Source organism: Protopterus annectens, chromosome 12.part0 (assembly GCF_019279795.1).
Source record: "Protopterus annectens isolate FY-2018-M chromosome 12.part0, PAN1.0, whole genome shotgun sequence".
NCBI classification, from domain to species: domain Eukaryota; kingdom Metazoa; phylum Chordata; order Ceratodontiformes; family Protopteridae; genus Protopterus; species Protopterus annectens.
This window is the reverse complement of record NC_056746.1, coordinates 978,503,676-978,575,764: the sequence shown is the minus strand read 5'-3', so window position 1 is coordinate 978,575,764 and position 72,089 is coordinate 978,503,676.

Below are 72,089 nucleotides of genomic sequence, written 5' to 3'. Positions count from 1 at the left end.
GCATCACCATTTGTGCACCTTCACTGGTTGCCCCGCTGTTATTTGTGCACCCTCACTGACTGTACCACTGCTGTTTGTGCACCTTCATTGGTCACACCACTGCTGTTGTGCACCTTCACTGGTCACATCACTGCTGTTTGTGCACCTTCACTGGTCATATCACTGCTGTTTGTGCACCTTCATTGGTCGCACCACTGTTTGTGCACCTTCATTGGTCGCACCACTGTTGTTTGTGCACCTTCATTGGTCACACCACTGCTGTTGTGCACCTTCACTGGTCGCATCACTGCTGTTTGTGCACCTTCACTGGTCGCATCACTGCTGTTTGTGCACCTTCATTGGTCACACCACTGTTGTTTGTGCACCTTCATTGGTCACACCACTGCTGTTGTGCACCATCACTGGTCGCATCACTGCTATTTGTGCACCTTCACTGGTTGCATCACTGCTGTTTGTGCACCTTCATTGGTTGCACCACTGTTGTTTGTGCACCTTCATTGGTCACGCCACTGTTGTTTGTACACCTTATACTGCATCTTCTTTGGCATTCTTCTGTCATACAAAGCCTCCTGATATATTGTGCCAGTTGGATTTAGCATGTCTGTTTCTAGCTTTGACTTCCTCAATCAGACTTCCTTTCTACTCAACTGCCCCCCGATGCATGAGACTGATAAGCTGTTCTTCTGCTTTCCCTTCTCTCTCAGTTTTGAGCTTTTCATGATTTTCTCCATTTTCTACTATGACCACTTACTTGCCTCATGCCATATGCCTTCAATATTGCATTTCGGTTCACTATCATTTGCTAGCTTTCCTGTTCAAAGTCAGGTTGTGGTACCACATTGTCTGCATACAGCAACTATGTTGAACTGTCCCCTCTAACTGCTGGCTAAGGTAGTCAATCACCAGTATGAACAGGGGTTGGCTGAGAGGTGAACCCTGATGCAAACCCCTCTGTGACTTCATACTTATGCCATTTAGCCCGTGTGCATTACCTGTACCAATTCTTCTACTGTTTCTGGAATTTTGAGCCATCACAGTACTGTCCAAATCCGCATTCTTAGGACTTTGTCATGTGTTTCTCCAAGTCTAGGAATGGCCAGTTGGACTCTTTTCTCATCTCCAGCATCTTCTACTCTATCTGTCTTACTGCAAACATTGGGTCAATTGTACTGCATCCTGATCTAAATCCAAACTGCTCATCTCCCATCTTAATTTTCCTTACTCTGCACATTCATGTAATAAGTTCTGTAATATGATCATTACATGAAAAAGTGGAAGAGGTTATAATTCCTACATATTTATATTAACTTCCTCTAAGATTGTATAATTCAGTATAACCTATCTTGAAAATAACTGTTGCCAAAAAAATATTAGGTTGTATTTACCTACACTGAAATTCAAAATTAATTTAGTTGCCTAAAAAGTAACTTCTAACAAATAGTTTTTCAAAGTCGTGACATATACATCTGGGCACAGGACAATGTCTGTCTGGTACTTATTTCTGTATGTGCGGACTCAAAATATAACATGCTATGGAAAGGATGCATAAGCTAAGTTAAGCAATATTAGGCCTAGAACAGAACCTTGAGGTACTGCAGCATAAACGGATTTCTTTGTTGAATGCTCTCCAAGCACAGCTACTACTACTCGATGGAGTGTTCTTGCTATGCAATTATTAAACCACCATATAACATAAAGATGTACACTATTATACTATAGAGTTGAGGATTAAATTAAAGATGGAGAAGAGTATTAAATGTTTTTGGCAAATCAATATACACTCTTGGCCATATTGTTAGCCATTGAAGCTAGGTCATACAATTGAATTACATGAGTTAACACTGATGACCTTCCTGTCTCTACATGCACAATGGTGCAACAGGTAGTGCTGTCACCTAACAGCAAGAGGTTCTCCAGTCTGATTCTCAGCTAAAGAGCCTTCTGCATGGTCTGCATGCAGGTTTTGCTGTATCCAGATCTGTTTGTGCAATTCCCGTGTTTCCTGCTGCACCATCTTGTGTTGGCTGGGGCCTGCCTGCACTTAATGAGAGTAAGTGAAGTGGCTGGAACTGGTCTGGCATAGGGTGTTTAGCTAAGAGCTTAGGGACAAGGTCTATTTTACTTTAGTTTTTGTGGTATGTAAACCCCATGTTTGTATGGGTTTGTGCTTGTTTGCATGTCATGCACCACCACTGTGCTGTTTTAACCCTTTGTGAGGTATCCCAGCTTCATTTTTTCCCTTAGCAGCACTCCTGTGTAAGTGAGGCTACTGTATTGATTTTATCCAGCCCTACTAACAACTATAAGTACGCTCCTTAGATAGCACCCACTCTACTATCCCTGACATCTCTTCCACAGATTCTAGCAACTGTGGATGGACAATTTCCTATGGTTTCTCCTGCTAGTCTGGTTGATATGGGCATCCTGAGACAGTGTAGCAACTGCCTCATGTACACAGACAACTCTCTACTACTACAATCTAGGAACACAATATGTGAGAGATGAAATTACACTTTGAACCTAGAATCCTTGCTTTCTCAGTCACAACCCAGTACATCTGATACTGAAAAGGTTGTCTATGCAAACACCATACCCCTAAAACCACCCACACCTGTACAACACACTCCTACATATGCACAGGTTCTCACCAAAAATATAACTAAACAAAACAGACCTCTGATGCAAAAACACACATGCACATCACAACCCACAGCACCAAGCACCGCACATAGTACACACGTGTCTCACAGTCTCTAAGGCCCAACCACAAACCCAACATACTAGTAATTGGAGGCTATCGTTAGACACACAGATGTGCCCCTCACCAGGATAGATAAGGAGAAAGTCATGTTAAGTTGCTTTTCAGGTGCTAAACTCCACCATATGATGCACATATGCAGGTCTCTTAACAACAAGTACTGTTATGACTCTGTCATAGTCCATGTTGGTATGAATGACTTGAGACGTACCTTTCCGGACTATATGAAGACAGACATGATTGAGCTTGCTGAATGTGTGTCCCAGGCAGGTATGTCCCTAGCCTTAAACAGCATCCTACCATCACCCAGAATGATGGCTCAATACAAACAGAAAATGATTGACTTTAACAATTGGCTTAGTTTCTGGTGTCATTCCAAGGGGATCCAGTACCTGACAGCCTGGGAGGACATGATGGACAGACCCTAATTCTTTGCCAGAGATGGCCTGTCTCCCCTGGGCTTTAGGCTTCTGGCAAAGGCTCTTGCCTCCCCCATAGTGCCTTTTTTAGGCAAAGTCATGAGCACGAAATTACCAAAGTGAAAAATTCTTCTAAATGAAATTTAAAGGTCATGCTGCTATACACTAGGAGTCTTAGCATGAAACTACACTCATTGCAAGCATTTCTCGCCCCATAGGATGCTGACATTTGTGCAGTCACTGAAACCTGGTTCAAAGCTGTGGAGAGCACCCCAGCCTTAACAGGTTACTCATCCTACCATACTTTCAGACCCCAAATGGAGGGCTACAAAGCCAAAGGAGATGGAGCTTCAATATTTATCAAAGGCATACACACCTACAGGCTGGTCAAACAGTATGACACACAGGAGACCCTCCAAATGCAGTTAACTGTTGACAAAACATCTATTCAAATCATGACTCAGAATGCTCACTCCACCTATCTGGACTTACATGAATCCATCAAGATTCAACCCTCTACCCTAATCCTGAATAACTTTAACTACCCAACCATATTGTGGAAGACCTATTCTAGCGTAAACATGAATGCCCAGAGATTTCTTGACTTTGTCAGTGCCAATGCATTAGATAAGCTTGTAGACACCCCCACAAGAGGTTGAAATATCCTGCACCTGGTACTAACCAACATGAGTAGCCCCCCTACAGTGTCATCCTCCTTGGTAAGATCCAACCATAAAGCAATCACTTTTGAAGTCACCATCTCCCCTGCGCCCCCCCCCCCCCCCCCACAATCAGGGTCAAACAAAAAAATTTTCCAAAGCTGATTACAATCTCCTGAGAGCAGGTATAAACAGCTCACAGCCACCATCCCTTCAGTTGGAACTAGCACTAATGTCCAAGCCTACACCAAAAAACTATATGAACACCTATATAGCTGCAGGGACTCAGCAATACCTGACAGAACCAAATCATCTTCCTCAAGGAAGAGTAAACCTGTCTGGTGGACAGCAGCAATAAACAAACTCTATAATAAAAGGAAAAAAATGTTGTCCAGGACCAAGGAGGAGCAGGTGCTAAGTTGGAAACAATCTCTCCTTTGTCTGAACAATGAAATAAAGTCACTGGTGAAATTCTCTAAGGCTAACGTTGAGTCCAAATTGGTCACATCCACTAAGGACAATCACAAGGCCTTCTTCACATACGTCCGCAATCTCAAAGGTAACACCCAAATCTGCTGTGACCTGGTGGTCAAGAACACCATATACACAAATGCTGTAGATATAGCCAACTTGCTAGCAGACAGATTCAGTGAAAACTTTGACCTCCTGTCCCCCCCATCAGTAAATCAGGACATCCCCAGCACCTGACCTCTCCCCTTATCAGGGAGCAGAGCTTTAATGCCCTCTCAAAGGAAAAAAAATACAGCCTCCATGAGACCTGACAACATCCCTGGCTGCGTCCTACATGAACTCGGGCATGAGCTCTCAGAACCATTAGGCACCCTATTCAACCAAAACCTGAGTACCACCTTCATCCCAGCTAAATGGAGGACAGCCACTGTCATCCCTCTACACAAAGGTGGAGCGTCCACTGACCCAGGCTATTATAGCCCATCAGCCTAACTGGCCTGATCAACAAGGCCATGGAACACATTACCATGGATCCTATAAACAAGGATATTGACAAACCTCCAAATGCTTGACCCCACACAGCTTGGTTTTGTCAAAAGGAGATCATGCCTGTTAAACTTGGTAGACTTCTTCTAAACAGTCACCAAAGCCATGGACAAGAGGAAGACTGTGCACACCACCTATCTTGACCTAGCCAAAGCCTTCTACAGTATTCCCCACTCAGGCATAATAGATAAACTTGCCCAGCTAGGCATCAGCGCATATGTTACCAGATGGGTAGCTAACTGGCTCACTGATAGAACCCACTCAGTCAAAATAAGGGAAGCCACCTCTAGCGGTAGACTTGTAACATGCGGCATACCCAAAGCATCTGTCTTGGGGCCACTACTGTTTGAGATCTACTTTACTGAGGTGCAAGCCAAAACTAGTGGTCTGTGGCTGACCAGGTTTGCAGATGACTGCAAGCTGGGTGCTGTCTTAAATTCCCCTAGTGATGTGAACATCCTCCAAGAGGGCCTTACCAAAACTAATGACTGGTGTCAGAATTATGGCATCAAACTGAATGCCAAGAAATGCATGATTATCCCCTTTGGGGAAAATGGCATCCCCACTAATTTTCACATTAATAACAAAGAACTAAGCATGCAATCAGTCATGTGGGTCTTGGGCACCCAGGTTGATAGCAACCTGACTTTTGACCACCATATTGCCTCTGTTGTACGGAAGGCTTTCTACATGGCCCACCTCATAAGTTAAGGGTATTTCATCCAAGAACAAGGAGGTCATAATATCCCTGTACTCCTCCCTTATCAGACCCATTATCAAGTACAGTGCCTCCTTTGGCATGTACCTTGCCAAGCACATGCAGCAGCTGGACAGACCACAGAATTTCCTGACCAGAAAAATCCAGGGTCTCAAACACCTATCCTGTACATATAGGCTAAAAGTCCTGTCCCTCTACTCAGTCTCATACAGATTGCTCATTGGTGACCTGTGTCTGGCATACAAGGCCATCTCAGACCCAGCCTTGATGGAGTTGCTGCATATCTGTAAGTCAAACTTCACTCATACAACCTGCACACAAGGACTCAACCTGGTCTGTGACATTAATAGAACTTGTTGGGGAGATAGACTTGTGTCCCAAAGACTCTCCCATCTGTGGAATAGACTCCCTGTCCATGTTAAGCAGAGTACCTCACTAGCCCTCTTGAAGAGGAACCTGGATGACTGGATGGGAAACAGAAAATACACCCCTGGGGTCCCACTTGTGTTCCTGCTGGACAGGGGAAACAGGTGCTGACTTTGTGGGAACATGGACGAAATTCTTGGCTAGGCTTATAAGGGCCTCTGGGCCAATAGCCTAGTACCATCCTATGAACCAATGAACCTAAGTCCTCCCTGTACTTGCGTGGGTATTTTTGGGTGTTCTGGCTTTCCACTACATTCCAAAGACATTCAGTAGGTGGATTGGATTGGATACTCTATATTGGCCATAGGTGTGAGAGTGCATGTATGATATGGGATAACAACTGTGGCAGGACTAGCCACCCGTCAGTATGAACATTGGCTTTAGATTGTCATGGTTAAAGTGACACCCCAAACAGATGTGCAAAAATGGGGGAAAGGGCTGTGGGTGGATGGATTAACACTGATGTTGTTTTACAAAGCCATGATGTGTGATATCTTTACTCCAGCTATATGTCCCAATCTCAACTATAGATGTATCTCAATGCATCTGTCAAGTGTTGACATCAAATGTTTTGACTGATGGTTACTAATGTCAGTAGTATGACCCCATTTATGGATAGGAGTAACATTTGAGTTCTTCTTGTCCCTGGGGACATGTGTTTTTGTTTCTAATAATTTATTGAATGGTTTAAACAATGGCATTATCAAGTCATCCGTATGAGTTTTTCTAAGTGTGGCTAGGACACCATTTGTGGCTATGGTACAGTGGGATTTCATGTTCATGATAACCTTTTTAAATGTTTCCTGGTCTAATGCATGCGCATGTAGAATTTTCAAACTGCAGGGAATAATTAACAGTACCACTAGAACAAGCATATGGTTTAGTACTATTTGTAAAGTACTCATTCAGACCTTCAGCAACTTCTTTTAGCTTGCTCAGCAGATTATACCCAACTACTAAAATACCACAAATTTAGCAGCTAGACATTTGTGAGTTGATACTGTTATAGTAAGTCTTATTTTTCTTTTGTATTGCAAGCCCCGTTTCATATATTGTTTTTTCAGAGCTGATGATTTCTTTTAAACAAGTCTTTATCTTGTTTAATCTCCTTTTCTTGTAGCAAGTAGGTAATTTCTTGCAAACATGGTATACACTTTTTTCTTATTAAATAATGTTATGTTTCTTTTTCTACCAGTATGTGATTTTATTTTACGTCCATATTTTATAATATTCATATTTTCTTTCTTTTTTTTACATTCACTGTCTCAACCAATGTTTGTCAAATTCACTTTTTGCCAATTTATAGTCAGTTCTATTACATTTATACTGTGTGATTGTATTCAATACTTTGGCATCTTCATTAATTGAAAACACAATTGCATCATGGCTAGATGATCGAAGTGAAAAAGTAACAGTAATATCTAACAGAAGAGCATACTCCTTTTTTTGCTAGTAAATCCAACACATTAATGTTGCAAGTTGTTCCTTGAATAACTGTGTCTGCCCCTTCAGTGCAAGTAAGTTCAAACCAAAAATTTTTTTTCGTACTGTGCTGGAGCTGGTAAATATTCCCAGTTAATTTTAGGATTGTTAAAGTCACATAGCAAAATGGTTGGGCAAGGTTCCAAGACATCATTTCTCCTGAAAAAGTGTAATAACATGCAGCTATAGTAACTTTAGAAAAAAATGTATATTATATATTTCAAATGTCTGAGTTGTAATCTTTCATTTTAAGATTTAACATAAGTGCTTGGTGGATTAGTATATGCTGGGCACCACTTTAATGCTCGGTTTATAAACAAATATGTTTTGTGTGTTGTTGCATTACTGAATCTCAAGTATTTCACATTTCCATAATCACAACATAGAACTTAAATGTCATGATGATTTGAGCATATCTATGTTGTGGCACATTTTGTCACAAAACTGTGATGGATATTGTGTTACTCTGAAATTTAACCTTATTCTCCGATTCCTTTGGTTGTTCTTAGCTTGACACTGATATTAATTTGTACATAGCACACAAGTCAAAAATTGAAAAGATTTGCTACAAATCAGTACATTACTATAAGAAAGTAATTAGAAATGAATATCGAGCAATTTAAAGGGAGCATCTAAATGTTACAAAGTAATGTGCGGAAAAGAGTATTTGTTTTTGAAATTCACTTCACACAGTAATTTTCTATGGAACTTTAAGCCTTAGCTAGCTTTTGATGTACAATCCATCTTAAAGACAGAAAGTTTGTTGAGGCCATCATATGCTTCATTTGGGATTAATTAATCAACCTAAAAAATATTGTTATTGCAATGACCCTGATAGGCTAAAGAAAAATTATGATTTTTTTTTACAGGACAGATCTTCATCCAGCTTATGGGTACATACTAAAACAATGAGTAAAAAGGTCTCACAGATAAACTAATAAGTAAAAACCAAAAAGAAAAATCTAGCAAAGCTAGACTTTCCACTGTGTGATTCCTTAAACTTCTTGTATTAGAGGTGACATGGGATAAATGCAAATGACCCTTTAAGGACATCAGGTGTTTCAGCTATATGGCAGTTCTGAACATCCATGACTTTTTTACTTTTTAAGTCTATTTATGGACAAATTCAACCCAGTAAAGGCAAACCCCCCTAGCGTATGGGTACATGGAAAGAGCTAGAGAGAGAGGGAGGAGAGCAACAGATGACATTATTAAACACGTTTCTGAGCTATTTAACATCACACCTGCAAAGGGGAATTTTGTTATTCAGGCATCATTAATGCGTCGGTGTACAGTAACAAAGCACACAAAGCTGTCGCTGTCAGTACTGTGAAATATTGTTTTTTTTTTTTTAATGAAAGGATAAATGGAGCAAAGATAATCAGTTCAATAGCCACTAGAATATTGCAGCATATCCAGAGTAGCACATTCTGTAAGAAACTATATCATATCAGTTTGTTTCCGTCAAGGAGAGAGAATAGCACTAAAAAATATAAGAGAGACTCTATAGGAGGATACTTACTTCAAAACAAGTTAGCGCATTTGTCTATGGTTATACATAGACTTTAAACAAATTCTAACCGCATATTTGTGCATTTGTCTATGATTACACATAGACTTTAAACAAATTCTACCTAGCAAAGTTAAATACTTCATGGCAAGTCACTAGTTTGGAATGAACCCATCAAATCCTAAATGCCACGAGTAATCAATTAAATTAATTACATAAAACAATTCTGTTATACATAATAAAATAAAACATTCTTTATAAACAAATACATGCAATGTAAAGTCCCCAAAATTTCAAGAATGAATTTTAGGCCCATTTAAAAATAATACCAAAGATTCCAATTCTTTTATGTCTGTTACTCAGTACTTTTAATATGGTTGGTTTAGACTCTGATTTCTGTTTTCCAGTAATTGTTTTTGGGAGCCACCAGAATTAAACTCAGCAAGGCCTTACTATGTCTAGGCAATTCTGATTCTGTATCACATCTCAAAAATTAATTTCCTTAGTTACACCAATTTGCTCACCCAGTATTTCTGATAGAGCAGTCTGCAGGCAAATTTTAAAGTCTGCCATCTCATTATACTCCCATAAATATGTTCTCAATTACCTCTTTCATCCATATCACACCTCCAACATTTGCAATCTACCTGAAGAAAAATTCTTTGTAGTCTGCTTGGGATATAAAACTACCTATGCAAACACTTCCAAGATCTGCTAGTACAGTTTGATACAGTTTATCCGTGAATGAAAAAAAATACATATTTTCACCACAATGTGCTGAATTCATACAGGTATCATAATGTGTACATGGCTGTGTCCATATTGCTAAACCTTGTTGGTATTCAGCAAGCATCCTTACATGATAATTTTCTTGGGTGGCAAAAGCCAGGGTACCTTTTTGGCTGGGCTTGTATAGGTCCCAGGGCCGATAGCCTAGTACCTACCTATGAACCTATGATGCTGCATGGTCATCCAATATGAAGACATGCAGCACTGGGAAGGACTGGACCCACAACCGTGTGGAATGTTAATGAGGCAGGTTGTCTCCCACCTGCTATGACGGCTAATCCAGTGTTTAACTGCTCACTCCCACAATCCCTTGTAAAGCTGTCTAGCACCTGAGTTGGTAGTCAATGCTAGCTCATCTAGGTCACAGTCAAGGATTCAGTGTTTTGTACCATGGAACTAAATCATCTATTTCAATTTTTTTTCAGCAACAATTTCTTCATTTTGGCTCAGCATATCTACACTTTAGTGCATGAAAATTGGAAACTTTGGATTCAAAAGTCTGAGCTGTATCTCACTGCTAGTGGAATTGCAGGGAAGTCAAAGAATGTTAATTGTATGCTATTCCTATATATCAGAAGTGAGAAGGTCATAAAAGTGTATGACACTTTATGCCCTAAGGTGTTGAAAAAAGATACATTAGCAGTGGTGAGAAATAACTTTCAAACCTATCGTAAGCATTGAAAAGTATTCCATATATAAGGCATTTTTGGTCAGAAATCAATGAGCTCAGGACGCAATAAATGCTTATACAACTGACCTCAAAAATAGAGCAAGAGACTATGAGATTCGTGACTTAAATGATTCAGTGTTAAGACACAAAATTGTCCAATTCTTCATAAATAATCATGTCAGAAGTCAAGTGTTGAGTCGTTTCTTATTTGCAATGGTGATGGACAGGTTGACAGACGAGATCAGACAGGAGTCCCCGTGGACTATGATGTTTGCAGATGACATTGTGATCTGTAGTGAGAGTAGGGAACAGGTGGAGGAGACCCTGGAGAGGTGGAGATATGCTCTAGAGAGAAGAATGAAGGTCAGCAGGACTAAGATAGAATATACGTGTGTGAATGAGAGGGAGGATAGAGGAATGGTGAGGATGCAGGGAGTAGAGGTGGCGAAAGTGGATGAGTTTAAATACTTGGGATCAACAGTTCAGAGTAATGGTGAGTATGGAAGACAGGTGAAGAAGAGAGTACAGGCATGATTGAGTTGGGTGGAGAAGAGTGTCAGGACTGATTTGTGACAGACGAGTACCAGTAAGAGTGAAAGAGAAGGTCTACAAGAGGGTAGTGAGACCAGCAATGTTATATGGGTTGGAGACAGTGGCATTGACAAAAAAGCAGGAGTCAGAGCTGGACGTGGCAGAGTTAAAGATGTTAAGATTTGCACTGGGTGTGACGAGGGTGGACAGGATTAGGAATAAGTATATTAGAGGGTCAGCCCAGGTTGGAAGGTTGGGAGACAAAGCCAGAGAGGCAAGATTACGTTGGTTTGGACATGTGCTGAGGAGGGACGCAGTGTATATTGGGAAAAAGATGCTAAGGATGAAGCTACCAGGTAACAGGAAAAGTGGGAGGCCTAAGATAAGGTTTATGCATATGGTGAGAGAGGACATGCAGGTGATCGGTGTGAAAGAGCAAGATGCAGAGGACAGGAAGAAATGGAAACAGATGATCCACTGTGGCGACCCCTAACGGGAGCAGCCGAAAGTAGTAGTCATGGTTCTGCCCCCCCACACACACACATGGGTGTGCAGGAGGTTTGTTCCCTTTACAAAAAGATTTGTTTCTGGTTGGCTGAGTGATTTTCAACATAAATGTTTCTTGTTAATGGCACTCCTAGTAACAGCATTTGGAGAATCAACATGAATCCAACATTGGTCATAAAGATCTAGATAGTATAAACAGAAAAGTAAAGGTGTTTTAACTGTGACTTAATATGAAATGCAAAGAATTAAGTGCAAAATAGCAAATGATCCTATTGACAGGTACATAATTAAAGACAGTATTACAGATGAAAGAGACAAAGGTACTAGAATGGAAACAGATTATCAAGACAAAATATAATAGTGGTGTTACTGATTTGCATAAAAAATAATATAATATATTGGCAAGGACAGAGCTAATTGCAGAAAGAGCTAATACAAGAATTTGTAATTCCATGGTTGACCCTCATAAGGAGTATTGTAGATGATATGAGATCCCATGGCTAAGGAAAGGAAATGTAGATTGAAGATGTCTTAGAGCTAAAATTTCCAAAGAGCAGAGAGAGCTTTAGTATATTTCTTGAACACCAGAATGGAAGAGAGAAAAACATTTATTTATTAACGTTTAACGATTAATGGGGTAGAGCACTGATTAAATATAAAGCTCAGTCTGGGTTGCGGTATACAAATACAAGTAATAACAGATAGTAATGACATAATACAAACAAAGTATAACGAGGCAGTAGGTTACAGCAATAAGATTTGCATAATTTATAATACTAGACTAACATAAATAAAAGTTCTATTAGATATCTTAGTATATGTCTATATTCAGTTACCAGTTTGGAATTTAAAACATGAAGGAAAACATACATACTACAAAATATTGCAATATAGTCACTGTGGTAAGGCATTTATCACAAAAACTCCTTTTAGTCAGACAGGTACGTACACTCAGAGTAATTCAGTGCTGAAACAGATCAAGCTGTTGACAGAAAGTTAATGCTAATCCAGTGAATTGCTTAAAAATAAGAAGAAAGGCATATGTTTGAAGGCGAATATTATGAACTGTAAGGCAAGAAAAAGAAAGAGTATAAAATCTAAACACCAGATACAGCTAGGCAAACTGAACTGCTTTTTCAGTTTTCCAATTAGCAATAATCTAAAATGGACCTTGATTCCACAAAACCAACAGAGCCTGAGGTGTACTCAAGACACAGGACCTCAGAAACACCTCCACAGTCATATAATCCTGAGTAGTTTAATGCAAAGATAATTTAATTCACAGTTCAACAACTGAAACTGTAGGTGCATGTCTGTGCATACGTGTGTGTGTGTGTGTGTGTGTGTGTGTGTGTGTGTGTGTGTGTGTGTGTGTGCATGTGTATGCATGTGAGAGTGAAGGAGGGTTGCCTTAGCAATCTTGACTGTAATTTGACAATCCCTATATTAGGTAAGACTTAATTTGTAACTTGTTTCTATAGCAACAAATTCATGGTGCAGAACTGATATTCCTCCTTTTGGGACCATGACAATATTAAACGTGAAATCTGGTACTGCCATCTCGGAGGGAAATGGTGCTTGACTTGTTTCCTTCAAATAGCAGATTTTCCCACATTAACAGTAAGCACTCATCTGTGATCTGGTACGTATTTCACAATGCAGTACCAGATGAATACAGGTAAGAACACCTGACACTAACAATGTGAAGTCCTACACTTCAAGAAAGCAGACTTCAATAGTAAAGGATTACAAGTTCAATCTTCCTGCCATAGGCAGTAATGGGATGTGAACAACAGAAAACTGGATAAAATGGAAAATAATGTCTTTACTTGGGGAATAGCTGCAAACATCTATGAAAGAATGTTTTTAAGCAGTATCAATTTACAGCCTTGTTTTCACGGTGCTACATCTAAGGAGAAGTTAAGGAAGCAATAAGATCAGGCATGCACATACAAAAACATTAATAAGAAAAAAATATTTGTTAAAGGATTACATAATTAGGTCAACACCTTTATGACACATCAGTTAAAAGGAAAGTGGGTAGAAATATAGTCAGAATTGTGAAGATGTAGGTGGCACTTGGAAACTATTAAAAAGGCAGCAGAGAAAGTAAATTGTCACAGTTCTGTTTTTAATTAAAGAATTTGATTCCTGTGGTCTCAAATCAAAAAGAAAGCATCTGTGATCAGGAAGCTGCCTTTGGACCATTAGCATCATTGAAAGCACAAGACAGATAATGAAATTCAAAGCCAACAAAGCTGTGAGGCCTGGCAACACACACTTAAACAGATGTGCTGGCAGAATCCTGAGCATAAGTCTTGTCAGGCACACACCATGTTCACCACAATGTGCACTTAAAAAAATAATTTTAGGCAGTGAAATGTTACAACTTTTTATATTGACATATTAATATTTTTTGTTTTGCTTTCTTTGCCCCTGCTGCCTGCCAGGCATCAACCCCCTCTCATCCAATCAACCCATTTATCATCTCATTACAGTAGGTTACATTAAGTCAGCTACTGGGGTGATTTCACACTTTATTTTGCTTATGGCCATAACTCCCTGCTCATGCTCAACTAAGCAAAGGAAGAGGGAATGCAATTGGCTAACTGTGCTGGTCATCCCTCAATTCCCCAAGGGCACTGCCGGCAAGCAGTCCGCTTCCCTTCTCTGAAGCCTAGAAGCTGTTTACTGGGTCTCCAACTGGAGAAACTGCATTTCCTAATGTGCCCCTTGAGTGTCTGAAACCCCTCGACCCCGTGGGAGATGCAAGTGGACCTTTCCCCTTCATTTCTCTCCCTCCCTGCCTGGTTCTTAGAGTGCTGAGGCCTCTAATCAAATCCCAGTCAATTGGGTCACAGTCAGGGCTCCATCCTTTGGTGTTACAGAGCCTGGATATTTATCATGGTTTATGGTTGGCTCTTTTGAGAATGCTTGGCTGAGTATTTTTTATTTTCTTAAGCCTAGCATTTCAGAAGGTTTTTTTTCTTTGAGTAATGAGAAGGTACACTGACCAGAAACATATGTAATCAGGGTTTAGTATAACAAAATCACAGTGAACCAAAAAATGCATTTCTAATGATAACAGCATTTGACAACTTCTATTAAGTTAAATGGCTGCAAAGGAAATTGTCATCAGTGAACTGACAGTTTCCCAAAAGAAGTAAACTGGGTTCAAAAGCAAGGAAGCAAAACAAGAGAAGCAGGGAATACAAGTAAATACAGTGCTCTTAGAATAATGAAAGGAAACCATTTGGCTGTCCCAGAGGTAAATATCATACCCTCCTCTATAACATTATTTCCAAAAACTGAAGGTCTACAGAGAAAAGATGACTTGGTTGCAAATGTCTCAATCATCAATGTTGTTGTTGTGTCTTTCGGCTTTTCCAGGTTAGGGGTCACCACAGCAGAACTCCGGTCCGCTCATGATTGGCAGTTGATTTTTACGTACCGAGTTGCCAGCAATAATAACAGGTTAAATTCCCTAAACATATGAATCATTTTCTAACCTGAGGAAACAGGGGCATGATCATGTGATCGGTCAGTAAAATTTCATCAGAAACTAATATAAGATAATATAAGCCCATGCATCTGCTGAAACATACTCCTGAAAAGGAACCTTTCATAATAGAAATATAGAATGAAAATGGATTACCTTACAACAGCAACCAACAGAAGCAGAACAAGAAAATACTCTTCTTTATTTATTTGCTATTTCTTTGCCAGGTAGGTGGGCTGGTCTGTTGATCATTTTCAGCCACAACCCAAGCCCAAAGAGCATGCATAGGAGTCAAAAGCAATAATGCCAACTATAAAGAAACTTTGTATAGGCAGAATACATGTCATGCAGAAGACAGAACAGCACTTTAACAGAAGCTAAGACTATACATAGGTAGAATATATTGAAGATGGTAGTACAAAATTAAATCAATATGTAGCTTTATACAATTTGTACAATAAATGTGCAAGTTTCAGTTCATATGCAGATAGCAAAATAACATCTATAAGTACATATTGGCTTATGTTGGCTTATGAGGTTTGCCTACTCAAACATTCTTACATATTTATTATAGATGACTTAGAAAAAGGAAACCTTAAAAGGCAATACTAATGCAAATGCAATGCTACCTTACATACTTTTACCTCCTGCAAAATGTAGAGAGGTTCTACTGTACATACACACTGGAAATAAAATACCCGAAGTACTAAGTGTACAGTTTAAACACACTATCAACAGATTATAGAGTAGGTAGTGGTGGGAGTGGAATGACAGAAGTACTTCACAGAATATCATATAAAAACAGGAAAGGGGATTTTATTGCATCTTATACCTTGTGTCCAACATCTTATATGAGCTATTTCCTGATTAGTGCTATTTTTCAGGTTCACATAGCTGTCTACATTTCTATTCATACACATTCAGAAAACTCTGCAGCTTACACCTCTGGTTAGTTATATGTGGTGAAATGTCCGGGGCTACTGTTCTTACTGATTTTTGATATAAAACAAGGAGGTTATCTTACCTGTCACAGTCTTTACATATTTGTCCTTTGGGACAAGAATAAAGTCCTGATGGGTAAGACAGACTGGCTTAAAGTCCAGCAGTGGACTTTCTTTAGCCTGACTGCTAGCCATTTTTTCTCTTTTGAGACTACTCCCCAGTTTGTAAAAAAAAGGCGTAAGTAGTCAAGACCATAAGAATCTCTGAGGATTGGAAGGAAATTCCTTGCAAGCAGCATCTGTCAGGCTCCCCAACTTGGTTATGGACTATACTCCTTTCTTTGTTAGGTGATAGCTCATCAGAAGAAGGCAGAGGTGACTCGTGGTTCTGAAGTTTGTATTTTCTCTTCTTCATCTGACATTTAACTTAGCTGCTGTGCAAAGTTTCACCCACTATTAGAGAGTCCAGCTGAAAGGATCTCACTGCCGAAATTACACCCTGCCTTCAGTAGTGCACAGGAAAACCATGGATAGGTTATTTGACACTGTATTGGTGACTAGGCTGGATAAGTGTATCTCAGAAATGGTAGATATTTCTCAGGTTAGGTTGATGAAGGGACATCCTTCACTGACCTTTAAAAGTTACTGGATTTTTCAAATGGGCCAAGAGTCTGGGAAAGAAGGGGGTGGGCACGTTTTTTTACTGACATCAAAAAGACATTTAGTAACGTGCGTCTGCATTTTAGTTTAAGACTTTCTAGAAATGTAAGGGTAATACATCTGTGCAGGGGGGTAGGGGCTATACATTTAGTATCATGGTACTACACGTATTGGTAATACAAGTTCTGAACCTCACAAACGTTATCAAAGAGCTTGTATCTGGCACTTTGGGACTAAACCTAAGCTCCCCTGCTAAGTTATCCAAAATGGTTTTACATTCAGGAAAAGGATTAGCTGAATGGAGGGAGAAAATATATTCCAGGCCCTAGCAGCATGGTGCGGTCAGTCTTGACTTTGATCTCAGCACAAGAATTCTTAATATTAAGGAAGCTTTTTCATTTTGTTGTCTCCAAAGAGTGGTCCTTCATAAATGAACCATACCATGCTAGATTCAGAAATAGGAAAAAATGTTTCTAAAACAAGGTTAAAATTAAGAAGACTCCATCCAGACTTAGGTTACTAAGGTCCACTATTAGAGAGATGCCTTGGATTACTGTCCAGCTGCATGTTTCTTGCATCCAAGCCACCTCTGTAACCCAGTCAAGTACAGCCATGAGTATTTGCTTGGATTCATCCTGTAGGTACCCTATCTGAAGTATAAAGGATGCATGTGTGTGTGTGTGTGGGGGGGGGGTGGATCAGTGCTAGAGAGAAATCCAGACAGACAGAGACTGCCAGAGAGACCCTATCTGCAGTATAAAGGATGGGGGAGGGAGACAGTCACATACAGTGCATGAAAAACTGCAGACATAAGTGAGACAGTTTGTCAACATACACCCTATGGAATCTCATCCTAATAGTGCAGCAGAAGTCTGAGGTGATGGAAGAAGTAGAAATGTACTAGTTAAATATAGTCCATTTATACTCTACATACTGTGAAGGCTCTACAAGAAGACTTGCTAGTCAGGAGTGGTCTGCACCTCCTGAGCATTTGTGCTGAGAACTGTGAATCTCTAAATAAGACTGTGCAGTTGAAATTTTTTTTTTCTGATGACAAAAGGGATTATGTCAGTATGGTTGTGAGTTACACAGAGGAAGAACTTAATAGTAATGTGGAGAATGATGCAGGCACCTGCAGACATGTGACTGGGAATTGATCTGCTATTGGATTTCTCCGCAGTCATACATGTCCATAATGAACACTGTCTTTAAATACAGTCAGGCATTATACCTCTACTCCACTGAGGTATATGCCTCTGTGTGACTGTTGATCAAATTTTGTATATTGTATTAAGTTTTGCTGCAGATAGGACTGTATGAATTGGTGGTGTATGTTTGGCCTTTCTCCCTTTTCCCCACTGTTGTGTGACTGTGGAGTTGGCATATATAAGATAGAACCCCCCCTCCCTTAAACTACAGTGATTTGTCCCCTGCAAAACAAGATTTTTTTTATGCTTTAGAAGTTACACTTTTAGATGTTGAAAATTTAGAAAAATATAACTTGCAGTTTTATAACCAGACTGAATATATGGAAACCCAGTGAGGTTCACACATTTACATGGCACAAGTTCACCTTAGGTGGAATGTCAGTGATTGATGCCATCAGGCATTGGTAACGCATTCTCAGCATTTGGATGAAGAGAGGGGGCAAAGCTCTCAAATGTTTAACACTTGTTTGTGAATTGAATTTGTCAGACAGGGCATCAGCTAGGCAGACTTAAAAACCTCAAATGAGTAAACAGTGCTATTTGGAAATGTATGTCAGGGGAATCTATTCAAAATTAGTTTAAGTTCTCACTCTGAAAATATGTTGACTGGACTGCAAGTGAGGTTGTGGATACTGACTCTAAAAAGAGGTTCAAGACCTCAATCTTTGAGGTCAAAGTTAGGACCTGTGACTGAACAATGGGTAATGTATGTAATGGTGGTAATTCTTTTTTTTTTCAAAAATATTTTTATTTTTTCAATATAAACATGTGCAAATGTACATATAACAAATACAATAAAACAATAACAAACTGTTTACAATATTTACATTCATCCATGATAAACAATCATTTTATCCATGAGAAGTTCTCAGTATTTGTTCAAAAGGTTTCCCAATTTTTGCCATGCTATTTTTTTATGAGTAATCTTATGAGTTCTATAACAAATGGTTTGCAGTTCTTTTTTTACAAACAACTTTTGCTAAATTCATAAAATCTTTAAACATCAAATCTTCTTTACTTTTCCAGTTCAAAGTAATACCTTTTCTGGAAATTTCAAGAATTGACCAGAGTAACTGAATCTGAGATTTAGGTATTACATTAGGTATAGGAACAGTGAATAGGATTAGTGAGTTAGAAATATGATAGTTGGACCATAAAGCATTTACAAAATATCTGAAGTCTTTTCAGTATTGAACAACATTTCTACATTCAATGAACATGTGAACCCAGTTGGCCTCTAGTAATTCATCACATTTCCAGCATTTACATTCACTGTTTTTGAGTATAAGATTTATTTATGTGGAGTATAGAAACTCCTATTCATAAATGTCCTTGTATACAAATCTCCAATATAATGAAGAAGAGGTAAAATATGTAGAATTCAATAACAATTTTGTGGATTCATCAGATATTTGTTCTCCATTAATCTTTACATAGTAATTCCAAAAATCTGAGTCAAACTTTAGTGTGTTCTTTTAGTATCTTATAGATAGGTGAGATACTTAATTTCTGATTATTTGTTTTTTCAAGACATTTAATAAAAAGCTGAATCAAACTAGGTATAGATTCAGTCTCTAGGTTGATTGATACTCTCATTTTGTTTTCTATAAACTGCCATAGTGTATAAACAACCATCTGGCTTGACTATTATCAGAACTACATAAAAGAGAGTTTAGTGGTTTAATACTGTTATTTTCAATAAAGTGATGCCAGAATATCAAGTTATTTTCCTTTAATTTCTGCATCACATTGATGAAATAATCTAGGCAATCAGGGGAGTATGCTATAGGGAATATAAGAAATAAAAATTGTTTAATGCTGTAATTGCAATCAATTATATTTTTAAAGTTATTAAATATTTGATTAATGCTATAAGAAAAATGATCAAACTTCTTATTAAATAAACAAGATTCACGTAGAAGCCAATGAACTCTACTTATTCCATATTGTTCCTTAAATTGATTTTCTATAATTCTGATATCAGTTATATGAATCTCATGTATTGTTTTCCAGCCAGATATATAGGTAGGCAAGGTCCAGCCTATCTGGACCTTGCCAAAGCCTTCAATACCATCCCCCACTCTGGAATCATAGATAAACTTACTAAGCTGCGCATTAATTCCTACATCATTCAATGGGTTGCCAACTGGCTTACTGACAGAACCCACACTGTAAAAGTTGCCGACTCAAAATCTAACACCAGACAAGTGACAAGCAGAGTACCTAAGGGTTCAGTCCTGGGACCGCTCTTGTTTGGCATCTACTTCTCTGAAGCACAGACCAACACTAAGGGGCTCTGGCTAATAAAGTTTCCAGATGACTGCAAACTGGGAGCCATTATTGAATCCCCAAATTATGTGGATATTCTACAAAAAAGCCGTACAGAAACAGATGCTTGGTGCCAGAGCCATGTGCTCAAGCTCAATGCCAAGAAATGTATGGTTATCCCCTTTGGGAAAAACATATACCCATGAATTACCACATAGGTGGCAGTACACTAAACACCAAAAGTGGTGATAAGAGACTTAGGGACACAGGTGGACAGTGGTCTCACCTTCGATAACCACACATCCACAACAGTCAGGAAATCCTTCTATGTGGCACACCTCATCTCTAAGGGCTTTTCATCCAGAAAAAAGGAGGGCATTATCCCACTGTACTCATCCCTCATTAGACTCATAGAGTACAACGCCCCGTTTGGTATGTACCTCACAAGACATCTACAACAACTGGAAAGGACACAGAAATACCACACTAAAAGAATCATAGGCCTAAAGCAGATTCCCTATGTTGACCATCTAAACAAACTCCAGCTATACTCTCACATATCGCCTACTCAGAGGCAATCTCTGCTTAACATACAAGGCCATGTCAAACCCAGTGCTGTTGGACATGTTAAAGAAATCCCAATCCCTCAAAGCCACACACTCCAGGGATCTAAACCTGGTCATCCCAATGAACAAAACATGCTTGGGGGATGGGTTCCTGACCCAGACACTCCCATACTCTGGAATAGACTGCCCATACATGTCAAGCTGAGTGCCTCTTTGACCCTCTTCAAAAGGAACCTTGACGATTGGATGGGAGATAGTAAATTCACCCCAGGGATCACTTCAGTCACCCTGCTAAACAGGGAAGTAAATATTCTGGGAAGAAATGGCCAGGGAATTGTTATGGCTAGGCTTGTATAGGCCCTAGGGCAGATAGCCTAGTACCAACCTATGATCCAATGTAATATTATATTAATTATAACTGATTTGCTATATAGATCTAAACTAGGGAATGCTATCCTATTACTGTTCCAAGCTCTAATGTGCCATTTATATGCAATCCTAGGTTTTAATAAAAATGTAAGTAGCATGGAATCTAATTTTTTAAATAAGTTCTTTGGAGGGGGTAGTATCAATGACTATATATAAAACAAAATTTTAGGTAAAATTATTTTAATTAAAGAGAGCCTATCCTCCATTGTGAAGAACATTTTATTCCATCTTTTGATTAGTTCACTAATGGTGCTTATTAAATCATTGTAGTTTAGTTTAACAGACTCTTTCCTTGTACTCGTTATACTGACACCCAAATATTCTAATACATCATTCTCCCAATTAAACAGGCTATTCTCTCTTAGGTTTTTGTTGATTTTTTGTTAATTAGTAATGTTTTGGATTTATTATGATTAAATTTAAGCCCTTAATTTATTTCAAACTTGCTTAAAGTATTTATAACATCATGCAAAGAACCATCAATATCACCCAACGTTAACATATTAGCAAATAACTGTATCTTAGGACAATTGTCCTTATTAATTTGAAAGCATTTTATATTTTGCTGGTTTCTGATATAAGTAGCAAAAGGTTTCATTGAAAGAGCAAACAATAATGGTAACAAAGGACAACCTTGCCTAGTTCCATTGAAGATTTCTAGTGGTGAGGATAGACATGATCCAATTTTCACATAAGCTTGTGCCCCACTATAAATTTTCATTAATAAGATGAAAAAATGTGAGGAGAATTCAAAACCATTCAGAATTCTTTGTAGATAAGACCAACTAATAGAATAAAAAGCCTTTTCTATATCTACGCTGATAAGTTGTTTTTTTGTATTTGCATGCTATGTCTATTAATGATAGTAATTTAATGATGTTATCTTGCACTTTTCTATGAAGAACAAACCCTGCCTGATCATTATGTATTAGATTAGGTAATATTTTCTTTATCCTATTAGCTAATATTGTCATGAAAATGTTAATCAGTGTTTAGTAATGAATTTAGCCTATATGAATCACAAGATTTAGGGTCCTTACCTTGTTTTAATATGTGAGAGATAATTGAGTATTTCCATGATGGGCTGTTGTACAGTTTTGCTTAACCATAGTAAAGGGACTCATCATTTTCTTTATTATATATTCAGGAAAAATCTTGTATAGTTCAGGAATTATTCCATCCTCTCCTGGAGCTTTATTATCTTTTAACATTTTTATTTGCTCTTTCCCTTCTGTTAGTGTTGTTTGTTTATTTAATATGTTATTGTGTTGCATTGACACCTTAGTAGTTATATTTTCTTGAATAAAAGTATTTATTACATTGTCTATCTCCAAAAGTGGTGTATTATTTATATCTTTATAGTAGTTTTTGAACACTTCTAATATGCCCATTAAGTTAGATGTACTCTTAACTGAACCATTGCTTTTATATTTAATAACATTAATAAGATTTTGATTGTTTATTTTTTTGGATCTTACTGCTATTTTATGTAGATATTTCAGCATAAGATCGTAATTTCAAATTTTTCCAGGTTTATGGCAACCTTATGATTCAGAACTTCTAAGTATTTTTGATTTAACTTAGTAATTTCATTATGTGCTACTTTATTTGATTTTGCGTCCATTTTTATCTTGTCTATGTTTTTTTGTAAGTCTAAAAGTGTTTTGTCCCACTCTCTCCTTTTTTTAAGGTACCAAGATTTTATTCTACCACATATATAAACTTTAAAGGTGTCCGATAGTATAGTATCAGTCACTTCACCATTATCATTTGTTTCCATAAACATGTCTATTTCTTTCATTATCCAATCCCTAAAGTTTTTTAACTTAGTTATGTAAGTAGGGATTCTCTGTAGAAATCTTAAATCATCTGTATGTGTAGTTGATGTAAAGTTTATAGCATTATGGTCCGAAAGTGGACAAGTCAGTATAGATACGTCACTTATTCTAGAGTATATATTATTTGATACAAAGACCTTATCGATGTTTGTGTACCAAACCCAGAGTTGTTGGACATGCTACACGTAAAGAAATCCCAATCCCTCCAAGCCACACACTCCAGGGATCTTAACTTTATCATCACGATGAATTGAACAAGCTAGAGGGGATAGGTCCTTGACCCAGAGACTCCCCATACTCTGGAATAGGCTGCCCATATATGTCAGGCAGAGTGCCTCAATGGGTCTCATCAAGAGGAACCTTGATGATTGGATGGGAGGTAGGAAATTCACCTCGAGGATCACATCAGTAGCCCTGCTAGACAGGGGTCCAGGAAAGTAAATATTCTAGGCCCTAAGGCCGATAGCCTAATACCTAGCTATGAATAGTGAATATAGAATAAGGAATAAAGTTCTCTTAGACCATGTATATTTTTAAGGTTCATCTGGTTTGTAAAGTCATTTCTTGGCTCGAGATGTTTTATTTTACCATTTTTAGAAGTATCATTGCCTGATAATAGGCAGTTAAAAAGCTGTTGCTATAATTTCCCCTTTTGCATTTAAAGTAATTAGGTCCAGGTATTTGTCAACACATTTAGTACTTGGTCCTGGTATCCAGTATGTATTAAAAAAAGTATAATACTTCCTTCTGATTTCCAAAATAACCATGCTTAGCATCCCATCTTTATTTGAAATTGTATCTATAATTCTTGGCATAGTATAAGTATTTTTCCATAAGAGTGCCCCTTCTCTTAGTCTTAAAACATGAATCAGCCAGAATGGTATCGCCATTGAATGAGTATTTTTGTAGATCTTTTTTTAATAGATGGGTTTCCTGTAAAAAGATGATCTGGGCTTTATGCATTTTGATATATTTAAGCAAACCAGCTCTTTTGACATTATTGTTCAAACCATTAATATTTAATGATAAACATTTATAAACCATGGACTGTAATGTGTATGTTATTACTAACTGAAAGACCTTTCTTCCGTGTTGAATTGAAATTTACTGAAAACTTTCTTATCATGGATGCATAACGTGTATTAAGCACTACTTTCAAAAAGCCAAAGCTATTTACAAATACATACATGAAACATAAAGTTTCTGGTTTAGTTAAAAACGTAACTAAACCATCCATCCACCACCTCTCCAATACCAAAAGACACAAATTATCTGTATTGCCTACTGACCAGGATCCAAAATAATTCACTACACACTACAGAAATGATCTATTAACAAACTTTATTTCTACTCTAAAACAGAAAGTCTACTTTAACAGCATATTTTAGCTAACAAACCTAATGCCATAAAACAGTAACTAAATAGAATTAATAGTTCAAAACAGCACTTTAGCCATGCAGTTCAACAACTCTTTAAAGCACTGCAATAAGGGAAAAAGGTTAATACATCACCAGTTGGCACTTCATCGCAGCCACCTCATTGACTGGGGAACCCAAAGCAGTCTGGCTGGAGATTCCAACAGGGAACAGGTCCGGGCAATGCGTCCATTCTTTGGAAAACTCCAAACCAGACCCCTGTGAGACTCCATCTTATATAGGCTGCTTGCTTTCTAAAAAATCAGACTTATCCTATGACTAGAATATTCTCCGACCAGAGCACTCTCCCAAGATGTTGAGAGAATACTCTAGTCAAAGAACACTGCAGCCATATTCTCTTACAAGATGCCACAGATGCCTCAATAAGCATGCCAAGTTCCTGTGATCATACTCCCTAAAATATGTAAACAACAGAATATTCCATCAAACTAGCAAAGGTATAAACAACTCTAAAATATGTGAACAACAGAATATTCTATTAAACTAGCAAAGGTGGGAAGACAAGATATCAAGCTGAGCCATCATCACAACAAGCTTATTCTGACCTCCTCCCTAAACATAACCCATTAGTAGCGTCAATTAGCCATATTTGTATTACATTATCCATCTCTGCTTAGAATATAGTATAAAAACAAAAAAGAAAAGCATTATGAAAACAACTAAAGAAATCTGAATCCATGAAATATACATTAGAATGAGTGTGCCCAATATATCTGAAGCTATATGACTGTCACATATGATAATAGCACCTCTAATACGTAGGTATGACAGAAATACACATCAGATCAAAGTATGTATAAACATTAGAAGCTGAAGGCTAAGAAGACTGTCAATATTTCCAAGACTTTTCAAGAAACATCAGATGATTTAACCATTTTATCAGACATCTAAAATTTTTCATGTAAGGATCTGTTGAATATATATAAAACACTTATTGCAGCATAACTATTATATTTTGCAATTATACACATATTACTCGTATATAAATGGTTCCCTATTAGAAGAAGACGAGACTTTTCTTCTTTCGCGCCGAGTGTTGAACTCAAAAACGTAAAAAAAAAAAAAATAAATTCCCTGGGAAAGAATTTGCTTGGTTGCTTCGTTACTTTGCTGTTTTTGACACCGGAGTTGATATTTTTTTTTTTTTTTTTTTGGAACAGCGATTTTTTTTTCCCTAGGAAAAAAAAAATCGCTGTTCTGACAGTTCGAAATTGTACGCTTTCGCTTACATATGGTTGATTAATCACTGTTCGCTTTTTTTAAGGGCTCGGTGATCTAATATAGACCCATATTAATATGTATGTTGATGTCTTTCATCAGGAAGGGGGGGGAGAGAAAAGGGGCCTCACAACTCTGTTTAGTTACTAACGGTTTAGTTATATAACATAAGTCTGATAATATGCATAATGAGTTTTCTAATGCAGCTCCTAGTTCACTTGATGTCATTTAGTTACTAATAGTGTCGTTGAATCTGCAGAATGTATGCATCTATAAGAGAACATAGGCATTTTCAAAGGAGTTAAACACTTTTATCAGAACTAATTATTTACCATTTAAAGTATCTAGTGAAGGATAACAGAATTTCAAGAGAAAAGAATTCTAAGTGCAATCATTTAACAAGTTTAAAAGGTCAAATTATGTCATCACTGTTGTTTCCTCAAGCTGCAGCTTCATAAACTTGTTAGGCTCATGCAAAACAGAAGTTGTCTCTACTGAAGAAAAAAGCATTTTTGGTGGAAAATTCAGATCTTGAAGCTTTTAGAGTTTACAGAAAGCAAAAAAAAAAAATTCTCCAGCTGCCTTGTCTGTGCATGTCATGAATCTCCACAATGAGAACAGTGACACAGACCACCAGTTTCCTCATAAAACTTCAACATCATGAAAAAATTAATGCTTTTATATAAAACAGATATTTAGAAGTAACAGCTGCCTCAAATCAGAAATCATATTATAACATTTCAATAATTTACCCACCAATTAAAAAAGGGAACCTAGTGTGTGTATGTATATATGTATGTATATATATATATATATATATATATATATATATATATATATATATATATATATATAAACTTAAATTTAGCTACCTATAAAACACCATTAATGTACTGTATTATTGTTTAAATGTATCTAAACAAAGAGCCTAAAACATCTAGTTATTATTAATCAGAAACACCTTGTTTACCCCACCACTGTGAAAAATGCACTTTGGTATTAAGTCAAATTTATACTATTACTGAAGAATTAGAAGACATACATCATTTGTAGTTATTTAAAAGGGAAAAGTATGTAAAGTACTTAAAATGGGGAAAAGAGAGAAAAGGAACATTAGTAACAAAAAAGAATAGGAAGAAAGAAGAGAGAAAGAAAGAGAATGTTGTTTAAATACTTGGTACTATATGTAAATAGAAGAAGTAGATATAGAAAGGAAAAGAGAAATTTAATAATAAAAATGATTCACATTACCTTATAGCATAGAGACTTTCCAGAATCAAATATATTATGATTCATAAAACAAAGCATTTAAAATTAGAAGGAATTTATCCATTTGTCCTTTAGTTTCTTAGTTTTGTTTGCTCCTTCCTTCACAGACCATCCATTTTTTTTTGTTGACTGTCTCTTCAAACTCTGAGATGATCATTCCATTTCTTCTATGTCTGAAATTATTTTCTTCTTTTGGATAAATTCTACTGCTTCTTGTAGGGAATCGGAGATCTTCACTCCTTCTGGGAAGGTGATTTCTATTCTTCCAGGAAAAAGAATTTGAGCTTTAATATTGGCTTTTTTCAATGACTTAATTAGAGGAACACACTCCTTTCTTCTGGATATGGCTGTAGAGGTGTAGTCATTGACAAAACGAATAACATTTTCACCCATCTTGATAGGGGAATTAGTCCAAGTTGATTTCAGCACTAAGTCCCTGTCTTGCGAGGAAAGAAATCTAACTATTAGACCTGGGGTTAGATGAACTCAGAGATGAAACTGGATTTGCCAGGGACCGATGAGCCCTCTCAATTCCAAAAGAGAGGGATTCAGGCATGTTTAGTGCTAATGGAAACCACTTATTGCAGAATTGAATCATGTTAGCACGGTCTTCTTTCTCAGGAATTCCATATATTTTTGTATTATTCCTAACTGATCTACTTTCCAGGTCTTCCAGTTTCTCAATCAGCCTGGTGTTTCATTTCAGAAAAAAATCATTTTGATATTCATTTTCTGTCACTCTAGTATCTAGGTCAGTTACTGTTTCCTCTAAGGCAAAAATCTGTTCAAATCGTTTTTTTACTATTCCATTTAGAAGTTCCAGTTGTTTACTGCATTTTTATTTGATAATATTCATTTTGTTTTTGAATTTGTCCATTTTTAGTGACAGTTCTTGGATGTTTGTTATTATAAGATGTAGTTCTTCGTTCACTGCACTCTCCTGGCGTGGGTTCTTCAAGTTGCTCATATTGAGATTTCCAGTAGAAAACTTCTTGACAGGAATAATTAAAAAATTCTCTTGACCATGTATTAATTTGTAGAAAATAATAAAGAGGCTATGTTAATCTAATTTTTAGTATAGTTAGATTTTTCTAAAAATTAAAGTATATTTCCTGTCAGGATATTACAATCTAAGCAGAGCAATGGTGGTAATTCTTGAAGTCTCTGGTAAATACTGCTGGTGAGTCAAGGTGCTAGGCTGATGAAGGTAGCCTTTCAGTCAATGCTTTCTTAATTCACTAGAAAGGTACTGGCAGACAACCAAGGCCACAGTGATAGTAGCTGTCAAAGCAAAAGTTAAAGTTTGGGAGGAGTCTGGAGAGGCCATGGAGAAAGAGCAATGCCTGACCTTAAAGATGTTCTGACAAACTATTGGCACCTCCAGAGAGAGAGAGTGAGAAAAGCAGGACTCTTCCCCCAGCTGTACTGAGCAAAGCTGGAAAAGTTGAGATTTCTTTTAGGGATATTTTCTAGAGGCAATAAAAACATTTTGAGAAAGTCTTTGATTTAGTTGGCATGCCTCCTATTATGAAGTAGTCCCTGAAATCTTTGCTTGCTTGAGGTTCGTTTTGATGCAGCTGAAGTCACAGAGGTAGTCAAAGCCTCTATATTGTTGTTGTTGTGATCTGGTGAGAGATTCTGAAGCATGGTGAAACACTACCTCTTGTCTGCTGAGCTGTAGTAGAAGTTCCTGTTTTCAAAAAGGTAAGATCAGAGTCCCATCGTTGTGACACAGAGTGATGAAGGCCTGTCTACAACACAGATGACCCAGGTTTAACTAGCAGCTCGGACAGTGGAAGAGTCAGGTGTTGGAGAATGAGAGTGAGTAGGTTATGCTGACTCATCCATCCAGGAGAGAAGGAAAGAGTGGTCCCATTCAGTCAAAATTTCTCCTGTGCAGGTGGATGCTTTCTTGACTACAGTGATCACAACACCCGGTGGATATGGGTTGGTATTCCAGCTAAATGACACTAAACCCTCTCGGGTATATGTGTGGGAGCATGCACGTACCAGGAGAGGTAAAGAATGCCCCACAGTGACAAGGATGCTGATCTCAGCACCAAGACATAGGGATCAAGTCATAAAATCCCTGATGTTTGCCTGTATACTGGCTCCTGAGGAAGGGGGTCTGATGGATGGCAGGCAACAGGGGAGAAATAAGAAAAAAAAAAAAAAAAAAAAAAAAAGGATCAGATCCTCCACAAAAAACTATTTCAGAGTGCAGGAGAGAAAACTCAAACCAATGGTCCTAAACAGACTTAACTTTTAACCTTGGGCAATTTTGTGAGGGGTTATTGGGGTTTGCTAATCCAGGATGGAGCTGTTTTGCAGACTTGGGGAAGGATTATGATCCCATGTGTTGTGGGGTGTGCAGCAGGAGTGTGGGTGCTGAGGCAATTGATGTGTGCCATCTGGTCACCATGTGAATGCAGTGAGAGCTGTTTCATGTATTCTTGGTATTAAGACAAAACTGCTTAAGGCAGATGTTAGGTTCCACCAAGGTTAGGTGTTGTCACCACTCCTGTTCATGACTCTTTGGGACAGGATATCATGGCACAGTTGATGTTGAGATACATGGTTGGGGACACAAAGATGACAGCTCTGTTTATAGATAATGTTGTCGTTTCCATAATCATTAGACTGTGACCGCATATATGCACCTGAGGCTTTTTTTTGTAAGGTGTGATGCAGAAGAGATGAAAATCAGCCTGTCCAAAGTTAATGGTACACTCCCATAAAAGGTTGGATTGCTCTTTTCAGGCTACGAAAAAATGTTCTACTTAGTGGAGAAATTTAAGTACTTCTGGCTCTTGATCACAAGAGATAGTAAAGGGCAGCATGAGACAGACTAGTGTAATGAGGCTGTGACTGTATCCTTGTGCACACAGATCTGTTTAGTGCTCAGACTCAGGATCTACTCAAATCTCTTGGATTACTTATCACTCTACATTTCCTTCCTCACCTAAATTCAAATGCTTTGGGTAATAGCATAAAAAGTGATGATATATGCACAAATAAAAGAAATAAGGTTTCTCTCTGACTGTTCGGCTTACATAGCAGGGTCTTGTAATCTAGGACAGCACTAGAGAAGAGCAACTGATGCTTTGTGTCAAGAACAGTAGCTGTTTCGTGCATCTTATAAGGACAATCTATTATCAGATGATACTGAATACTTCTGGATGTTACCTCATTGGAAAAAACTGTTGGAGGAAATACGAAACTTGGATAACTTTGGAAAGCTTTGACATCACCCTGGATAGCCTGGAATTTATTATTATAGACTTGAAAAAATGAGGGGTGTGACTAGCTTTCCCAAATCAAGGAGACTCAAATCAGTTTTTCATGTCAACATAATGAGCATAATCTATTTGATTAAAAGGTGAAAATTAAAAAAAAAAAATGGATTTCCTTAAACAATGTTCCATGCAGTAGGAGACACCCAAAACATCCAGGTCAGCAACCCAAAACTTGAAAAAAATATATTTTCTCAGGTAATTCACTAATAAGATTAATTTAATTACTGAATCAGGGGTGGGGAGGGGGGCTTCCGTAATTAGAGAGTTCTTTCCATGCATCAGTAATGTTCTCTATCATAAGGTACAGTGCAAGAAAGGAAACTTCTAATCAGTTGGCATTCGTGGCAACTACAGATATGCTGGGTAGCTGGGGTGTAGTGATGACACTGGTGAAAAAAGAGAAGGTCAGGGGATTCCATGAGGGTTTACATACCAAGTCATTGTTAAGTTACAAATTAACACCCTCAGCCCAATTATGGACCCAAGTAGTTCTGGATCTGGACTAGTTATTAAATGTGACCGCTGGAAGAAACACCAGAAGACAAGGAAGGCATTGTCCATTTATGTCAGAAATGCAGGCAGGTGATGGTCTGAAAGTCATTTGCCTTAGAAATAAGCATCAGTAGAACAGATACTGGGTATCTCTGGCTGTCAGATAGCATTGTCACCTCACAGCAAGGGGTTCCCCTGTTCGATTCTCGGCTGAGGAGCCTTTTTTGTGGAGTCTGCATGTCCTCCCTGTGTTCATGTGGGTTTCAGTTCTCCGGTGCTTCACTTTCCTCCCACATTCCAAAGACATGCAATAGGTGGATTGGACACTTTAAATTGGCCCTAGGTGCAAGTGTGTGGCGTGGATGAACTACTGTGACAGGCCCAGTCAACCAGCGATGTAAACCTTGGCTCTAGATGATTGTCATTGTTGATGTGACACTCCAACCCCATGTGGAAAAATGTGAAAAGGGGTTATGGATGGATGGATGGATTGCTCTGTGGCTGTCGAGCAATGTGGCTGAAATAATAGTGAAGTAAACAAAAGACATTAATTTCAGAGGTGCAAAGCCAAATAAAAAAAAAAAAAAGAAAGTAAGTAAGTAATAAAAGTACAATCCATGATGACAGGCATGATCTGAACTAGGAGTAGATGATGTTTATCTTGAGTATGGCCCCTACTCTATCCAGTACTACATCTTTTAGGGGTGTCCTTTTATTACTTAAAGGTTTTGCTAGGCTAGTTTTATCCAAGACTTAGTTTCTACTGGTTGCTAAATGTACAAGTTGCTCTGTTCCCAGTAGCTCAAATAACTGATATATAGGATGCCACCCAGGATAAGCACTCCAAACAGTAAAATCATGTTCATGATTCATTTTCATAATATGATAAACTGTGTATTGGTTAAGTCAAATAAACTTTAGTTTCAAATGGATTTTGGCTTTTTCTTTTGCAGGGCTTGAGCATATCCAGGCAAAACAGAAATAAAGCACCAAAAGTAATCTTTAAAAAAAAAACAGTCACAGGTTTGCAGTTCTTTCTGTTCCTGAGAATTCTGCTTCATAACCTGCAAACATCAGTGATTTTCTCACAGGTATTTTGTTTATTCCTCTAAATTCTTCCTTCTTTTCTTGCTGTATGCTTTACAGATGTATGTATACACACACACACTGACTAATGTGCAGTACAGACAAATATTCTTGCGCTATTTCTTTCAGACATGATATAGTTTTACAGTGAATTAATTATCTAAATGTGGCACAGATGCCATTTGTTTTCTTATTTCTTAGCTTATCATATATTCTGTTCTGATGTTTTTTTCTTGAATATATATTCAGACAATTCTACCCTCTCAACACAAGTTGTCTTTGTTAGTTGGTACATTTTTGTAATTTATTTTTAATTTCTGCACTTAGAATTTTTCCTGTGTGATGGAACAATTCACATGTATAAGCAATAAATTGGTAATTCATCATTCTGCACAAAGGACTGACACATGCCTTCTATTACTTTTTTGATAAACTGCAGCAGAATTGTCTTCCATATCTTTTGTGACAAATCAAGATGCAAAGCATCTCCTAGATGCAATGTTGTAAATTTAAACACAATTATTTAGTTTACTGTAAGTATCTACCTGATTATAAAAGATTACCACAGCCTCGTGGTGACCATTTCTGATTCAGAGACGGACCTAATATAGTGCTTTAGGACAAAGATGTGCAGCACAGTAGTGGGCTTTCTCTGCACTTCTGCTAAATGCTAATGAGGCATTCCAGAGGAACAGCCCAGGCTAATTAGCCATGTGATCTACCCCAGAAATGCTTGTGGGAAGACATTTACACAACCAAGCAGAAGTTACCATGGCCAGCCATATTAATGAACATGTTCAAAAGGTTGTATTCACCCAGCCATGTTAGAGTTAAGTGATGGGGACAGGTAGTGTTGGAAGGGAGGGTGTGTACTTCTGTGTGGCTACATTTGTGAGTGTATGTGATTGTGTAATTGTCTGGGAAGTTGCAGTAAGGTGGTTAGTTAGGGGGTACATTTGTGTGTGTATATATATATATATATATATATATATATATATATATATATATATATATATATATATATATATATATATGTATACACAGAGAGAGAGAGATGAATGTGTGTGTCCATGAGTCAGGTGGTGGTGGTGGGGGGGGGGCTGTAGGTGGATATACAATTCCTGCAAAATTGGTGGGAGAACAGTAAACACTTAATGAGCACATTAAAGACAAAAAAAGTAAAAGGGGACACTAAACACCCGTGACAACTCTTAATAATGTGCCTTAAAGCCAGTTAAAAAATAAAAAGCAAAGCTTTGCAGCATGAGAGATGTGGGGTACAGAGGGACACGCTAGACACCAGCGATAACTTTTTAAAGGGTGCCTTAAGGGCACTTAAAAATAAAATAACAAAGCTTTGCTGAATGCAAGTTGTAAGGCAGATGACTCACTGGACACCAGGGATAACTTTTTATAGTGTGCCTTAAAGACATGTAGAAAATTAAAATAGCAAAGCTTAACAGCACAAAAGAAGTGGGGTGGGGGAATGCTAGACTCAAGAGATACCCTATATAATACACACCAAAGGCACTAAAAAGGATTCAAACCCCATATCCTCAAGACTCACATGGCTAGCATTAGTCTAGTGTGCCTCTACTAGACTACGAATATTTTAAAATAATACCCGCATCTGTTATAAAAAGTGTGAAGTGTGTGTATGTGTAGGGGAAGGGGTGCAGTTTGAAACCTAGGACTCTCGGCAAAGAAAGAAGCCGCAGTATTATCCCAGTAGGCTAACTGAACACTTAGTGTAGTAGCTTTGTTAACATAAGTACAAAAGTCTAATCTATGGCATTATTCAATGAGTGCAACAGTTCATGAACTACAAGGGAATTCAGGGCAACTATAATTAGCAGTAGCAGGAATGTTCTGTGTAATCTGGGATGGAGGTGTGTCTATGTGGGGGTAGAGTTCAGAATGGTGGAGAGAATTTTGGACTCAAAGTTAATAAAGCAGCACATCTAGCATCCCAATGCACTTTATGAACATTAACATGAGTGGCATTACTGACTGACTGTAAGGATCTGTGATTTACGTGGTCAGGGGCAAAATAATAAGTGACTTTAGGGACATTCTGTCAACTCAGGGATAGGTAAGAGGTATGTTGGTATGTGTGTGCATGTCTGTCTGTCTGCTTGAATGTGTGCATGAGAGTAAATTGAGGGGTGCTTATGCCAATGCGTTGCATGGCCTCTAGTGTTTCCTACCAGAGGAAAATTCTGATTAGCTATGGTTAAGTGTAATTCACATACATACAAATTAGCCAGTATTGAGGAATTTCCTTATTCTGGCTAATGTGTCTCTGGATTAGTTTCCCACCTCTTGTAAACAGTCCATTTTGCTCCTATAACCAGTGGTGGCATTCTTTCTGAATCCTTGGGTATATTTCCAAACTAGTGTAATCCTAACAAGCTAAGAGCTATAATACATGCTTTTCTATTCTCTAGTCACAGCACAGTTACTTAGAGCAAAAAAGGAAGCAGTTCAGTTGCTGAAAAGATCCACAAAATATGTCTGCAGTTTCCACTGCTTCATAGGAAACGGTTCTGTGGAAACAAAGTACTTTTTTGACACGACCATTGTCTGTTGCCAGATCTTAGCCTCTTTTTGTAACATTTATTTTATTTGTTTACTAAGCTAAAGTGCTGATTTATATGGACCAATTTTAGGCTCAGCCCAGAGGCCATCTTATGATCTGACATGCAAAGATGGTAAATATTTATCTCAAAGGCATAAATCTGAGGGCAACTTGCTCTGCTTTTACAGTATGTTGAGGAGTAACAGGCAACATATAAATGTGAGGAACTTACTGGAAGGGCAAAACATGAAAGACATCCAGAACGGCCTTAGGTCAACTGGTGCCCTAGGCAAAAAGGTCCTCCACGCCCCCCCCACATTATTAAGTGCCCCCCCCCCCTCTGGTCTACTTACACCAAATAAAAAAAAAGCCTGCTAGAGCAGTGCCTGCCAGCGGCTGCCTGGTTGTTGTATGCCTATAGCTACACTGTGCCAAGCCATGCTAGCACAACAGGAACAGAAGGTAATGTGCTGTATGAAAAAAAAAAGCCTAGTGTGCGCACACACATAAGCATAGCCTAGATGATATACAGTGAAACCCTGATGTGGAACACTGCAGCGGGGGGGAGATACAAAAGAAAGAAAGTTTTATATGAGAAACACTAAGAAGGAAACACCAGTCAGTATGGGAATATAAACTGATTAATAATGATGTTAATACCTAGCACAGGAAGGCTTTAAAGCAATTTTAATTAATTTTAAAAAAACTATTAATAGTAACTGAAATTGTTTTATGTTTATAAATTAAACTTTTATAAACTAGAGCTAGTAATATAGTTATTCATAGTATTTCATGAGTAATGACAAAGAGATGTACATTCTGTTGGTTTATGCATTTACGTTAATTTTGAATTATCTGATTGGTATGGTATCCAGTGAATAAGCATTTTTGGATTATTTAATGGACAAGAAGTACTTTATATTATTATTCTGATGAAGTTCCATATCTGGCTGGAATGAAAGCACTTAATTGTTTTGTGTATTAAAGTGACTTGATTGGGAACAAATGAGTAATTTATTTTTTTAGTTTATTAGTTTACCACACTTCACAAAGCTGTTTAGTCTTAAATGCCGTGGACTGTTTATTGATACAGCTTAGGCAGTAGGCCAGGACAAGCCAGCATGGATGAAACAACACTGAGCCATTGAGGAAGTACATGAACTCCTGCTTGTAGATCTTCACACTGTGGTGTGAACTATAATCAAAAAGAACTTGCAATTTGGTCTTGCTTCTATAACATATGAGGACACTGGTTTCTATGTAAATAACACGGGTTGCATTTAAATCAGATTTGAAACACACCACTATCCCACCAATGGTATTACATTTAGGGTGTTTAAGTACTGAGATCCTGACAAATAAAAGAACAGCTGACAATAGGATAAACAGTCTTAGTAAGAAATGTGAGCAGGAAGCCCTGAAAGACCTTAGAAATAATGTCAGACTTATTGTGGATAGGCTTCACATTTGAATATTATGCTTTGCATGGAACCACCAGATTGAGTCCCATATTCTGGTCTGTGATGAAGATTTGTGCTTCCTAGGTATCCGTCCATAATATGCAGTTTCATCCCTGGACAACTAAGTGACATTGTGACCAGTATACAAATACTCTCTTGGAGGAATGGAACCAGTATCCACCTCGGCAATGCTCCACCCCTACACTTCTGAAAGGGTCACAGTCAATCAAATAATTTACACACTGCAGGGGAATCCTCAGTGGTATGTACAAGGGGAATAGAATCAGAAGGTTCCTCTGACAGACCTCTCCCATGACAAGTCTAGTGTCAGATTAGAACCCTGATGAAAAACAGTCACACTGGTCTTTATAGTTTTAAGTTACTGATTACAACATGATTTGATCCAGATGTTTATTTAAAACAGGCTTGTAAGCAATTAAACTAAGACAAACAACCTGATAAATATAAAAGAATAACTTAAACTGAGTATTTCAAGTGTAAACTTTGTTAATGAGTCAGCATAATGTGAAGGTACAGTAGATGATGAGCTAATAACATATTTCAGTTACATTTAACTTTTGGTTCCAGTATATACTGGAGCAATACTGAGTATAAATTCTACTGCTTAAGTGAGGTGGAAACAGATCACTAATTTGGTGTTGAAAGGGCCAGGAGAACCAGAGCTTGCACAGTCAAATCCATGGAGATAAGTTCACAGCATTCCATAAAATTAGCTGTCATTGTATACAAAGTCACCTGCTACAGTTACATCCCTCTGTAAAGGTCAAATAAGTGACTCAATGAAGGTTGTAAAAAACTATCTACTCTTCTAGTCTGACTAAACAAGTCAACGCTGTAATAAGAGGCACAGTGAAGCTAAACAGAAGAGTAACAAGTCCAAATGATCTTCCCTGGAGTTCCACAGTAACCCAGTGCACTCATTCCAAATGATAAAAGACCTGTCATCATAACATGATAAAGATCAAATAGACAGGCATACCTCTTAATGCAGGAAATCTGGACAAAGCCTAAAATATTGGGGGAACAGAGGTCCAAAAATAGGGAGCAATTTGAAATATTGCTCCTACAAACTAAGAAAGCTTCTAGAATAAAAGGATTTGTGTTAGTATGCATTTTCTTAAGGATATGAAGTCTGAAATTGAAATATACGACATTATTTGCTCATTATTTAGTGACTTCAGTCCTCCATGACTTGCCAAAAAACACAGATTCTATGAGGAACAGACCAAATATTTGAGGCAAAAATCTGGACATTCTGCAAAAATCTGTACAGTTTGAGGTATGTAGACAGGCCTGAGTTAAGAGTTTGTTTCTTAATGAAACAGTCACTAAAGGAAACAACTCAAATATTAAGAATAGAAACATGGATCACTTCTCTAATTACAGCCATGTGTAGTTAACTATGTAACACAGAAATCATTCCCTATACATGGAGTCAAAGAACATGAACAGAATGAAAGAAACCAGCCAAGAGCATTTGATTTGCCAAAATTAGAAACCACCTCAATAGCCCAAAGCATGCACTCAGTGCACAGGCAATTCCACAATCATTTCAGCAGAATTTGAACAAAATAACTCAGGACATGCTGAGAAAATAAAACAAAGGTTTACATATCCTCAGGCCACAAAATTTAGGCAAAGCACAAACAAAGTAATCCATGAGAGCCATCTGCTGCCATATTGGCTTTTTACATGTAACATTTTTGCAGATGCCAAAGGACACATTAATTACCGTATATTATTTTGTATGTCTTAATCTTTGCCCTCTGTTGGCTGTTTAAACATCAATTCTCAATCAGAAAATAAAGGGGTTAAGGTTCAACAACACAGTCCTTATGGTAAGACTTTTATAATTCTTTAACCACATTAATCTGGAAATATTCATGTTATTTTTCTACTGTGCCAAAAGGCTTGCCAACAGGTAACCAGAGTTTCAAATTGAGATTCTTTGCTTTAAAGAAAAATACTTCAAATTATATATAGTTGTTTGGAGATAAATGGCTGTGTTAAGCGTAACCAAACAGACAAACACTGCCTGATATTAAATTATTTCAAGAACTTTTAGCAGTTTCAAACAGTTATGAGAGACATTTATAATCATCTTAGCAAGTCTGAGAATTCTGTGCTGAAAATGTAAAACACCAGAGGAAGAAGCATTGAACTTTATCTGATAAGAAATTTAACTGAAAACATCTGCTTGATAAAGGCATATTGTTTACTTGTGTGAAATGGAGGCCACAAAGTACAGGAATGTCAGATTTGTTGGGTTCCACTTCAGATGAAGGATGCACAGTTCAAAAGTGAATATAAGAAAAACAGAGGAAAATGTATGATTAATTAATTAATAATTAATTAGTTAATATCAGATAAAATCCCATTGAGCAAAGGATCTTTTTAACAGGAAGCATAGGAAGCAAAATGTCTAGCATGAAAGTACAAAGGTATAAGAAGAATATAAATAGTTCTCAGAAAAAAATGCAGATTTTATAGTCCTAGAAAAAGTGCATATTTCTTAGTTCTAGGAGAAGTAGCTAAGTACAATCAAACAAGTAGCACAAAAACTAATTGCATAACTTTAAAAAAGTTGCCATAAGTTACAGGAATACAGAGAACAAGATGTGAGAAACAGAGAAGGGAGATTAATATTATCTACAATATTCATATATCGATATTGAATATATATTAACTCCACTTTATGTCTCAGAGGGAAATAATGCCTCTGATGGAGAATGAGAGAGAATTCCATAAATAGTTAATGAAGTGCAATGAAAGAAAAGGCAACTCCAGAAAAAACACCCACTGAAATAGCCACTCTCACCACTACCTTTCCACAAACCAACTCGGCTCCTAATCCATCCACACAAAATACTTTTAATCCCCCTTTACCCAGCTTTTCTCATTCACCTGTACCTACCGCTGCTATAAAAAAACTACTACTTAAACTCAAACCTGGCACCAATGCCCCCGACAACCTGCCTCCTGAATTCCTACAAATATCTTCCAGCTCTGTTGATTAGCCCATCAGCATATTTAACAGATCTGTTCAGGAGTTCCACGTACCCACAATTTGGAAAAAAGGATATATTCTGACTCTTCATAAAGGAGGCAACAACAAAGCCGATTCCAACTTTCGACCTATTGCTATCTTCTTACCCATCTCAAAGATTTTGGAAAAATGCATTCACACTCAACTTCTTCATTATCTGTTTCGCAATATCCTTTCTTCCATTCAGCATGGTTTTAGACCAGGTCACAGCACTACTGCAGTTCTTATATTCTTCATGGACACAGTTAACTGGAACTGAGATGCTAGAAAAATTGTTTCTTCTCTCTTTCTTGACCTTTCTAAGGCCTTTGATACAGTTTCTCACTCTCTTCTTCTCACTAAACTCTGTAACATGCATCTCAGCTCCATCCCTAGACTGGTTCTCAAACTACCTCACAAATAGGTAACCATCAACCAAGTGGCAACATTCTTTCTCTCCATTCCTTTACACAACTACAGGTGTTCCCCAAGGATCCATACTTGGCCCCTTGTGTTTAGCATTTTTATCAACAACTTTCATACCACTCTTAGCCAAGGTACTGTCATCCAATATGCAGATGACTCAACCATCATCTCTGCTGTCAATTCCTCATCTGAGCTACAGCAACTCACCCAAAGTGCTCTCATTTTTACTGAAATATGAATGACCAATAATCATCTCACCCTAAACCCCAACAAAACTAAACTAGTGCTTTTCGCCCCCCCCCCCAAAAAAAAACACTTCCCTAAGACAAGGAAGAATTCACTAGTCATGCTCAAAATAACACTATCATTGAGGTTGTACCAAATACAAAACTACTAGGTATAATCATAGATGAAAACCTGACATTTAATTGCATATTCATACCAATATAAAAAAAAAAAATCAAAAACCGGACATCCTCTATAGACACAAATACTTCCTCAATCACTCTGCAAAACTATCCCTAGCTTCTTCCTTTCTTCTTCCATCTCTTCTCTCACCATTGTTCCTCATTACATCCATTCAGTTATCCACTGCGCACAAGTTTATATTTAAGCCATCAAACTGCCTTGCTCTTTCTTCCCTTCTTACTCAGTATCATCCAAATAGACCTTTACAATCCAATAATCAACTGCTCCTGAACATAGAAAAAACAAACCTGTCAGATGCTGTACTCATTTACTATTGCAAAACTATGGAACACCCTTCCACCATCAATGAGGTTTACCTGCAATGCAGCTCTCTTTAAGAAATCCCTGAGACAACACATTTCCTCTCGATGGCAGTGCACATGTATCAAAACTGCACTTCCCATAACCTGACTCCCTCCTTTACTACTACCTTACACTTTCTCTAATTACTACTATGATATTACTCTTTATATCTCAAAACACTTATTTAACCACAGTTTTGGTTGCTATTTGCTCACGTATACTTAAGCTTAGGACTTTAAGTGTTAATTATTCAGACTGTGTAGCAAGCACCCAAGCTACTCACATGGGTAACTTAATTATCTTAACTTGTTATATCCTAACTTGTGACATTCTAATTGTGTAAACCACTTTATCTAAGATATTGTAATCTATCGTTGTACTCAGGTTTTCACCATTCTCATTCTATCATCAACTGCAATGTATGCATTGTATGTGCTGATCATGTTGATCTATTGTATTGAATGTATTGTATGTTGTATATTGTATGTATTGTGTATTTTAGTGATGAGTTTTTCTCCCCGGGCCTACACTGAAAATGGGCTCACTATGGCCATGTAGACCATCCCGGTAAACACATGCAAATAAATAAATAAAAGATAGCTTGAAAAAAACTAAAATTTAGGTAAGATAAACTGTTCAAAGACTGGCAAGTGTATTGTAGTGATGAATATTCCTAGAAGAAGCAAAAGCAAATCTACTCGCTTTGTTATATGCATGGTGAGTCTGTCTAAGTCACTTTCTGGAATAGCTATTAAAACCTCAAACTTTAACACCGGCCAGCAAATTGTGGAGTAGTGCATGCACTAAAAGTCAGTGTAGTACAAATGAACAGCACAGCAAGTAGTCCAAAACAAATTTACTTTAAATTTTCACAAATGTACAACTCAGTACAACCTGAGTTGTAATGCTGTTAAAAACACCCTAACACAAGTTAATGATATGCTGAATATAATTTGCTGCATTAACTCAGTCATAGAGAAAGTGTTCTTAAGCTAGGATAGTATGTCTTGTTTTATTATGTCCCTTTTATGGCACCTTTACTTATGTGGTCTGAGAAAATTTCATATATGTCCAAAAACACATTTGGCACAATAAACTTGAATAATCTGTCCTACCTAAAGTAGGATATATAGTGAATTTAAGAGAGTGCTTAAATACTTGTAGTCCCAAAATATGATGGCATTCTATTTTAATGCACTGACCTAGAGATCGTCTTGACTGGTTCAAACTTCTAAGGATGAAAGGCTTATTTGCAACACATCTTCCACCTGATCATCTCTGGGATCTATGGTTAACAGCACAATGTCATCTCCATATCGACCGACTAGCACATTTCTGTAGACCTATTTTGGGTTGAATGAAAAATCATGGGTCCCAGTACTCATCCTTGCAGTACCCCACTGCACACAACTATAAAGCTGAGGAAATGCTGATAAGTCTAACATTGAACTGCATATTTGACAAACAGGATTCCATCTAGTGAGAGGAGAGGGAAGAGACCCTGAGTATAGATTGTGGAGTCTAAAGAATAACATGTGACATGCTACCTATAGCCTACCTAATATCAGTGAATACATAAATGGTGTAGTTCATTGCTGTATAGATCATCTGGTCAACTGAACAAGGGCTGTATTAGTTCCAGTTATAGGTAGGTGTAAACCCATGGTGGGTAGTAGTGATAAGGCTGTGTTAGTTGGGGAAAGTACTTATATGAGAATGTATCACTTTTTCAATCAATTTATTTTGGGAGCAATAACTAGAGGTAGGTCGATATATTTTCAGTAGCTGTGGACCTCTTAATTTGTAGATGGGGGCTATGACTGCTATTTTGTATAGGCTTGAGAATGTACTTTGTTAGGTGTCTGTTGAAAAACAAGAGAAATAGAACAATTCTGGTTGTAGTTAATTTTAAGAAATGGAGATAAGCAACCTACCCTAGCCAGAGGAACCAAATCCGTTCATTTTTTTTGTTAATACTTCAAAGGTTTCTGAGACTAATAGACTTTGGAATTCAAATATAGTCTGTTAATTAGGATATGTTAATGAAACAGCAGTTTAGGCAGAGGAGGAAAAGGGTTTGTTTCTAAAGTAAATAGTAAAATAAACCCCAAAAATATCTTTATCTAGACTAGGGAATGGAATAGAATTAGTATTACCCTTAATTATGTTGTTGGTTTGAAAGAGTTTAGTCTGGGGTGTTTGGAAAAATTTGCTTTTGGCTAAAGGAATGGAAAATCTAATTAGTTTCAAAGCTGTCTGAATGTTTTAAATGAAGGAAGAATATTAGTAATGGGGTATTTATGACATGTTTATTTGTTTCCAGTCGGAGACATTTGACATATGGAGTAACTCAGGCAGAAGATTTGTCTTTAAGCTTTTATACGTCAGGGATTATTGTCAGAAATACTCAAGGTCATCATCTATTACTGAACAGACCTCTAATCTGAGTAATAGAAATCCTACAAAAATATATGAGCTTAATAGAAAAGAGCTGACAAGTATAAAGAAACTGAAAATGTATCTTACAGTATGTTGCTCACTAGATGCCCCATGGTCTGAGCAATTAGCCAGAAGCTAGTGCAGTGTGCCCTGGTGTTAAATTAATGGTCAAGTCTTAGATATAAGGCCAACCATGTGGTGGAGATCCTCAGTTAAAGACAGTGAATAGTCAAGGCCAATATCAGTGGCCTCTGGCTGACTAAATCTGCAGATGATTGCAAATTAGGGGTAGTCATAGAATCCCCCACTGACACAAATGTTCTCCAGGAAGGCTTCACACAGACAAATAACTTGTGCCAGAGCCATGGACTTAATTCCAAGAGATGTATAATAGTATCTTCAGGAAGTCATCAACCCCTGCTAACTATCATATTGACAACACACCCCTAAAATTTGACCCAATAGTCAGCAACTTGGGGAGACACACAGACAATAATCTAGCCTTTGACCATCACATGTCTACAGTAGGGAGGAAATCATTCTATGTTGTGCAACTTATAAACAAACTTATAAACAAAGATATGGCATCTAAGTCCAAGGAATTCATTCTTCCACTGTATTCAGCAGTCATCAGACCTATCTTTGAGTACAGTGCCACTTTTGGTATGTACCTAACAGGCATATTCAACAACTGGAATGTCCAGAGGGGTTCTTCACATGTCTTATGCAGGCCACCTCAAGGCCCTATCTCTGTATTCTGCCTGGCATACAAGGCATTGTCATGCTGATTTGATGGATTTACTGCAGATCCACAAAACAAACAGCACCCGCATATCACCCATTCTAAAGACTTAAACCTTGCCTGTCATATAAATAGGACCTACCGGAAAGATATTTATGTAAACCAGAGACTACCCATTCTCTGGAACAGGCTTCACATCCATGTGAAACAGAGTTCCTCCCTAACCCAATTCTAGCCCAACCAGTGGCCACATCACTTATCCGTACCTTGATCAAAAAATTAAAACCCACCACACACTCTGCTGATCAACTGCCCACCGAGTACCTTCAAAAATCATCTGATGCTATTGCCTACCCAGTATTAATACTAATTAATCGAATCATAACAGAAGCTAGAATTCCCACCATCTGGAAAATATCCTATGTAATCCCACTTCATAAAGGAGCCAGCTCTACTGAATTCTCCAGTTATAGACCAATAGCCATACTCTCTCCGCTTGCAAAGATTATGGAAAAATGTATTCACAGACAACTCATGCACCACCTAATCCAGAATCACCTCATGGCAGATACCCAACATGGCTTCCATCCACACCACAGCACTACTTCAGCCCTACTAGCTTTCACCAACACCATAAACCATAATCGTAACAATCACATACCCTCCCCCCTCTTCTTGGATCTTTCCAAGGCATTCGACATGGTTGACCACCAACTTCTAATACACACCCTTCAAACATTCTGTCTAGATACTAAGGCCCTTCAGTGGTTTACATCCTACCTGAATGGGAGACAGCAGGCTGTTCTTTGGCAGAACAAACTCTCTAACCTACTACCCAACACCCTTGGAGTACCACAAGGCTCTGTACTAGGGCCCCTGGTGTTTTCCATCTTCATTAACGACATGTATACTGTCATCCCAAAAGTCAGCTGTATCCAATACGCTGATGACTCCACCCTGATTTGCTCCGCCACATCTCCAACAGACTTATGACTGTATTTGAATATCCACTTGCTATTGGAGTATATTTAAATGTTTTTACTCATATTGTCAATGTTCTGATGAAGTCTAGTATATATATGAAAGCGCTTAACCTTTATTAATTTTCATATTAAATCTGGTTTTACATCATTTGGGACTATAGAGCATTATTCGTGATTTCCACTGTGATATCTTTGTGTTTCTTTAGTTGAATACATAATAATCTGGTTATGATTGGAGAACCAATCATAATGCTTTAGTTAACCACATAATTAGGATAGCAGTTATGACTGCTCATAGAAGGTCACTTTCTAAATGACTTACTAGCACAACTGTTATTTTCTGATAGAACATCTTAAAAATGGAAAAGACTCTGTACTATGCTGAATATCTACTTTAAATCAGCATAACAACATTTTAAAGTACAAGATTAACTACATTTTTTGACTTGAAAAATTAAAATGTTATTGTCAATAAACTTGCGAAAATATTTTATTTGAATTATATTGATCTAATTTATCATTTCCTGAAATTCCTTAATGGTTAAATAATGTATTTGTTTTGTGCATAACAGTAGACTGCATGGGTATATCACAAGCTGTAATAATATTTGACCATGAAATAATACAGATCGTGTTTCATAATAAAAGCAGTAAACTCTATAAAAAATACATTTTCCATATAAGTAAGTAAAAGGGATTCAAAACAGTGATCCATCTCTCTAGTCTATCGTCATGCTTAATATTAGAATACAAAGGATTTTTATGTACTAAAACATCCATCAGTTGTACAGAAGTAGAACTGACTGGACATAGCACAAATTCTTTGCGTCTTTTAAATGATCAGAAGTCTTAAAGATAAGTGGTTTCAATGCATAATCAAACAGATTAGATGATACTTTCAAAACATACCTCCTTTTGGGTCTCAGATGGTATAAATAAATGGTTGTTTGGAGATTCCAAAGACAAATAGCCACTTATTTGAAACATTATTTAATTATTTAAATACTTCTTTAAGTAGCATACTTTTTCTCATAAATCATATATCAAGATTTTATACCACAAAAGTGTACATGAAGAAGTGGCTTGACTTCAAAACTGATCAGAACCAAGTTAATAAGACAAGCAACAAAGAACATCTTTGCAAAGGAGCATATTTATATAAATGTAGATAATACTGCACCATAAAATTCCTTCTCCTATGACATATTTATAGCATAGTAGTACCATGGCATCCCTTGATATCACATATGAGAATACTAAACAGTTGACTGAAATGTTTTAATTTATCTTGTCATTCAATAATCTTTCCTAAACAAACTCCAATGTTAATGCACTCAGCATCTTCCCATGTTTCCTCCCCCCATCTGCCCAATTCATAGACCTTAAACAAAAATACCAATCTACCAAACCAGGAGGGAGAGAGAGAAAAAACGTAATACATTGACTGATCCACTGATATTCCTCTTATAGTTATTTATTCTTCAACTTGATTCTGATCTGTCATCTGGTGATTGTTATGCTTTAATAATTATTGCTATTTAATCTACCACTTACCTTGTTTCATGTAGTCTGATTATTTAGGTATATTTAGGAGCAGTAGTTGTAGACCTTTAGTAGAGGACCATCAGAGTCACTATGGTCATGTAATCTATTTGTTGTTTGGTCTTGGACTGGGGTAGATATCTCCAGAGCTGCAAAATGGAAGACCAAAGTTACAATCACAAAATATTTATATATGTTGAAAGGTAATAATGATTTGGACATTTCGGGCTCCTGACTTGCATCTATCTGTAGAAAAACGTTGTTAGAAATAGTCAAATGTATTGAAAAAAGGGTAAGTAGGGTATACACTTCTTGTAAGAAGTTGTAAGCTACACAATCAATAAAGAGTGTGCTATTAGCTACATTAACTGTATAAAAATAACTCACCAAAATCTGTCTACTATACAGAGGAAAAAATCCTTAATGTTTCTAGTAGAATCACCCTAGCTAACACTTATCCTTTACCTTCTCTTTTCTATGGCTCACCTATTCTGGCTAACATCCAGATCTCTCTGAGATCATAAATGGATCAATGCTATAATAAGATAGCTAAATTTGCAGTTAATCTGCCACATAAATCTCACCATTGCTCTGCATTTTGTGCTCTCAACTGGTTAGAACTCCCATGGCAACTAGCTGATACAAAACTTCTTCCAACTCATAAAATACTATATAACGCCTCTAACTGCCCTTCTATCTTCTCATTATTTCATTACTATCTCCCAAATTTCCCTCTGCACTCTCAAGACAAAAACCTGCTTGGAATCTACAAACCAGAAAAAAAAAGTTTTGGGCAAAATTTATACTCTCACTGCATATCTAAACTATGGAACTCTATCCCAAATTCAATAAGAATTATATTTAGTCTCTACATATTTAAGTCCTTGCTCAAAGAATTTCTCACTAACTCATGGATATGTCTATGTACCTCACCTGTATGATATGTATTAACAAATGCTTTTTAGAATCTCACTAATCTAACCTCTCATCATACTATTTATCTATACCTTTGAATACCTGCTCTCTCCTCACTCTTATGTTGTGCTTGTAGCTTTTTATTTTAATTTCCTAGCATAGTAGACTATACTTCTAATACAATGATTGTCACATGTAATCATTTTTTATTTCTTTTTATTATTACATCCCTGGTGTCTCCTCATGCTTTAGTCTAAGCTATGTATTCCACCATCAAACTGTATGTGTGTGTGTGTGTGTGTATATATATATATATATATATATATATATATATCTGGATCTACTTTCTTAAAACAAAGGTACGTTTAAACGAATGTCACTTACCTGAGCTAATTTCTCCGAAGTGGCATTACATCGAAAAAAGCATGGACTGCCGAATTCCTTTTGCTGTGAAAGGAACCTCTTAGCCACCATGGTGAACTTTGCCCTCTATTTAGTTTAGTGCAATCTCGGAGTTCGTATATTTAAGTAGGGGGTGTGGGGGGCTTAGTTTTGCTTCATTTCGGTGTATTACCATGGTGGCCAAGTGATTCCTTCCACAGGTAAAGGAATTCAGCAGTCCATGCATTCAGTGTAAAGCCACTTCGGAGGAATGAGCTCAGGTAAGTGACATTCGTTTAAACATACTTTTGTTTAAAGAAAGTAAACCCATATATATATATATATATATATATATATATATATATATATATATATATATATATATATATATATATATATATATATATATATATATATATATATATATATATATATATATATATATATATATATATATATATATATATATATATATATATATATATATATATATATATATGTATATGTATGTATACTTTTTAATTACATTTGTACTAGTGTTTTATTTGATGTTATTTAACTCTGTGGAGCTTTTCTCCTTGACCCTCTGTTGAGAATGGGTATTTATCACCCAGTCAGACTTTCCCGGTAAACAAATATCAATAAATAAAGTGAGCATGTAGAAGAAAGCATAAGAAAGAATAAGCAAGTAAAAAAAAAAAAAAAAGATAAGATGTGGTAAAATTGAATGTAGCGGATGTTGAAGAGAGAACAGGTTAGTCGAAAGAAGAAATTTTACAACTGTGCATGAACTAGTTTGTTGAAATGAAGACAGAAAGTATTATTTATTTGTTCATTTATATTTGTTTACTGGAGTAGTGCACCGATCTCAGTGGACCATTTGCAGTGACATCCCTGATAAGTAAGATCACATAAGAAATGTCCATTTTGTAGTTTACTTTGTTTAATATGCTATAAATAGCATAAAAAGATCAGGAATGTAGGAGAGGAGTTTAGAAAGGAATATAGGAAAAGGCAGGAAGAAATTTAAAACGGAAAACAGTTTCACTCACATAAATCTATACAAAAATGTTGCAATAAAATATTTAAAACAATCAAACTAAAAAGTAACCAAATTAGAAACTGATTTAGCTATTCAAAAAAATCTTAAATTAATAAACTATATTTAAGCTATTGTCAATATAATATGCTAATACAATAGCAATAAATCAAATTAAAAGAATGAAATATTAACTATTCTAAACCAAACTGTTATAATAAACCTCTCAAGTCACTCCCTCTCTGATTTGCAACTGAAGCAAATATCTCCTTTATTATATAGCAATGCCAGATATAATTTATTTAAATATGACAATACAATAAAAAATATTATAATACAATATACCAAAATGTAATAAAAGCGCTAATGATAAATTCAGTGTCGGTGGTAGAATTACCTAAGAATGTCCGCTAAACACTGTTAAAATAAAACAAATAGCTTTTCTGTTGCTGCTCTAATTGTTAGTAACTGAATTATTGATTATAGCACTTACAAAGGTCACTGAATGACTTGGTCAGCTTACCATCTGATATGAGGCTATATGCAATGGCTACTCAAGTCAAGACAGATTTTGAGATGTCAGCTGATTAACATTTAGTGTTGAGTTGAGTATGATGGCTTGGACAATGGTTGGACAGATCTAATTATCTTTAATATATATTGAGACCATTCTGGAAATTCCTTACCAATGCTTCCGTATGGTATGCATTCAGCTCCCACCTCTAGAAGACCTCCTCCCATATACTTTGATAGATTAGGGATGTATGGAGTTTGAATGGCCCTGGTATTTATAACAACTGCTGAGGAAGCAGCAAGAAGCTGTAGCTAAAAGGTGGTCAACACTTGCAATGCCAGTAGTCCCAAAATCTACTGTTGAAGTTGCTGAGGTAACAAAAGAGGGCTCCTATGCAGTGTTTGGTGAGTAGAGTCCAGATATGACTGATAGGTATCTTCAAACCAAGGTAGCTATGACAGATTCCTAACTTAAGGCCTAAGTGTGGGATGAGATTGTTTAGATCTTGGAAAATGCATTATGGACAACACCCTTAAGAGGTTCTGGCAAACCATCCAGTGACTCAAGAGAAAAAATATGGGATACTGCCCAGGCTACTCTCATCAAGGGTGGATAGTCACTGACCTTGACTGGGGACATTCTCAACAAATGGAAAGACCACTGAGAAGTGTCTGAATCCAATGAGAATACCCAACTCTGAAGAGGAAGTACCAGAATAGGTGATACAGTTGGATCCAATTCAGCAGAGAGTTCACTGCTATAGTTAAATATTTCTACTCTGGTAAGTCTGTGAGAGTGAATGATACAGCTGGAAGTGCTGAAGGCACTGGACATTGAGGGGGCAATGTGGTTAATATACCTTTTCAATGTTACAAGCAAATCTAGGACAGTACGTCTTGACTGGCAAACTAGGGATAGTGGTATTCATTTTAATAAAGGAGACAGAAGGGTATGTTCCAGCAATAGAGATACCATATTCCTTAACCTCTTTAGAAAAGCATATGCCAGGCTGTGGAAAAGACTTAATCCATAACTAAGCTTCTATTTCAGAAAGAGTAAGGTAGGTTCTAATCTGGCTGAGGTGCACTGCCTTGCAGAGATATGGGAGAAGTCTTGCAGGCTTTGGCAATACTGTCTACCTGTTTTGTCATCTTGAAGAAAGTCACATGACCATATAGCCCAGAATGTTAATTAGTGCATTAGACTAAAGCTCTGACTGGTTAATGAGCTGCTTCCTGTGACAGGGATACAGGGTTTGAATCTTTTCATCTTCATTTGCCCATGAACAAATCACTTAGACAGTGCCTTAGGACAATTAGGAATTTGAGTTAGGGTTGGGAGGGTGGTCTAATGGTTAAGGTGTTTGCCTTACAAACACAAGGTGCAGGGTTTGAGTCTCACAAGGGATAATTGACTAGGCTTAAAATGGCTTGTAAGGGAAGTTAGCTTAGTACTGACCTATGAACCTAATAAGGCTCCTTAATGGTCTCCTGGCCTGCATGCCTCATGACTACCTATGAAGCTATGAACTTATGTCTTACGAAAGTGCTACAGCAGTACATAGTCCAGTGGATGTGCTGGTTGCCAGTCACTGAGGAGTGAGAATTGTGTCCACATTCTTGGTGCTAAGTCTAATATATTCATTGTAGGTAGAGGACTCCACCAAGGTTGTATCTTGTCTTCCCTCATGCCTGTGATTTACTTGGACAGGATATGAAGGTGTACAGAAGTTCTGGAGAATATCCATTTTTGTGGGATATGATAGTGGCATCTTTGTTGCTTGCAAGTTATGCCCTACTAGCCTGAGGTGACTATGATTTCCAGCATTAAGTGAAGTAGTTTGCTGTTGAATGTGAAGCAGAAAGGATGAAAATCAGCCCTACTATGTCATAGGTCATAGTTCTCTCTTAAATAGTAGATTGCTATACACAAATTAAGGCAAATCAGCTACTTCAGTTGGAAGAGTTTAAATAAGTTTGGTCCTTATTTATGAGTGAAGGTACAGGGAATCTGGGGATTGGCAATCAGATTTAGCCATAACAGCAATGCAGGCATTGTAACTGATTGTGGTTGTGAAGTGTGAGTTGAGTTACTGAATAGAGCTCTGTTTATCAGGCAGTCAATTTGCTTATCCTCACCTCTCATCATGAACCTTGAGTAGTGCTGGGCTTATGAGATCACATATACAAGTAATAGAAATGAAGTTCCTTAACAGGGTAGCTAGGATCATGCCCCATGATACAGAAAAGGTACTTGGCCATCTAGGAGGATCAAAACGTACAGACCTTGTCAGCGGTATAGCTGGCTTTTTTAACACCTGGGGCCATTCTCTGTACCGGTGCTCTGCCGCCCCAGCTTTTCATTTGAAGAGCAAAAAAAAAAAATGTCTGCCTGTTCCATTGCACTGGCATGGTAGGTAGCCAGATACATGCCACCTCCCCCTTGCCCAGTTCTTCATTGCAAGAGCAAAAAAAAGAAAAGAAAAGAAATGCTCTAGCTGCCCCTTTTGTACTGCCACTCTAAATATATGCCCCTCCCTCCCCCAACTCTTCAGTGAAAGCGACACCCATATCCTGCCCCATTTCTTCATTGGAAAAACAAAAGAAAAACATGCCTTCTCCTTCTTCCTCCAACTCTTCATTAGAAGAGCAATTAAAAAAATCCACTCTCTTATTATGGCTTTCCAAGCAAAGATACAAAACATGACCTAGATCTTCATTAGAAGAGCATAATAAAACAAAGCAAAAACTTTTGTTGTTTCTCTAACTGTAGTAAGCTAATTGGAATATTTATAGCAATCAGCTTACTAAACTTAGCCCACACAAACTGCTGATGTGCTAAACTCCCTTTTCTGTACCTGCATTCAGAAATATTTTCTGTACCTGCATTCAGAAATACTGGCATAGAAAGAAGAATGCAGGAAATGCACTTCACGAGCATGCCCCCTACCACCTTGCACCTGGGGCAGCTGCTAAGCTATTTGTCCCTGATCCTCCATCCTTTGAGATGATTTGAAAACCTTATATGGATGTCCTCCAGGTACCTCCCATAGGAGGTGTAGGAGGTATGGCCCTCTAGGAGGATACCCTGGGCAGCCAGCAGACTGAAAGGATTATATTTCTCAGCTTGCCTAGGAATGCCTGAGGACATATCAGAATGAGCTGGAGACTTGCTGAGGGTGGGGAAGTCTTGTCTACATGGCTTGGTACAACTGTAAACTTGCACCTGAGCAAATGGTTAAGAAAATGGATGGATCGATACATGGACACTTAGAAACAATTTTGTTCTTAAAGTCTGAAATAAACAGACTTACAATTAATTTGAGAACTCCAAATGGAGTACTTCAGAAATCAAAAGTTAAACTAAAGCAAGTATGCACTAGATTCAAATAAAAACATCAAACCAAATAACAATATTCCCTTGGTTTTGATCTTGCTGAAAGTAAAAAGTATCAAATGTATCTAAGTCTCACACACACATTCAAAACAGATCACGTCCATAATACTGTTCCCCTAAGGGCCCAGCACTGTGAAAATATATATCAATGACAGTTAAAACTAAAAATTAATCCTCTTGATCGATAGGTATCTAATTTCATCACAATCTGGCTCCTTTGACAAAGGTCACCCTATTGAATGACCCTATAGTTACATGTACAATAAAGGTACTATATCCACCAGCCAATAAAAAGAACTCTTGATTGACATGTATATCATAAGTAAGTAAAACGTCTGAGTTCTTTTTTTTTTTTTTTTTTTAGGCCACTTATTTAAATTTAAAAAAGGAAAAAAAAACTAACAGCTGGCACTCTGGTTTCAGCACTGTTCTGCAAGTAGTGCCCCAGCTCCATCCTCAGGAGATCTAAACTTCTTAAGATATGTGCTGTGGCACTGAGCCATGTAATTTGATGTAACATCAACAGCAGTACTGGTGACGCTACTATCTTATCAAGGTAATTAGATAATTAGCTTTTCTAAAAGAAGGCAGCTGTAAAAGCAGAAGATACACAGAATCATTATATGGTATAATAGCCGAATAACACCTACACCCAGTTATTCAAAGTACAAGTTTGTACCCAAGGAATTGGGGATTATTTCTGTATGTACACCAGATATCACTGAAATAATTTAAAGACATGTGAGTTTATTAATGTATTTGGAGCTGATGATAGTAAAAGGCTTGCTATTAAACAATTTGGTGGTGAAAAACAAAAAATATATACCGTTTATTAAAGCTTTAGCAGATGGGGAGATATGGAAGGAAAGTTCACCAAGAAGGAGGAGTGGAGTGGAGTGTAGAAAATACTGAAGGCTAGTCTCATAAATCAGTAGTCTGTCTGCCGTCAGTTTACTATTATGGAATTATATGTATAAGTTTGGAAATATCACAATTTCCATACATATTTCCTAAAGCTAAAGTGCACAGTCAAATGTGACACGTATTTCACAGATAGGAAAGAGAAGCAGAGATCTTATTTGCATGATGGAGTGCAGACGTGGATCCTAAAATCGCTAAGAGTTCCTTGTGGACGTCATGTGCGTTTATGCTTTATCATCTATCATCTCATTATTTATGTATGGTAGCTAAGGGATCTATTTACTAATTGGCAGGGGCTCTGAACTGCTGTGGTCAGTCAATAATTATAGAGCACACAATACGCTATAGGGTGCAAAAGATTCACAATACCTGGAGGTTTTATGCATTTCTGATGTAGAATTAGAGTTAAGAATACTGCTTCATGCTTTTTCCAGTATTTTATATCCCATAAAGAAAACTGAATACAAATCCTATTTGGCTGGATACATATAGGTGCAGCATTAGCAAAAACATATTCTCAAGGTTGCAAGCAGGGACCTAAGCACCTCTAAAATACACAGGTTTTGAGATTATAAATAGTTGAAGTGCCTATGTTTCCAGACACTGATTCTCCAGGGGGTGATACAGTACCTATATTTTGCACAATTCTTAAGAAATGAACATCTAGCTTTTGTATCCCATGAGTTCGAGTGTCTTTCAAGAGCTAACTACTTTGTGGTTTATTTTTTTCTTCTACCCCAATGTATTTAGATCTATAGTAATGGGCTTCGATTGTTCAGCACTTTGATTTGTGACTATAATTTCAGTTTTATTTTGGAGATTTGCAGTTTATGCAATTATATTGTATTCACCTGATGTAATCCTTCTTTTTCTTACATGCCCTCTGGCCCACATCACACCTGTGTGAATACTCCAACGATTCTAACCTTTACCCAGATAGGTTCTATACATTCTTCTGGGTAATGCAGCCATGTCCCTTTAAGAAAGCTGGAGACTGCTTTATGTCTGAATAATTATCAGTATCATCTTAATTACTGTGATATACCATTTAACTGCTGGGAAAAAGAAAAGAAAAGAAAGTGATTTTTTTTGCTTATATTTGCTTTTTTTCTTAAAGCATTTCTTTAGATCAGTGACAGTGCCATGTAACAATCTTTCCAACAAATTAAACTCCATTTTGTTAAAACAGTCAAAATATTTAAAGCATTGCATTAATGTTAAAGGAACAGCTGATGTTTATATTGCAGCCAGTACTAATTTTATATGAAAGTAAAGAATAGAGAAATTAGTGGTCTTAAAACTTCACCGATGAGCTCAATCACAATAATTTCCAAAAATCATGAAACCCAGGTAGTGTTTCAAAGCAACATGCCTTTATTCATCACAGAAAAGCGATCCTCAGTAACAAAAATTCAGTAATATTTTAACAATGTTAAACATATCAGCTTTTATATACTTAAAAGTAAGTGTGTAGGTGTGCCATTCTAAAGGGATCCAGTATCTGTCTGCTTGGGATGACATAGTCGACAGACCATGATGCTTTGCCAGAGAGAGCCTGCACCTGTCACCCCTGGGATTCCGGATACTGGCTAAGGTTCTTTCCGCCCCTATAATGCCTTTTTTAGGCAAGGTTAAAATGACAAATTCACCACCGTAACAGGAACAGGCAAGCAAAAACTGAGGGTGATGCCACTCAATGCTACAAGTCTAAATCACAAAATGCACTCACTCGAGGCACTTCTTAAAATGGAGAACATCGATATCTGCACAGTGACTGAGACCTCGTTCAAGGCTCCAGACAGCACCCCTGCACTACCAGGCTATAACTCATACCACACTTTTTGGCCATGTAACCTGGACCGGTACACCAAAGGCAGAGGTGTGTCCATATTCATTAAGGATATCCACACCTCCAGGCTAGTTGCTCAGCATAATGCAGCCGAGGTTTCCAAGTGCAACTAACTCTGGGCAAAACTGCAATCCAAATTGTAGCTTGCTACAGATCACCCACCATGCCCTAGGATTCCCACTCCTCTTTTCTTGATGTACTGGAAAATATTAGGGTTCAACCAAACACCCGAATAATGGACGATTTCAACTACCCCACCATTAACTGGGAAAACAACTCATGTACCAACTCCTTTGCTCAGCGCTTTCTGGAATTCATAAACTCCAATGCCCTGGATCAACTTATCCACACATCCACCAGGGGCAACAATATCCTAGATCTAGTCATCACCAACATTAGTGACCGGTGTTCCACACCTGAAGTCAACGCCTCATTGGTCCGATCCGACCATAAACTAATTACCCTAGATATCCACATCCTGCCCCAACCCCCCATTAAGGAAACCATGGTAAAAAATTTCTCCAAAGCCAACTTCATGCTTCTTAAGACAGAAGTGGTGAACTTCATGACACCCATGTAGATGGACAATACAGTTATGACTAATGAATCCTACACAGTTGCACTTTATAAGCACTTACATGAGTGTTTAGATCGTGCTATCCCAAACAGAACCAAGACACTATCCTCCAAAAAAAGGAAGCCAATCTGGTGGTCCCCTGCCATAAACAAACTGTACAATAGAAGGAAGAAACTGTTGCAAAAGAGAGTAAAATCCCACGAGTGGAGGAGCTCCCTGGTCAGCCTCAGTAAGAAGCTGCAATCCCTGATAAAATCCTCCAAAGCTAGTTACAAAAACAAAATCACCACTGATTCTAAAGACAACCACAAAGCATTCTATAGCTATGTCAAAAATCTCAATGGCAACACTCAGATCTGCTCTGCGTTACAGCACAATGGCACTAAATATACAGACCCAACTGATATTGCCAACATCCTGGCAGATAGGTTCAGTGCTAACTTTACCCCTCTCTCACCCCCTAAAGAGCCCATCTCTATACCAGAAGAATGCAAAATTCCTGTAATCATGGCTGCACAAGTAAAAACCACACTCTCCAAAGCCAAGAACACAGCATCCATGGGACCAGACAACATCCCAGGCTGCGTTCTACATGAACTACAGAATGAACTGGCATCCCACCTAAGTACCATGTTCAATCATAGCCTCACCTCAGGCTTTGTGCATGCTGAATGGCACACAGCAACGGTTATCCCACTCCACAAGGGGGGAGCCAGCATGGACCCCGGGAACTACCGCCCCATTAGCCTGACGAGCCTGGTCTGCAAGGCCATGGAATGTATCATCATGGAACTTATAAACAAAGACATTGGTAATCTCCAAACTCTGGACCCCACTCAGTTTGGGTTTGTAAAATGCAGATCATGTCTCCTAAACCTGATAGACTTCTTTGAAGCAGTCACCAAAGCCGTAGACAAGTAAGGTGGTTCTCACAGCCTATCTAGATCTTGCCAAGGCTTTCGACACCATCCCCCACTCAGGAAGTATAGATAAACTCACTAAACTAGGTATAAATCCCTATGTCACAAGATGGGTTGCCAACTGGCTCACTGACAGAACCCACACTGTGAAAGTAGCAGACTCCAAATCCGACTTCAGACCAGTGACAAGTGGAGTACCACAGGGTTCAGTCCTGGGTCCTCTCCTGTTTGGTATCTACTTTTCTGAAGTACAGGCCAACATAAAAGATCTTTGGCTAATGAAGTTTGCAGATGACTGCAAACTAGGAGCCATAATTGAAACTCCTAATGATGTGGACATCTTACAAAAGGGCCTCACTGAGACAGATGCCTGGTGTCAAAGCCATGGCCTCAAGCTCAATGCCAAAAAGTGCATTGTCAACCCCTTTGGTAAAAACTCTGTACCCATGAACTACAACATAGGCAGTAGTATACTTAACACTGAAAGTGTGATAAGAGACCATGGGACACAGGTGGACAGTAGTCTCTCCTTTGATAATCACATCGTCACAGTAATCAGGAAATCCTTCGACATGGCACACCTCATCACAAAAGGTTTCTCATCCAGGAAAAAGGGGTCATTGTTCCCCTCTACTCATCACTCATTAGACCCATTATCGAGTACAACGCCCCTTTTGGTATGTACCTCACAAGATACCTACAACTGGAAAGGCCGCAGAAGTACCTCACAAAGAGGATTACCGGCCTCAAACAGATGCCCTACACAAACCATCTAAAAAAAACTCCAGCTTTACTCCATCGCATATTGCCTACTCAGAGGTGATCTCTGCCTAACATACAAAGCTATGTCAAACCCAGAGCTGTTGGACATGCTCCACTTACAGAAATCTCAATCCCTCCAAACTACACGCTCTAGGGACCTAAACCTTGTCACCACAATAAAAAGAACATGCCAGAGGGATAGATTCCTGTCCCAGGGACTTCCCATACTCTGGAATAAACTACCTATCTATATCAAACAAAGCTCCTCATTAGCACTCTTCAAGAAAAATCTTGATGATTGGATGGGAAATAGGAAATTCACCCCCCGGGATCACCTCTGTGACTCTGCTCGACAGTGGCACAGGAAAATAATTTTCTTGGGTGGCAAAAGCCAGGGTACCTTTTTGGCTGGGCTTGTATAGGCCCCAGGGCCGATAGCCTAGTACCTACCTATGAAGTAAACTAGTAATGTATAAAAGTATGCAGGTATGTGCATGGGCATTTGTGATTATGGCAAATGGAGGAATTATACAAGTACTACATGGTAATAGCGGTATTAAAAATGTGTGATTTGAATTTACCGTTTAAATCTCTGGTTTGATGAAGTAAATCTAATCAAAACAGAACTGAAGTTAAAGTAATTATATATATATATATATATATATATATATATATATATATATATGTATACACACACACACACACATAAGTATATATATATATATATATATATATATATATATATATATATATATATATATATATACATAATATATGCTTACTATGGGAAGGTTGAAGTGGATTCGGTCGAATCCACTGTACTGAAGTCCGGAGGCAGAACGGCGACAATGTCAAACCCAATATTGTCAAAGTACAAATCTCCCCCCCATCTTGACCCATGTTAAAGCCCATTCCAAGGTCGAAGTCGAGATGTATTTTGACAATGTCAGAATTTGACATTGTTCTTTCTCTGATGTGGGTCAGTGATTCCATCATTCGACGGAATCCAGATCGACCTTCCCATAGTAAACCTATGTATGTATATACATATATATATATATATATATATATATATATATATATATATATATATTCTAGCATCATGTTTATTATTACTTAGAATATTTTTAGTACATAAAAATATTCCTCAAAACATTCCCTAAAAACCTTTACTAATTGTGTGGCAGCTTATGTAAATTCAACACGCTCTTAATAGAGCAATAATAGTTAAGTCCTGGTTTGCTGAAGACATTTAATTTCAACTGCCAGCATCATTTTTTTTTTCTGCAACAGACCGTTGACGTCCTCTTCAAGTTCATCCATCTCCACATAGTCAAGAATGATAAATTTAAAATCAGAATGTCTGGAGTGTTCTAATAATTGTTTGGATAATCTAAAAAAAATGAAAAGTTTAGTGATACAATACAACTAACCCAACAAATAAGTATCACAAGCAGTCAATCGTGGACTTAACTTTACTATATTCCAATACTTTATTCCAATATTAAACAACATATTAAGAGCTTTCATCCTAAGAAAAATGAGGATAATCAATGTGTTGTAGTGTTAGCAGTCTTGGTCTGGGTAATCACAGTTTAGTGATATCTTTACATGTACTGTTTCTTTAAAATTTTTAATTAATTAATAAGAAATGCTTTCTTCCTATAAAAGGAAGTCTGAGATTAAGGAATGGTGATTCTGATGAAGTCCTAGTTTTTCTTAGGATGAAAGTGTTTAATCGGTTGTTTAATATTGGAATAAAGTATTGAAATATAATAAAAGGTCCACTATTGACTGCTTGTGATACTTATTTGTTGGGTTAAGTGTTTGGATTAAGCATTCCTCTGGTATTTATGTCTGATGTCAGAAAGATGACCTGAAATCCTCCTTTTCAGTTTATTCATATTCTTACCCACATAAAATGCAGGGCAGTCATTACACATGGCCCTATATACAACTTTTTCAGTATTACATTTACCACATGCTGAAGATTTCATCATCTTTTTAAGATAGGGGCACTCAAATGAGTTGCATTCCATTAAGTATTCACAGAAAGTGCAGTTAGGTGACCCACAGATTTGAATGCTCTTGTCATCCTGGTGTTCTTTATTTTTCTTTTCCACATAGCTAAGTATGCTTCTGGTCTTTCTATATAAAAAAGCAAGGTGAGCTCCTAAAACCCTTACAAGCTGCTGATTGTCAGTGAGGATGACCCAGTTCTGCTTAATAATGGCTTTAATTGTATTGAAATCCCAGGTGTAAGAATATAAAAGCTGCTATGTTTAACATTGTTAAAACATTTCAGATTTTTTTTTGTTACTGAAGATTGTTGTCTGTGATATATAAATGCTTGTTGCTTTGAAACACTACCTGAGTTTCATGATTTTTGAAAATTATTGTGTCTAAGCTCATTAACAACATTTTAAGACTACTAGCTTCTCTGTTGTTTATTTTTTCCTCAACACTCATGGTGTTGAGTTTGGAACTAGACAGACTCCTGTGCTGCTTCATTTTTTTTTAATTTTATATGAAAAAAGTACAGACTGGGAAAATGCTTTAGTCTTCCAAAATGTCCTCTTTTACTTTCTTAAGTGGCAGCTTAATGTCTGAAATCTCTATGTCACTGGAGTTGGTCACATATATGTTTTCCTATAGTGCTGATTAGTTCCACTTCCCAACTTCTGTTAAAAATATCTAAGCACATAACTGGTTTTACAAACATGCTCAGGAGTTTGCTAATTTTATTTATTTAATTGGTTTGAAATGTTACTTTAATTATATTGCAATTCTCTTCAGACTACTACCTTGCAACTATTCAATGCCAGATTGCCCACTCCGTTTGTATAATGTATATGAATCTGTAGTAAAATCATAGTGCAGTCGGAGGCAAGTGATCATGACTTGTGAACTATAATCACAGTAGTCCAAGAATTGTAATCCCAGTACTCCATCAGTTGCAATCCCAGTACTCCATCAGTTGCAATCCCAGTACTCCATCAATTGTAATGCCAGTAGTTCATCAATTGTAATGCCAGTTAGTCCATCAATTGTAATCCCAGTAGTCCCTTTTTTTCTATCAGTTACCCCAGAAAGGGTGCATATATGTACAGAGAGACAAATGTGTAGCTATATAGCTAGATAAACAGACAGACATTAGTAGATAGGCAGACAGTTAGCGGATAGGAAAATAAATAGGTAGATAATCAGAGATATATACATGTGTTCCATCTATCTATCTATCTATCTATCTATGCCCATTTCTTGGCAATGGCCCAGACCTGAACTTTTTTTTTAACAGAAGAACATGCAGATTTGCAAACAGCTTTTTCATACTGTTGTTTTCCAAAGTGAGGTAGTGGGTTTAACAATATTTTTTCAGTGTGTCATAATATACTCACTGGATAGATTTATGCCTTAATGGACATTATGTGTTATGCTCCACCTGTGTACTGAGTGTGTAAGTCAATTACTATAGAACAAAGTTCATCCCTAAATAAAGAATGTGTGTGTGGTGGACCTTAGTTTATACCATATATGAAAATTGATAAAACCAAATAAAAATATTAATGGGTGTGCAAGTTACATTTCTGCAATTTTAATTAATAAAGGAAAAATTAGGTGGCACAAAACAAAGCCACCTGATTCAGCTCCTAAGTAAAGTAATATCATAAATGTATAGATTTATCATCTAATTTAGAGAACAGACACATTTTTTTTCAGATGCTTGCTCTGTCTTTTACTACATGAATGTATGGATGAATCCATTGTTAACAGCAATGTAAAGCTTAGCATTTCCTTCATTTGTATGTGGTGTCAGAAGTTTTGCTCAGTTTTTAAAATGTGTGTTTGTGTGTCTGTGTGTTTTACTTGTGCTTTAAGAAGCTACTACAGTCATACAGTCTCTTCACTGTAAACTGACCAATTAGCTTGTCGGCATACCAAAGCATACATAGAAGAATCCAGCCTTCATGTATCTGTGAAATAACTTTTGAGATAATAAGGTAATTCACATTCCAATTACTGACTCTGAATACAGCCTGTTTAGGGCAACAGAATGCATGTGAAATGTTTTGTTGTTTAATGTTTGGTTAGTATGGTGGTCATGCAGTGATGGAATCTATGGTATATACAGAAATATAAAAAATATAGCTAGATAGATAGATAGACCTGTTGTTCAAATAACATGCAAAATCTTATAAGTATATACATGCATACCCACCTATCTATGTAAGCAGCAGGAGTTGTACAGAATTTGAAAATATTGTTTTCCAAAAGAAAGATGTAAAATAAGCTAATGCTGCCCCTAAGCAATTCAGTAGCAGTAATCGGGTATTAACTGAAGGCAAATCAGGCATTGTATATAATATATGGGAGCGCTACAAAATCCTGAAAGCCCAAAATCCTGAAAGTTCAAAATACTGAAAACTCAAAAACCTGAAAATACACAAGATACCAACACTCAATATATTCCAGCACAAGTACATACAGAAACATGTTACCCTTCAACTATATGCAGGGGGCAAGCTCCCCCTGCACCCCCACCCCCCTGCTACTTAAATATATCAACTCCGAGATTGCACTTCACTAAGTGCAATCTTGGAGTTGATATATTTAAGTAGCAGGGGGGGTGCGGGTGGGCTTGCCACCCTACTTATACTTGGAGAACAGTAATATAGTTTGTGTTTTATTTGTTTCTGTATGTACTTGTGCTGGAGTATAGTGAGAGTTGGTATCCTGTGTTTTTTCAGGATTTTGAACTTGTATGTCTACATGGTCACCTGTGTTTTGTTGAACGTGCGTCTGGTTAACAAACCCAGGGGTGGGGTTTATTGTCGATAATACAGATAGCTGAGAGGTGCAAATGTTGATGTTATGTTTTGCTGAGACAGGTTAGTAGGGTTGGAGGGGGAGAGTGTGCTTGTGAAACATTTTTATTATTTACTGACATTTGATTACCGGGAAAGTCCGATTGGGTTGATGTCCATTTTCAGGGAAAACCCAGGGATAAAGGCTCCAAAGAATGACAAAAACATTTTAAGAACAATAATGTTGCAATCTTCAAAAATCATAGAAAACATCTACAGTTTAAATAATTATACCAAATTAGACATAATGTAAAAACATTGGATAAGAACAAATATAACTTATATGACAATTATTTAATATTTAGAGAAATTGTAGCCATATTATAGAAAACATTTTTAAGTAAGCTAGCATAATACAAACAGGAATTACAATATGAAGTGAGAGAAAACAGGGTTATGACATATTTAGAAAAAGAGTCAGGAAATAAAACGATAGAAGTAAGGAAGTGAATGATGAAGAGAGTGCAAGGATGTATATGATATGAATACGTACTTGTTCATATTTATGGATATAGTTTACAGTGGGGTTGAGGAAGAACAGAAGAGGATTTTAGCTAGGAAGCCTTTCAGAATGATTTTAAAGGACTGGAGGGAGGGTAATAACCTTATGGATGTAGGAGTTCCAGACCTTAGCAACATGGTCTTGTGATGTGATAGGTTTGTGGACTGAGAGGAGTTTTTGACCATTGAAATGACCAATTATAAACATAGCTACATAGAATGGTATTTCATGTTGGACAAGCAGGTGGATGTTGGATAATTTTATAAGTGGTAAGAAGCTGTTTATGTTAGTTGATGGGGTAGTTCTAACCAATTTAGGCTTTTTAGTACTCTACAGTCATGGGTTCTGAAAGCAGATGGACTGAGACAGACCTAGTGAGGACATTTGAAGTAGACATTTGCTATGACAAATTGTGCCAAAGACTTAAAACAAGTCTAGAGATAAGGAGGAGACCAGTTTACCATTACCTCTAGCTTTATTGATAGTATCAGTAAAGGTTAGAAGTGCAGTGTTAGTACTATGGGAGGGATGGAAACCATGTTTTCAGGGGGATAGGAGTTCTTCCTGCAGGAGATAGTTCAACAATTGTTTCTGAATACATTTTTCAAGTATTTTGGATAGGGAGGATAAGATTGCTATAGGTCTAAAGTTAGTAATGTCTGCTGAATTTCCTCCTTTGTCTAGAGAGATAATGTGTAATTTTTTTCCATAGGGAAGGGAACATAGGTTTCCTAGATGACTGACTTATAAGGATGAATCACGGTAAGCAATGCTGTTGGCTGCAATTTTAAGGTAAATGCTTGAAAGGTACAGCATGGTTTGAGTTTCTTTAAGAGTAGTTTTATATTGGATGTGGGTACAGGTTTGAAGGTGGATGTGGTGATATGTGACTGTTAGGATTGGGTGATGGGGAATCATTGGTTAGGGACACTATACTATCTATGAAATGATTTTTGAATTCTATTGCAGTCTTGAATGGTGAGTTATTGGGAGAGAGATTAGGGTTGACTTTTTGCAGAATATAAGATTTCTTTAATGACCGACCAGAATTTTTTAGGGTTGTGTTTATTGTTTTGAAATTTGTTATAGTATATTTTATTTGGTTTTTAATAAGGTTGTGGAACATTCTGAACTTTTTGAGATATTGTATTTTATATTTTTGCCATTCCTTCCACACTTTGTTTCGATTCTGCATTAGCAGTACTCTTTTTGAATAGCAAGATTGCATTATTTGTTTTTAGTGCCTTTCTTCTAGGAGGTACAAGGCTATTTAGGATATTTAGGAAAGCTATACTGAATTCATTTATAGCATTATCTGAAGGTGTTCCAGTTAATAAACGATAGCTAGGGTTAGGCTTGGGGACAGGTGTTGTATGTTTGTGTGCAAGTGTCTGTCTTTTAGGGTTAATGTCAAGGTTAAGTAAGGGGATTGATTTAGTGTTGTTATTGTGTGTTCAATTCTCAGCTAATGTGTGGGGAGTGCCTTCTGTGTGGAGTCTGCATGTCCTCCCCGTGGTTGAGTGGCCTTTGAAAGACATGCGTGAATGGGCGTGCCTTCGCTGAAGGTTGGGCATCAAGCTGGCAACTCAGCACCATAAAAAAATCGACTGCCAATCATTAGCGGACCGGAGTTCCGCTGTGGTGACCCCTAACCGGGAAAAGCCGAAAAAACAAACAACAATTGTGTGCTTCTGCATGTTTGTGAGTGCAAGTGTGTCTTGTGTGGTGGCAGTGTTGCATGAAGGTTTTTATTAAGGTAAGGTGTAGGGTTAGGGAAGTGTTAGGGTTATCACCCATTACCAAGGTGCTGCAGGTGGTAGAGCTGTTTTGTGTGTTTGTGTGTATACCATAAAGACGATAAGTGGTTTAGACTTACATCTGCAGACAATTACCTATTATTCTGAAAATGTAACATGTTGAAATTCATAACATTTTATAAATAAAGTTGAAAAGAGAAATATGCATGTCTATGGGTGAAATATACCACCATCTCTTTATTGTCAGATTTCCTCAAGGTTATGAGGAAGTTATTGATGCTTCACTATTTGTTATTCCAAATGTTTCTAGACTTCAGTAATCTTAAGAACTTGGAGTATTTTATTAAAATTAGTATTTTGGAATTTAACCATATGAATATGGTGAATAGATGTACTATCTTAAATATCATTCCATCAATCTAAACAACCAAAAATTCACTGCCAAGGACTAAGTCACGACACTTCGTACAGAATATAAAATCCAGTAACAAAACGTAGTGGCAACAAGACACGGCAAATAGCTATCAAATAATAACATTTGTTGAAATAAAAATGTTTATTGAAATAAAAATCAAGCACAGTAAGTGCTTTCTCATGAATCAACCATGCTTCATCAGACTTTGTTATTTATTTATTTAGTTATTTATTTGTTGACATTTGTTTACCAGGAAAGTCCACTGGGTCAGAAACCCATTTTCAGTGGAGGCCCGGGGAGAAAAGCTCCAACAAAGTATTAGAAAGTATACAAATTTAACATAAGTATAAAGGAAGTTACATAAATAAAAGCAGAGATATGCAATTCAGGACAGTACTGAGTTTACATTATTAAATATTTAGGACCACAATACACAGGCAAAGAAAGTTACATGTGTAAAATGCAGAGATATACAACAGTGCATTTATAGTGTGTGTTTGTGACAAAAAATTGAAATAACTGTGTACAAAACAGAGGTTAGGGATCCTACTATGAGACATTTCACATACAAGAATTAATTAAGAAACAGTTTTAAGGTGGCCTGTTTGTTTTGCAGCAGCAGGAGGGCTTATTTAGGTAATGTGATTTTTAGTCCCGATTTAAAGGTTTTTATACAATCAATTTGTGTTATATGGAAGGGTAAGGAATTCCAAACTTTAGCAATGATATGGGAGTACAGACACTGTCCAGCTCTTTTGTTGGGTTTAGTTATGGTTAACAGCTGTTTGTCTGAAAACAAACTATATCAACTGCTGTTTAAATAAGAACCAAGCGACTCTCTCAGTAATTAAAAGTTGTCATACCAACTAACTGATACTTCAGTTCATCACAAATCAGCACTTACATAAACTTTCATACAAAAACTTTATACAAATCCAATAACATCAAGATATCATATAAAGCTCTCATATAAGACTCTCCCACATATCATATTACCATCTAAACATAATCATTTAAAACATTGTGAACATTTGAAATAAATACGTTTTCCATGATCAATGAAAACAGCATCAATAAAGTAAATGCACAGCACCTAAAACAATGACTGGTGAATCTGTTATAAAAATCATCGCAAATTATTCTTATGAAAAAAATCTCAGTATATAACTTACCAAAGGAATTTTTGTAAGATCCAACAAGTGTGTGTAAGTGTAAAGCAAACGCTACCCTGAAAACATGGTGTAAATATTGCGAGAACGTATTCACCTCTATCCTAGCAGCTGTCAACTAACACTACCTTTGTGTCGACATTAAACAGTTGCAGAATAAAAACTAGTGAACCAATTTCCTATCCTTCAAGAACGGTCTTAGAGAAACAGCATCATTCAGCCCAAAGTTCTTATCAGCCTGCAGCTGAATGATCCATCTCTGTTTTGCCTTTTCTGTCAAATTCTTAACGTCCTCCATCCTACCGTCAGTATGTATGACCTATATAACTAAAAAAGTAAACCGATGTTCAGCCCCTGCCTGTAAAAGATGTGTTACTAGGGCACTTCTAGTATCAAGTGTGTTTATATAATAAATATGTTCTCTAATTCTGTCTTTTAGTGCCTGATTAGTCTTATCTATGTAAAACTTGGGGCATTTCTCTCACCTGGCTAAATAGACCATGCTTTTCGTAGTACAATCTGCATAATGGGAAAACTTAAAAACTCTGGAGGTAGTTGGATATACAAACATATTGTCTTTAGAAATATATTCACAATAATTACAATGTCTACAGCTAAAAGTCCATACCGTCTCTGATATCTCAAACCTAAAGGTACCTGATCTATTAAAGGCATGTCTCTTTAGAGATTTTACATTCTTATAGGGGATGGCAGGTCTGTCACCCACCAATCTCTTGATGTTCTCATCCGCTGTCAAAATGTGCCAGTTTCGCTGTAGAATATTAATATTACTCTTATTATGAGATGTAAAGGACAGAAAAATCCTGCATCTATTCCCATCAAACTTGATCGATGTTGCTACCTGCAAATTATTCCTTTTAGCAAAATATGGTTTGCCTAACATCTGTCTATCATCCCTTACTGTCCTAAAAATGTTTTCACATTCCATCTTATCATACCCTCTCTCTAAAAACTGTTGTTTTAAAATATTCTTTTGGGACATATAAGCCACATCACATCTAGTTAGTGTGGATACACATAAAGCCTGTCCCCTTGTGACATTATTGAATACATTAATGGGGTGCATGCTACTTCTTTTTAAAAAAAACTATTCCTTTTGCATTCTTTCTTATAGGGTATAGTAACTAATCCCCCATCTACCTTCTGGAGCCTAACGTCTACAAATTCTGTCTTACTAGTATCTTCTTAATAGGATCTTCCTAGTAGTAAGCACTAATATGCAAAGTCAATCTCAAAAAGGACGTGGTATCCCGTAAATACTTTATATAATTTAACAACTTAAACTCTGTGCCACACCATATAAAAAATATGACATCCACATATCTTTTATAACTGGTGACAAACCTCGAATACTCCTCCTGCACTAGGGCCAAGGTACTCTTCCCAATGTGCCATGACCATGTTGGCATAGGTATTCACGCATGGGGTACCCATGGCTATCCCAGCTACTTGTAAGTAATAATTCCTATTAAACATAAAAACATTATTCACTAACACCAACTCCATCAACATACATAATGTATGTATAGTGTTGATGGGAAAATCACTGTTCTCTATCAAAATTTTTTTCATAAATTCAATATCTACATGATTTGGCATACAAGTAAATAATGAACAAACATCAAGTGTGACCACTATCTCATTGTCACTTAATGCATTTACTTGTAGAACTTCATATAAAGATGTTAAAAACCCATTTGTATCAGCTAAGATTGTCAACATCTTTAATAACAATGGATGAAGGGTCTTCTCTAGATAAGAGAGAGGCTCAGTGAGCCAATCATTACCCAATACAATAGGTCTATAAGGGGGATTTTGTAAAGACGTATGTATCTTAGGCAAACCTTTGATCAAAGGAATGACAGGTGCTTCAACCAAGAAAAACTCATACAATTCCTTGCTGATATACCTGCAGGCTAGACTGGCATATAACTCATTATGTACATCACAAATAATCTTTCTCACATCTATGAGTGTTAAGTAGATGAATCTGACAATAACAGGTGCATAGCTTTTAAATAATCTACTTTGTCGGTGGGGCAAATAGCAATCTATCAGTAGCCTGTAATTCTTATAAAGCCCTGTGCTCTCTAGCAGACAAATTGTAAAATCTCATCGTCTTTTTAAAAATATTGTTACTGTTATTGTACATACAAAACAGGTCTTGTGCACATGTTCTCATAAAGGCCTCTACTTGAGTATGAAAGCTAGGGACAAATGTACTGGGCTTCTTCAGTACATTGATTTGAACATCTGTCTTCAGAAATAACAATTTTAACATCACATTCCTACAAAACAATTTCAAATCAAGTACAGTGTCACAAAAATTACTGACTGTAGCAGGAATATATATGAAAGACCTTTCTGCAAAACCTGTAATTGGTCATAAGATAAAACCATTGTAGAAAGATTATATACCAAGTCATTTTCTTTTGAGTTCAAAAACTCTTGACTAATGGTGTGCTGTTCCACTCATTGGAATGTTTTTGACGCTTCCTCCCACAACTTGGGGACCTCTGGTGTTCTCTTGATTCTCTGATAGGAAGAAACAAACTCAGAAAAACTTATTATTTGCCTCCAGAAGCTCTGAGAGATGTCTTCGGTCTTGCATCTCCCATTGAGGAACTGATGGTAGACAGAAAAGAAACAGTTTCAGGGTGGACAGATACTTGTGCCTCCACACCACCTTTGGATTTCTCAGATACATCCAAGGAAGATGAAACAGACTTATTCGGAGTGATATTATCCCTAGGTGTTGGCTTCTTCCTGGTATCATGTCTATGGTCAACTGATGCCTTAGGCCAAGAAAATACATTTCTAGCACTAAAATCTTTGATAATCTTTTAATTATTGAGTGAGTCACTCAGCTCTTATTTAAACAGCAGTTGATTTAGTTTGTTTTAAAGTCTGATGAAGCATGGTTGACCATGCAAAAGTGCTTACTGTGTTTGATTTCAATAAATGTTTTTATTTCAACAAACATTATTTGATAGCCTTTTGCTGTGTCTTGTTGCCACTACACTTTGTTACTGGATCATTCCATTAATACTGTGAACAGTGCCATATTTAATATATACAAATATATATATATATATATATATATATATATATATATATAAAATTTCTTCTATAGCTCTATGCTTTTCTCCAACTGTATAAATTGTGCAAAGTATAAAACCTATGAAAGCACTATGTTTGCAGTGATGACTCAGTCACAGAAAAAAATACATCATTGAAATATTTCCTGAATAGTTTAGGCTATTCTTGAAGAGTGATAAATACAAAGTCTATCTACTAGTAAAGTAAATGTTGTCAAGTTATCGATATTAAATCATTATATTTATTGCCTCCCTCAGAGATTTGTAAATCATCTTCCATGGCAAAATATGGCATTTGGCTGTATTATTCTTAAAATAAGGAAGAGTATTGTCTAACCAACATAAATTTTGTTTAGTCAATAATGCCAGACAGACAATGTTCTGGATATCTGACTTCAGTAGCCCATTACATGTAGAGATTGGACTCAGCAAATTTAGATATATGGTTGCAGTTTGAAACATCAAATGCTTATATGAGCAAATGTTTTTTCAGGCTGTAAATAACAGCAAACACTCTAAGTGAATTTTGTTTTAAATACAGCTTTTGCCACCAGTGTCTTGTATGAGATTGTGGTGCAGCAAAGTAAGGGAATTTGCCTTTAGCCTGCTGCTATGTGATCTCTGAGTTGATATATATAATTAGTGGGGGGGGTGCAGGTGGGCTTTTCCCCCTGCAACAAATAAACTTTTAATTTCTGTTCTTTTGATGGTTGACATTTTGAATATTCAGTATATAAATGTGTGTGTGCTCAAAATACTGAAAACTCAAAATATCAAAAAAACAGTACATCAACACAACTATATTACAGCAGAACTACATACAGAAACATATTGCTCTTCTGCAAGTATAGACTGCACTCCCCACACCCCCTGCTACTTAAATATATCAACTCCGAGATTGCACTTCACTTCACTAAAGTGCAATCCTGGAGTTGATATATTTAAGTAGCAGGAGGTGAGGGGGGTGCAGCCTCTCTGCTTATACTTGGAGAAGAGTAATATGGTTTGTATTTTATTTGTTTCAGTATGTACTTGTGCTGGAATATAATAAGTGTTGGTATCCTGTGTGTTTTCAGTATTTTGAGCTTTAGAGATTTTGGTCTCAGTATTTTGAAAGTCAGTATTTTGAAGTGGACCCATATATATATATATATATATATATATATATATATATATATATATATATATATAATATTTCTACATTATTTCTTCATCTAGTTTTGACATCAGTCTTGCATTCCTTTTTGCCATAACCAAATGTTCACATTTGTTTGTACCTCATATATATTTCACTGTTTGTTATATAAATATTCTACAATATTTCATTACATCTTCCTTTCTATATAAACCAGGTTTCTCCCATATTATTTAGTCAATTCTTTCTACTTTCTATCCAATTTTCTCTTATAAGCTGCATATAATATAACACAATTCTTCCATTTTATTTGTACTGTGCATTTTTTTCACATAAAGCCTGTTTATTTTATTACATGCAACAACAATGCTGTGAAATGTCTTCATGGTTACATCTCTCTGCATTGCACTTTCTTCATATACTTTATATTTCCCATTTTATCTCATAGATAATCTATTCAAAGGCATTATTCGTGTATTTTGTTCCATTCATGTATTTCCATATAGTCATACTTTTGTTTTCTTATCCGTTCTTTTGTCTGGTATCTAAATTCTCATACCCATTTTCTAAATTATACTTTTCTACTTTTTACTTAACAATTGTTTCTATCACATTTCAAGTTCTACACATCCAGCTTACATGTAAAGTCTTTAATATTCATTTACTTTATCCATGTCTTTAGCTTTCTTTCTATCTCCCTCTTTAAACTCTACCATTATTCCTTGTATTTTTTAATACTTTATCATAATATGTTCTCCTCTTTTAGTATGAAAAGTATTAAAATACATGCTATATAACTAGGCATTTTCATCAAAATCCCATTAATGAAATGCACTTTCTTTTTGAAAAAATAACCTTAAACTTTTACAGAAATCATTTTGTTTTATTTATTTATCCTTTGTTGACCTGGTTAGTCCCACCAGACTAGTACCCCCTCTTCAGGACAGACTCATGGTGGTATTTATACTACTTGGGGAAATTTGTTCAGGGTGTTACATCAGGAGATGTAAGGCTTGCAGGTTTATCCATACAGGGTGCACTTTTATGCATCCTACACAAGGTTTTGTAATAGAGACATCCTTTTATGCTGATTGTACAACCTAGAACCCTATATATTTTGCTTTTTGTGTAGAGTGTTTTTTTTAATCTATGTAGGTAAAATGAACAGGCTTTTAAAAGACAGAATTTTAGAGCATATGAGTGATATTAAGAATAAGAAACTAGGTAATGCATTAGCACAAGATGTTTCTGATATGGGACAGAGACATACATTTAAGTTCATGGCTCTAGTTACTTAGCTCTAATATAAGAGGTGGTGATTTTAAGAATTTTACTGCAATGAGGGAACAGAAGTGGATTACCAATCTAAATGCAGAGAAACACCCAGGTATTAATGAGAGAGATTCTCTTAAACCAGTACTGAAGGCACACTCACTCCAACATTAGTCGTCTTCAGCATATACTGTATTTTCTCTCTTTTTTAGGTAATTTTACTTCAAAGCAACTGATTGGTTGCCTTGATTGTTACATTTTTTTCAGGTATAGCACTGTTTAATATGTCTGAATAAGCAGTCTGGGGACCGTGAAAGTGCTTATCTTGTATTTTTGTTTGCTTTTTTTTTAATTAAAAGTTTTGGTTTTATTTGAGCCATGGCGATTGTCCTTTCTTTTTGATATAATTTCATTAGGGAACTTCCCCTACTTGTTGTTGTTGAGTGGGACCCATTTTGTATGAGCACTTCTTGTTTCCATTCCAGTCATGCAGGAGGCCTGTAGAAACAGTGAGGCAGATAGAAACAGAGGGAGATAATGGGGTGGTGAGAGAAATTGAGAGATCCAGTACTGAGACCAGAAAATGTGCAGGATTCTGAGGAGGTATTTCAAAGAAATCTGTTTGATGGAGACAAGTTGGCAAATGATGTATATATAATTACAACCTTCCAGTTGGGAGGGTTGCAGGATGATTTACTCAAAGAAATGGTGATACAGAGTGAGCCAAAAAATGAGGGAGGCATTTTCTAGGGGACATTATGGAGAAAATACAAAAGGAAAATGCAGAGGCAATCCTGAAGAATAGTGATGAGATGAAAAAGAAAAAAATATGCAGACAAAGTTAAAGAAGGCAAAAAGGGAGTAGCAAAAAAGAAAAAGACAGAAGAAAATGAAACAAAAGT